Source organism: Carcharodon carcharias, chromosome 9 (genome assembly GCF_017639515.1).
Source record: "Carcharodon carcharias isolate sCarCar2 chromosome 9, sCarCar2.pri, whole genome shotgun sequence".
Classification (NCBI taxonomy): Eukaryota; Metazoa; Chordata; class Chondrichthyes; order Lamniformes; family Lamnidae; genus Carcharodon; species Carcharodon carcharias.
In genome coordinates this window covers 104,140,587-104,212,675 of record NC_054475.1, presented here as the reverse complement: position 1 = coordinate 104,212,675, position 72,089 = coordinate 104,140,587, and the positions used below count along the sequence as shown (strand labels likewise).

The following is a 72,089-nucleotide window of genomic DNA, read 5'->3' as shown; positions in this document are numbered from 1 at the left end:
TACAAACCCTTTTTCATCTGTTTCAGATGAAGTTACATTGTTTCATAGTTTGCCATTGTGAGATTTGAACTCTTGATCTTGGGGTTACAAACCCAGTACCATAACCACTTGGCTATTTAGGCCAAGCTTTTTATTGTGAGATTTGAACTCTTGATCTTGGGGTTACAAACCCAGTACCATCACCACTTGGCTATTTAGGCCAAGCCTAGATAACACTGTAACTCTTTCGAGTACAAACCCGTTTCCATCTGTTTCAGATGAAGTTACATTGTTAGACATTGTGAGATTTGAACTCTTGATCTTGGGGTTGCCAACCCAGTACCATAACCACTTGGCTATTTAGGCCAAGCCTAGATAACACTGTAACTCTTTCGAGTACAAACCCTTTTCCATCTGTTTCAGATGAAGTTACATTGTTTCATAGTTTGCCATTGTGAGATTTGAACTCTTGATCTTGGGGTTACAAACCCAGTACCATAACCACTTGGCTATTTAGGCCAAGCCTAGATAACACTGTAACTCTTTCGAGTACAAACCCGTTTCCATCTGTTCCTATTCAGATGAAGTTACATTGTTTCATAGTTTGCCATTGTGAGATTTGAACTCTTGATCTTGGGGTTACAAACCCAGTACCATAACCACTTGGCTATTTAGGCCAAGCTTTTTATTGTGAGATTTGAACTCTTGATCTTGGGGTTACAAACCCAGTACCATAACTACTTGGCTATTTAGGCCAAGCCTAGATAACACTGTAACTCTTTCGAGTACAAACCCGCTTCCATCTGTTCCTATTCAGATGAAGTTACATTGTTTCATAGTTTGCCATTGTGAGATTTGAACTCTTGATCTTGGGGTTACAAACCCAGTACCATAACCACTTGGCTATTTAGGCCAAGCCTAGATAACACTGTAACTCTTTCGAGTACAAACCCTTTTCCATCTGTTTCAGATGAAGTTACATTGTTTCATAGTTTGCCATTGTGAGATTTGAACTCTTGATCTTGGGGTTACAAACCCAGTACCATAACCACTTGGCTATTTAGGCCAAGCCTAGATAACACTGTAACTCTTTCGAGTACAAACCCTTTTCCATCTGTTTCAGATGAAGTTACATTGTTTCATAGTTTGCCATTGTGAGATTTGAACTCTTGATCTTGGGGTTACAAACCCAGTACCATAACCACTTGGCTATTTAGGCCAAGCTTTTTATTGTGAGATTTGAACTCTTGATCTTGGGGTTACAAACCCAGTACCATAACCACTTGGCTATTTAGGCCAAGCCTAGATAACACTGTAACTCTTTCGAGTACAAACACGTTTCCATCTGTTTATACAGATGAGGTTACATTGTTTCATAGTTTGCCATTGTGAGATATGAACTCTTGATCTTGGGGTTACAAACCCAGTACCATAACCACTTGGCTATTTAGGCCAAGCCTAGATAACACTGTAACTCTTTCGAGTACAAACCCGTTTCCATCTGTTTTTTCAGATGAAGTTACATTGTTTCATAGTTTGCCATTGTGAGATTTGAACTCTTGATCTTGGGGTTACAAACCCAGTACCATAACCACTTGGCTATTTAGGCCAAGCCTAGATAACACTGTAACTCTTTCGAGTACAAACACGTTTCCATCTGTTTATACAGATGAGGTTACATTGTTTCATAGTTTGCCATTGTGAGATATGAACTCTTGATCTTGGGGTTACAAACCCAGTACCATAACCACTTGGCTATTTAGGCCAAGCCTAGATAACACTGTAACTCTTTCAAGTACAAACACATTTCCATCTGTTTCAGATGAAGTTACATTGTTTGCCATTGTGAGATTTGAACTCTTGATACTCTTTTTGAGTAAACCTGTTTCCATCTGTTTCAGATGAAGTTACATTGTTTCATAGTTTGCCATTGTGAGATTTGAACTCTTGATCTTGGGGTTACAAACCCAGTACCATAACCACTTGGCTATTTAGGCCAAGCCTAGATAACACTGTAACTCTTTCGAGTACAAACCCTTTTCCATCTGTTTCAGATGAAGTTACATTGTTTCATAGTTTGCCATTGTGAGATTTGAACTCTTGATCTTGGGGTTACAAACCCAGTACCATAACCACTTGGCTATTTAGGCCAAGCCTAGATAACACTGTAACTCTTTCGAGTACAAACCCTTTTCCATCTGTTTCAGATGAAGTTACATTGTTTCATAGTTTGCCATTGTGAGATTTGAACTCTTGATCTTGGGGTTACAAACCCAGTACCATAACCACTTGGCTATTTAGGCCAAGCCTAGATAACACTGTAAGATGCCTCAATTGTTCTACAAGTTCAATTGGATGGTAAAGTTTAGCAAAGTGATTAGCACCATTCTCTTTCTCCACATCATTGATTGTTGCTTTCAAGTGTTGTATGGCTTGATTTGGTGGCCTGTATCATCACAGATTCTAATCTGATTCACACTCTTAGGTTTTTGACAACTTATCTGGGCAAGACCCAAGAGGTAACTTTCTCAATAATGTCAAGGTCAAATAGTGGCCGAAGTTCCTTCTCTGTCTGCTTCCCCAGAATGAAAAAACAGTAAAAACTGGGAAATAATAGTACTGGTCCAAACTGTTTTTTCCTTCTGGGTCCTGACATGAAATGGTATTTGTCACCATCATAAGTGACTGGGGGTACATAAGGGACTACCTGCAGCTTGCATTGTAACACCTATCAGTTTGCTGATGCTGGTGAAGTGGTCAACATAAAATTCGAGAATGTTGGTGGTATGTGTAGGAATTATGTATGTAACTGCATCATGAGCAGACCTGTTGCTATGTGGAAACTAATAAATGTGTCACATTTTCCAGATATGACATAGAATACATGCTATGCATTTAACTCATCTGGTGTTTTTGAATGAGACTGTTGTCAGGGAAGATTTTTGTATTCCCTGGTTTGCAGAGAATGGGGCAGTCCTGAAGTTTGTTGAACATTTTATCTCCCATAACACTCCAAATGCTCTTGTATCTATGAGAGCATCTACATCCGAGCATCTAATGGTCACAGATGGTGGTTGCTGTTTCTGAAAGAGAATATAAAGTTAAATTCAAGGTCATCCACCTCTACACTAGCTACATTCCCTCAGCCTTTTGTTGTGCTACATGCACATAACATCCTTCAGGCCATATTGGTTTGAGCGACAAACACATGGAAAGCAGCTGAGTTTTCCACAGGCTTTACACTGTTTGCCAGCAGCAGGACACTCTGTCAGGTGTGAGTAAGCACTGCCACAGTGAAAATGTTCTTCAAGTTGCAGCTCCGTCTGTGAGGCTGCTGTTGTTGCTTTGCAGATGGTTTCCTGGCACATATGATGAGCAATGAAAAATGTTCACAGGTGTTGAACTTGGAGTGTGGTAGTTGCTGTTGGCAGCCTCAACTTCAGTAACTCTGGATTCCTAAGGCAAAAACGATCTTGATGACTCCAGCATATCTGACAGCTTTCTATCTCTCTCTTGAGTGCTCCATAGTGGGAGTGGACTAGGGAGATAACCTTTGATTATTTGTGTTTTGCTTTTCTGATTGGAATGTTTAATATCATCAAGGTCACATTCAGCTTCTAGTTGCCTTAATCACGTACAGCATAGGTCAACTGTCTCATATGCTTCTCGTTTAGTGCATCGTTAGACAATTGTTTCATATATTGTATTTTTCTTGGGCATGACAGTGGTTACAAGATCATTTTTTTGGTGAGTCATAATCATTTACGTCTTGCACAGGCATTAAGTGTCTCAAAAATATCTTCCAATTCCACCTCCATAGTGAAGAAGTAAGGCATTTTTCTAAAAGCAAGCATGCAGGTGCAGCAAGCAGTTAAGAAGGCAAATGGTATGTTGGCTTTCATCGCGAGAGGACTTGAGTACAGGAGCAAGGATGTCTTACTGCAGTTATACAAGGCCTTGGTGAGACCACACCTGGAGTATTGTGTACAATTTTGGTCTCCTTACCTAAGAAAGACATTCTTGCCATAGAGGAAGTGCAGTGAAAGTTCACCAGACTGATTCCTGAGATGGCAGGATTGTCATATGAGGAGAGATTGGGCCAACTAGGCTTGTGTTCACTGGAGTTTAGAAGAATGAAAGGAGATCTCATTGAAAGATATAAAACTCTGACATGGATGGACAGACTGGATGCAAGGATGATATTTCCTCTGGCTGGGGAATCTAGAACAAGGGATCACAGTCTCAGGATATGGGCTAGACTATTTAGGATTGAGATGAGGAGAAACTTCTTCACTCAGAGAGTGGTGAACCTATGGAATTCTCTGCCACAGAGGGCTGTGGAGGCCAAGGCACTGAATATATTTAAGCAGGAAATAGATAGATATCTGGACTCTAAAGGCATCAAGGGGAATGGGGAGAGTGCAGGAGTATGGCATTGAGATAGAGGATCAGCCATGATCATATTGCATGGCAGAGCAGGCTCGAAGGGCTGAATGACCTAATCCTGCTCTTATTTTCTATGTTTCTATGTTTCCATTTTTCTATTTGTCATCTATGATTGCAAAACATGCCACCTTGCCTTTGAAACATCACAGCCACTTTTGCCAACATGGAAATGCTGATGATGGTCCGAGAACACATCAAAACATCCTGGGTTGGGCATAATCAACAACATCTTCATTAACAATGCAACATTAGTATGTGACCAAGGATCAGGAATTTAAAAAAAATTAATTTATGGGATGTGGGCGTCGCTGGCTAGTCCACCATTTATTGCCTATTTGTAATTGCCCTTGAGAAGGTGGTGATGAACAGCCTTCTTGAACCACTGCAATCCCTGTGGTGTAGCTACACCCAGAGTGCTGTTAGGAAGGGAGTTCCAAGATTTTGACCAAGTGATAGTGAAGGAATGGTGATATATTTCCAAGTCAGGATGGTCAGTGGCTTGAGGGGAACTTCCAGGTGGCGGTGTTCCCATGTGCCTGCTACCCTTGTCCTTCTAGATGGTAGTGGTTATGGGATTGGAAGGTGCCATCTAAGGAGGCTTGGTGAGTTCCTGTGGTGCATCTTGTAAATGGCACTCACTGCTGCCACTGTGCATCGGTGCAGGAAATGAATGTTTGTAGATGGGATGCCAGTCAAGTGGATTGCTTTGTCCTGGATGGTGTCAAGCTTCTTGAGTGTTGATGGAGCTGCAATCATCCAGGCAAGTGGAGAGTATTCCATCACACTCCTGGCTTGTGCCTTGTCGATGGTGGACAGGTTTTGGTGATTCAGGAGGTGAGTTACTCAGTATTCCTAGCTCCTGACTTGTTCTTGTAGCCACAGTATTTATGTGACTAGTCCAGTTCAGTTTCTGGTCAATGGTAACTCCCAGGATATTGATAGTGGGGGATTCAGTGATGGTAATGCCATTGAATGATAAGGGATTATGATTAAATTCTCTCTTGTTGGAGATGGTCATTGCCTGGCAGTTGTGTGGCACGAATGTTACTTGCCACTTGTCAGCCCAAGCCTGGATATTGTCCAGGTCTTGCTGCATTTGGACATGGACTGCTTCAGTATCTGAAGAGTCATGAATGGTGCCGCTTGATAGCACTGCTTATGCTTTCAGAATGTAAAAAATTAGTCAGACAGGTTTACTTAGGTTAAGCAAAGAATAAGATAAGCTTATTGAAATGATTTCCTGAATTTAAAAAATTAGTTAAACTGCAACCATCATTCATACATCACACACATTCACCTGCTCCCCCCCTCCACACACACACATATTCTAGTACAAATGGCAGAATAAGAGGATAGCTTAAGGAATTTTTACAGTTCGTGAAGAAGATAAAATAAAGGAGTATACAGTTAGCTATTATTTGGCTGGTCTCAATGCGGTGATTCCACATTGGCAGTGTTGTTCAGCTTTCTTCCCAGATGTAGCTGTATGGAGCAGGTTTCCACATTTTATTCCCAAAAGACCTTGTTTTGCAGTAGATTCCTCTTCTCAGGATGGTTGCTTTGCAAGTCTGGGCACAATATTTCTGAGAGAGAGCACACATGAGAGCAGACAGCTTTTGCAGCTTTTGTTTCAGTACAGCATTCTGATCTCTCTCTGTTTGTAACGCTGTCTCTTCAAATGCCATGCAGGCTGTATAATCCAGAGAAATTCTATTAGTCGATGTTAGCTGCAGCCATTGTTTTAGAACAGGTAATTGCATTTTGATTTCGCATCTCAGAAACATTTGCAAAGTTTCAGGAGAGTATAAAGCCACAGGAAATGGGGCCTTTCATACTCCCCAGGGGACTGCATGTCTTTTCTCCCCATCACACTTGGTGGAATGTAGTTGTCTGGGCTGTCTCCATTGTCTTTAGAAGGTTTCAGTTTTTTAAAGAAAATTAAAAATAGTATCTTTAAAAAAAATGCACATCCTCTTAGCTAGATCACCAGAACACCAGACAACATCAAATGCTATCAGGGCCCAGTCTCCTCTGCAAAAAGTAGCATACGAAGTGAAGTCTGACTCGTTCTCACTAAACAACCTGCCCAGCTCCAGGCAATCTGTGAAAAGGGGAATCTCCATGTGTATTAATATAAAATGTTACAAGGGAAAACAGTGATAATTGTAGCTTGTTTGTTTTAACTTTGCAACAATGTAATGAAAGCATTCATACTCAAAAATACTTCAATGGCCAGAGATCACTTTGGAATTTTCTGCAAACAAGAAAGGTTCTGTGTAAATTAAAAGTTTTTTTTTATTCCCGTATCTCTAACTCTGACCTCCTGTGCATCCACTCTTCCTTCACTCCAGGTTAACTGGTGTGCTTTTAGTCACCTAGTCCCCATGCTTGGAAGTTCTCTCCTGAAGCACCTCTGGCTTTCTGCCTGTCTCTCCTTGTTTAAGCCCTCACCCCCACCCACAGAAAACTCACCTCTTTGGCCAGGCTTTTGGTTTCTTTTACCTCTCTAGCATTTTTTCTCATTATCCCTTTCTGAAATAGTTGAAAAGTTTTTTTTTTAATAATAGTAAGAGCACACCAAAGCCTTTCCTTACTTTCCAGAACTCTCTCCCTGATCACCTCAACTTTTCCATATTTTCTACACCTTCCTAGACTCAGTGTAGGCTGTAGTATAGCTAACATCAGCATCCCCAGGCTGCGATGGAAAAGAAAGTTACCCTCAGAAAGCACTCCTGCTCTTCCTGGCACCACATTCAGGTTAAGTTATTTACATTTCTGGTTAGACCTTGCAGGTGATTCACAGGTCTTGTTTCCTTGAGAGCACCCATCTTGGAAACGGGGCAACAAACAGGCGCTTGAATTCTTCTTTGCCTATTTCGAGCATAGTTAAAGGGTATATTTTTTTTGACAAAATAAAAAACAGTGGAAGGACACTGCTGGCCAGAAATGTGCATGTGGTTTCTACCTGCTAGACCATCAGTACCTCCCCACAGTGATAGTTAAAATGAAGAACTCATCATCATGAAAGAAAAGAAATACTTCCGTTTGTGTATTTCCTTCTCAGTTCACTAAATTCCTCAAAGTAGTTCATACAGCAATTACTTTTGGAGTACAGTGGGTTACTATGCAAGCATTCTGCATTGGATAGTTCAGAAAATAGCAGTGAGAAATAAAGCTGCCGAATCTTATTTTGGTTGTATTGGATTGAGGTGCAAATATTGCTAGGAAACTGGGAGATCTCCCATGCGGTTCTTCAAATAGCACCTTGGATTTTTTTTCCTTCTTATAGAAAATGATTTTCTTGTTTGCTACAAGAATTTACCCACCCATTGGGAACACAGGAATGGGAGTAGACCATTCAGGCTAACGATGGTGCCTGTCTGCCTCTTTCATGTTCATGTAAAATGAAGATCCCATTGTTATTGTCCCTGGTCACACAGATATTGGGCAGTGCACATGAATTCTTAATGTTGACAGATCTAAGGTCCACTTACAGAAGCGATCAATGACATGAACTTTAGAAAATCTCGAGGACAGTTCTGAAATCCGTAGCACCCATGTTCACCGGAACAGAAAGTGAGCATTATTTCCAGCCCAATCTGGGTACATGTGTTCTAAACACCAGAATGCTACCTGTATTATTAACACACCAGTTGCATTTATATAGTGCCTTTGGTGTAACAAAACGCCCCAAAACATTTCACAAGGGCGTTATCAAACAAAATTTGACACCAAGGAGATATTATGACAGATGACAAAAGCTTGGTCAAAGAGGTAGGTTTTAAGGAGTATTTTAAAGGAGAAGAGAGAAGCAGAGAGATGGAGAGGTTTAGCGAGGGGATTCCAGAGCTTAGGGCCTAACCAGCTAAGGTTAGTGGTAAAGCAATTGAAATCAGGGATGGCAAGAGACCAGGATTGGAAGAGCACAGAAATCTCTGGGGGTTGAAGGACTGGAAGAGGCTATAGAGACAACAAGGTTTGAGACCATGGAGGAGTTTGAAAACAAGGATGAGAACTTTAAAAGTGAGCAGTGGCAGGCAGAGGGTCAAATGTAGGTCAGTGAGCACAGGTGCAATGGGGAAAACAAAGTTGCTGAGCGTTAGGACAGTGGCAGCTAGAATTTGGATAAGGCCAAGTTTATGGAGGGTGGATGATGGGAGGCCGACCAGGAAAGCTTTGGAATAATCAAGTCTAGAGGTAACAAAGGCATGGATGAGGGTTTCAGCAACAGATGAGCTGAGACTGGGGTAGAGACTGGCAATGGTATAGTAGTAGAAATAGGTGGTGTTGGCGATGGGATGGATATGGGGTCAGAAGGTCAAAAAGCAGTTTATGATGAAAAACAAAACAGGTCCAAACTGGAAATATCAAATATGGCAGTACTTATGAACTGTGCTGGCATTTCCATCCCTTTTTAAACAAAATTATTTAAACCATGTCAGGAAATCCACTCACTGGTAAATAAAACTAAACTGCAAAATAACTAAAAGTGCATTAGTTGATATAAATTTATATACTATTTCTCAAGGGATCGATATAATACGTAATTACATAATGGCCAGGATTTTCCCCTCAGCGATTTAGGGGTGGGGCCCACTCGCCGAGGGGAAAATGAAGCGGGATGACATCGGGAGGAATCCCCGACATCATCCCAGGTCACTTAAATCTTATGGAAGGTGGGCGACAGCGAAATCAGCTGTCTGCCCGCCAACCTGTCAATGGCCAATTAAGGCCATTGACAGACCCATTAAGATAGTTAAATGCCCTGCCCAGCCAACCTGTAAATTATTAATGAAACTTCATCCACTGGCAGGATGAAGTTTCATTACCGTTTTGTAAAAATTTAATAAACTTTATGAGTTTGTTATCAACATGTCCCATCTCGTGTGACATTGTCACATGAGGGGGACAGGTTAATAATTTTAAAATGTCTCTATTTTTTGACTTTACTTACCTTTCACTAAACTCGCTGAGACAGGACTTTGCCTCAGGGAGCAGTGTGCTCTTTCGCACACATGCGTTGGAGATTCCCTCCACCCCGCATAGCGCACTTCCTGTCCGGCAGGCTGCTGGGCGGGCCTTAATTGGCCCACCCACTCAAAATGGCGGTGGGCCCCGTTTCGGCGGCAGGGTTCAGTTGCCCACCTGCCGCCGAGCTGGTGGGGCCCACCCACCAGCCAAGGGCTAAATTCTGCCCAATATTTACAATGCAGAAGGCCATTTGGTCCAACAGATCCATGTCAGTGTTTATGCTCCACACAAGCCTCCTTCCCCCTTCTTCATCTATCCCATCTTTTAGAATTTGCATGTTGTGCAATGTCCACCTGCTCTGTTCAACCTACACACCTTTTGAATTGAAAGAGCCAGTTTATACAATGCGTAGAACTCAGTTCTGTGTAGTTATAGGTGCACTACCAATATAGCTAATATACTTATTTTAGCTCCACTATGCAATATCCTGGCTAATAAGCACTAATCTACAATTAGTAATAAATGAGATACCAGTACCTCTATGAAAAGAATACACTTATATTTAGCTGAATAATCAGGGAATATTCCTAAAGTCAAGTATTGCTGAAAAAGTATAAAGTTGTTGTTTCCCCTGACATTGGTATTCTTGCAATTATCCTGATGAGTGCAAGATAAAAAGCTTTGACAAAATGCCTTTTTCCAGATATACTCAAGTTCTGTACTTACAAAACGACTATTTGTATTCTTAAAGTTCAACAGTTAAAAAAGAAAGAATTAAAGAAAGAATGAAGGAGTTAGCCTGCTGGATGTGCTTATAAAACTCGATCCATTGCAGAGTTAGAACAGAACGTTTGCAAAATTCCAGACTAATTGAATACTGTCCGAGTGCCTGAAGTGTAGCTCCATCATGAGACAGAGTCTGCTTTATTTGTTGAGACAGGTTACTGCAATCCCGACTGGGATCCCATTATTCTTTTTTCTTCTAATCTCTTGAAAGAGCTAGTACCTTCTTTCAGTATGCTGCGAAATATCTGAAAGTGTTTGAAGACAAGATTACAAAGTATTGTAGGTTTTGTCACAAAGAAGGGTTGGATGAGCTTTGTGTTGCCTGGCTTCATACAACAACATTAGATGGAAACTTCATTGAATGGTGATGTGAGAAAGCAAGTCTTCAGTTCTCATGTCATTTGAGAGCACCTTTAACTACACACAACAGAGATATGTCTTTGTGGCAGGGATGGGGGCAGATAAAGCTAATCGAACACCTCTGTCTTCAGGAATATCTGCAATATGGGTAATACTGTATTTATATACCTAAACTGTGCAGAGATAACATTTTGGGTGAAAGGAACTCTGCTTCCTTGCAGTCCTGGAAGTATTATCAGAGTGAAATTAAATATTTTCTTGAGAAATTCTCTGCACCATCACTTTGATGAAATCGAGATTCATCTCATGTTGTTCCAGAGAACATTTATACTGTACAATTGCAATGCAAATTCATCTTGAATCCACATAGAAGCACTTTCATTCCACTTCACTTTGGCGTCAATACGGACTTTGGCACCCAATCTACAGCCATGTTAAACATTGGACCAAAATGTTTTTTCTTAGCTTCGAACTGATGCTAAAGGTGTGCATTTTGAATGCACCCCTACTTTAACTCATTCCTTGAAAATAGGATTTGAACAGCAGTGGAAGAGAGGTCAGAGTACAAAATGCCCTGGAGGTGAAAAATGGCTTGACAATCGAGTAGCTGATAGATGAAAAGTTCAGCTCAGTGTTGATCTGAGATTGTACACCAGTGAATTTGGTTAAAGAGGCTCGTGGATTGAGTGCCAGAAGCATGTAGATAATGGTGGAAGTCAAAAAAAAGGCTTTAGTTTTCCTGAAGCAAACTTTGACTCATCCAGGAATTAATAGCAAAAGATTTGGAGAGGTAGAGGTGGGTTCATCAATCTACACAAGGCAGATACAGCTTAATACAGAGAAGTATGAGGTGATGCATTTTGGCAGAAGGGATAGGGAGAGGCAATATATACTTAATGGCACAGTTCTAAAGGAGTGTAGGGACAGAGGGACCTGGGGGTTCACCTGCATAGATCTTTGAATGTGGCAAGGCACATTGAGAGAGTGGTTAGCAAAGTACATGGGATCTTGGGTTTCATAAATAGAAGCATTGAGTACAGAAGCAGGAAAGTTATGCTGAACCTTTATAAAGCTCTGGTTAGGTCACAACTAAAGTATTGTGTTCAGTTCTGGTCACTACACTTGGGAAAGAGGGTCCTTGAGAGGGGGTAGAGTAGATTTAACAGAATCGTTCCACAGATGAGGGATTTTAGCTACAAGGTCAGGTTGGAGAAGCTGGGGTGTTCTCTTTGGAGCAAAGAAATTGAGGGGATATCTTAGAGAGGTGTACAAAAATATGACAGGTTTAGATAAGGTGGACAAAGAAAAGCTATCACTGATGATACAAGAACTGAAGGATACAGATTTAAGGGTTTGGGCAAGAGATACAAGGAGATGTGAGGAAGAACTATGTTACATAATGACCTGGAACTCACTGCTAACCAGGTGGTGGAAGTGGAGATGGTTAATGATTCAAAATAAAATTGAATAGGCATTTGAGAGAAATGGTTTTCCAGGGCTACAGGAATAGAGTGGGGGAATGGAAACTGACAGGATTGTTCTACAGAGAGCTGGCATGGACTTGATGGGACAAATGGCCTCCTTCTGTGCCACAATGACTGATTATATGGAAGCTGACCTCATGCTTACAGATGCAGTTTCTAAAAATTAGTAGGTAAATGATGAATGACGGATCCCAGATTGGAAGTGATTGTATGGGATATGAAAGGAGACTGTACAGAGCTGAGGAAAAGACGAATATGTAGAGACAGAGGAGCAGCAGTCAATATACACATGAGACTGGTTACCAAATTAACACTAATAACAATTTATGTAAGTGGGTTTGTAGGGAATGGTTTAACTGGAGCTTCCCTTATTTTGGTGCTGCTCCTGGACAACATATCAGGCCTGTCTGCCATTAAAGCCAGATGTTCTAGAGATGCTGTAAGATCTGCTCTGTAAATGACTTTTCTTCACTCGTGGTCTCTGTAGGGAAATTTCTGCACATCTCTCAGTCTATAACCACCAATAACCACCAGCTCTATCTGAAGCAGCTTATAAAAGGAGTTGAATAATCATTTCAAGTAGTGTTCCCAGGAATCCACTCCACATTTTCACTACTTTAAAGGTGAAAACAAAATAAAAATTCTAACCTCTAGTCTCTCTTGACAGTTGTTAATTGTATTAAACATAGATCCTCTGTCTACAACAAGGCTTCCCTTTTAGAAAGTGTTTTACCTAACAGCTCACTCTGTTGTCTCCCATCTGTTCAGCAGCAAATTCCCATGCCACATCATTCACAGAAGGAAGGTTTTCGGCAGGAGCCACTTGTTGAGTTTGCTTCCTGTTAATATCCACCTGCCAGACACAGGAATAGACAGTTACTGTTCATCATGTTGATTTAACCCTTTCCCTTGACTTCCCAGTAACTGATTATGCTCAGAGGCTCCCATTACAGCACACTGCTAGACTACGCTGTCATTCAGGCTGGACAGAAATTAATGTTCTATTGTCTGTGCTGAATTAACTGAAATTAGTTGGTTTGGAGTGATTAACCCTTACAAATCTTAGGCTAGGAAGAGAGCTTTTGTCCATGATTACTATTCGATGACACCTCCTGGAAAGTGTACACTGAGTGGCAACAAGGTCAGATACAGCTATGATGCTCTCACAGTTGAATAGCTTCTCAACACTCACCATCTAAGCTCATAGATGAGAAATGTTCATCAATTGGATAAGAAACATAAAGATGGCTATTGTCCATGCAACTACACCCATCAAGTGTGCTCAGTCATCTTTTCCTGCAAGTGAGGGAAGGGAAGAATAGGGGTGAAAATTGCAAATTTGAATTTTTTTTAAATGAAAATGTTTCGTGAGTCTTTTCTTTTAAAGGAATACAGTGCTTAATTCTGGTCATCACATCATTGGAATTAGACAGAGTAAAGAAACGAACAGCAACACTGCTCTCAGGTACAAAGGGGTTGGGCTATGAGGAAAGATTAGAGAAATTCAAACTTTATAATTTGTGAAGAACAAGGTTAATGGGAAAATCTCATAAAGATACATAACATTTTAAGTTGTTTAGATAAAGTAACCAAAACTATTGCTTTAAATTATGTTCAGCTGGCAGGGACAAAGAACTGAAATTTGATGTGGGACATGTAGATTAACCACATTGCCTGTTTAGCAGGGTGCATTAATAGCACAAGGTTCTTATATCAAATATCAAAGATAAAACAAAGTTATCTTTGAGCAATGCCACCAGAGATCTATTACATATATATTTGCATCAATTATTAATCTTTGGTGTAAAGTTGCTTTGGATTCTATAGAATGCATTACAGATAGAGAGGTTGGAAATTTTTGAGCATTAGTTCGTAGGGAAGGAATGCATTCATCCTGTTTATTGGCTCGTACTTGCTTTGGTGATGTTTGGATCTCACAGAAATGTGCAGTGATGTGTCGGAATGTAATTACTGTCACAGTCAGACAGGATAAGTAACAGGCAGGAAAGCAACGGGTGAGATTTGCATGTCTATAATTCTAATGGTTGTTCAGAAACATCATAGGGAGTTAGGGTAACCTTGTCCAGCATCTCTTACATACTACCATGCTGTACAAGTTGAAAGGTCTCTGTTGCATCATATACTACTGAACGAATAAGACTCTGTTTACTTCCCTTGCTCATTTTTCAGATTCCTCACCATCACACAGCTGCTCATGAGTATAATAGCAGGATGTTCCAGCTTGTCTATGAGTGGTTGAGTGTTTTAATTTTCTCCCTATAGCATTTTGTGTACTGTACAGAATGGGTTTTATTGGTATTCTCCGTTCCTCCCTTGAAGGTGCAGACTATTTCTGGGGTACAGTTTTATAGGCGCTCATTCAAATTGTTGGTCTCCTAATCATATGCGTGTTGTTTTGCTATTCAGCTGTATATATCGCAGGAGAGGTTTTGTTCTCACCAAACACCCACACACAACCACACTGCCCAGCAGGATAATTGGCCAATTTTTTTCCTCACAGCTAACCAAGGAACATTGAGGCCAATTGAAGTGCCTTGACTACTGCCTGCAGAGATTAACTAAAAGAGAACAGAACAAGAATCACAGAATCTGGTCACTGTGACTGCAGTACCACACCAGTTTGATACATGTATCTGCCAAGTTAATGTGAAACCCCTTCTCCTTTCTCCTCACAATGATTGAATAGTCAACTGACCAGATGGTCACATGAAGGGTGATAAATTGCATGAGGCATAGCACAACCACCAACACCAGTAAGGAAAAAAGACTTGCATTTATAAAACACCTTTCATGAGCTCAGGGCATCCCAAAGCATTTTGCAGCCAACTAAATACTTTTTGAAGTGTAGTTGCTGTTGTAACGTAGGAGCCATATGCTGGCATGAGGCATGGCTACCTGGGTTGGATAGATAGGGATAAAATCAAATAAAAAATTGGAGACAGAAAGGATATCTGAGGATGGCTTTTTTTCTTGTTACTTCTCTCCTTGACTTCAATCCAAGGCTTTAGTCCCTTCCATCCTCTCTTACCAATGTTTAAGTTCTGGCTCGGTGACCACCTAAGCTGTGAAGCACACAGATATTCTTTCACATGAGGAATGCTCAACAATTTTGGATTATCAGTGAATGAGAGCAACATGTTTTTGAAGAGGGAGAAAAAAAAGAGCCATGGGGACGATTTTTTAAATCATTTTTTTCCTCATATATTTTTCCTTTTGATTTTCTCCTGTTCCCTTTTCCCCTGAAACCACTAACTTCTCACTCAAGAAAAATTCCACTGATGTTGATCATCAAGTGCATATAATTAATGTATGAACCTGACAGAGTTTCTTTCAATATGATTATTCAGGCACTAGAAGCATCGCAGCTGAGAAAGATCTTGTCACCAGTAGATGGAAACTTTCAGCAGAATAGTCAAATATCAACTAATGTGAAATACAATAATTTTTCCAGTCCTAACCTGATGAGGCCAATTGTAATCCCTTATTACAAATTCAAGTCTGCCACAGATACTGTCTTACGTTCATTGGCATCAGCCATTTGTAAGCAGTCTGAGTGTCTTAACTTTATGGGAGTTACCTCATTGCCCTATGTCTATTTATCTTATAGATTAACCCAGGGATGTAACAATAGTATCTCCTTGTGACCTGACCAGACATTTGTGTCTTATCACATATGCTTTTCTTCAATCTTCCCAAGAGTGGATTAAGCAAATAACTGGGAGTTGAAACTTGGGATGAATCATTAAACCACTTCACAGTAAGTAAACATACAGAATATGTGTGATGTAATCAGATTCACTTAGTTCAAGCAGTACAATTTATCTTCACATAATGATACAAAATGAAGAATATGCCTTATTTTGTCAAGAGGTTGTGTTATTTGACTTATCGAGGATGTCTTATAACTAGTCATTAGCATTTCTCACCCCTTTGCTTTTGCGAAGACCCATTTGTCAAACCTGACTACCTTGAAGCTTCCTGGTTCAAAAACCTTTTTCTTTGACCCTGTTTATCTCTTTCTTAAGACACTGAAATATCAAATTGCTTTCCAACACAGGTATGATTGTTCTTCAATTACAGAGGAAAACTAATGAATTGCTTATTGCTTAATCTATAATGAAATCTATTAGCAAATTAACCATTTTCTTTTGTCTTTTTGAATGGAGTGGTTGTACTTTAAACAGCATTAAAGGAAACCCTTGCGTTTAAATTCTCAAAAACGGTCAAAAACATGACATGTTCAGATTACTGCCCTCATTGGCAGAATTTTTGGACCCCACTGAGGTTGGGAACAGAGGTGGATGGGGCTTGAAATACCAGTGCTGGCCAATAACATTGATTAAGAGTCTTGTTAAGGGCACTAAAAGGAAATTGACTGGGATTTTCTAGTCAGCCTCCCGGTTCCCAAGTACCAGGTTGGGGTGCTGGAAGTTTAACTGCTTGGAGGCAGGCACACAGTGCAGGCCAGAGGTGCAGGGCCAGTGCCCTAGGCAGGCTAGAGGCCCTCCTGGCCTGCCTAGGTGTGGTTGCAGAAAAAGACTGCCCCTGTAGAGTGATTTTCCCACCCTCTCTGGAACAAACAAACTGTAAAAACTGGGAAATAAGGATACTGGTCTGAACTGATCTTGTCTCCCTTAAAATGGAATACCAGTAAAAACTGGGAAATAAGAGTACTGGTGCAAACTATTTTCTTCCTTTTGGGCACCCTCCCAACAGTAGTGGCCTGGCTGCTTTTTTGTTTGGTGAGGGGGTTCCTTCAAAGTGCCTTTTCAATTACTTACCCTTAGCTGTAGTTTGCTGCTCCTCCTAAACTGGAAGGCCTTGAGAGCTCATCCACAGCTCTCAAATGAACAGAGAACCTGTCTATGCCAATTAAGGGGGTGCCTCCCAGGTCAGTTACTATTCCCCCATTTCTCCCAGGGACAGGTTTGGGATCCTGAAACAATGCCAGTTTCTCATCCGTGAAGTGAAAATTCAGTCTAAGAACTCAGAACAGACCAGGACACAATAATTATCAGGACCAAGATACTGCAGATACTGGATATTTGAAACAAGAACAGAAAATGATGGTTATAGTCAGCAAGTCAGACAGCATTCATGGATAAAAAGTAATTGACCTGAAACATTTGCCCAATTTTAACCCTGTAAGTGGATGGGTTTTAAATTATTTCAAATCTCTGTATCACACTTCACAGATGCTGCCTGGCCAGCCGAGTATTTCTCGCACTGTTTTTATTTCTGGATTTATCATGTTCTGCATGGTCCAATTACTCAATGATGAACTTACAAAGATAAATTTTTCAATGACTTATACTGGTTACATTAAGGGTCACCCATGGTCCAGGTGGTGCAGGTGGCAGGTATTTGAAAAATGTACCTTCCTGAGCCATCAAGGATCTGCTCAAGCTTCACTTCTCAAGGAATTTTGGGATGCCCTGTGTTATCAGCAAAATTGGTTGTGTGACCTTCCATGACCATAAGCAGTGTCCAAATTTCTGACTTGCAATTTAAGAGTGAAAATGAGGCTACACTATCATTATGTTAAATAAAAAAATCCCATATTAAATTGCCAGAGCCCAAATTTTGGAAATTCTTGTGAGACTCCACCAACAATGTAAGCACTACTCCTAAAGGAGCAAACGCCACAGGAGTCCTGGGGGCTTACTTGTTGAAGCTGATCTGTTAAAGAGCAAAGATAAGTTTTCAAAACAAAATCCCATATTCATGTTTCCTTTGTTGCAGTTTTCAGTATGCATTAATTGATTTTACTGGGTATTCCCCCAGTTTTTCATTTTTGCTTCTTTTCCCAGTACCTTTCTTCATCATTCTTGATTTTAGACATTGCACCATACTTAGCAATGAAGATGTCTTTTTTGGAAGTTCCACAGACTGCACTATTAAAATGAGGAAAACGGATTTGTGAGGGCCCAACAAATGCATGGACCAATAGCCACACCTATTGCTACGTCAGGACCTAGTCCTGGAAAATTCAGAGAATTCTTGTGTTCGGCAACTCTGCTTCACAAGAGAATCTAGCAGGGTTGCGCTACCTGCTGCTTGGTGACCTGCACACAACATCTAGATTATTACTTCAATAGAAATGTACAAAGCATACAACTTTCTTATTTCTAGATCCTTCCAAGCAAAATTGAGGAAGCTGTCTTCAGCTACCTACAGACCCTAAGGTCTAGAATTTCCTCCCTTAACTCTCGACATTTCTATCTCTCCTGCTTTAATTCACTCCTTAAAGCCTATCTTTTTGATCAAGCTATTCTTAATATCTTGTTATGTGGCTCATAACCAATTTTGTTTGACATGCTCCTTTAAAATGCCTTGGGATGGTTTTGCTAACATTAAAGGCAGAATATAAATGGTTACTTTTTGAAGGTTTGAATGGAACAGAAAATAAAGCAGTAAAAATCAAGCAATTTATTGACACAAAGCCATGGCACCGCAGGAGATTCTCCCAACATATGGTACAGCATATGGTTCCAGAGCTACAGAAACTCCTTTGCAGCTCAGTTTATCTTTAGCTCTGAGTGTGCAAGAATTTGCAGACCCTACAGAGCTTTGGCCTAAACACTCCTCCAATGAAATGAGTGAATGATCTCCAATAGCAACTTGCAATACAGGCGACAGATCTAGGTGTTGATGGATATTTAAGCTACCTGGGCTATTTCATGGCATTACAGTTGTGGGATTGGTTAAAAGAATAAGACAGATAGAGCATGTACTTATATTATTTGAGGATTCTGCCATTAAAATTACTTAGAATTAATGAAGTACCAATATCTCATATGGGCTGTGCCGATTTCAGGTTGCGCAGTGCTTTTCTGAAGTTTGTGTGTTAAGAAATGTACTGATGACCTTTGTCATTGACAATCTAGGATTTGTATAAATATCAGCTACATCAACTTTCAGAGGAAGAGTGTGCATTAACACAGTGATGTAAGTTGAGTTTCTTTGTTAGAAACAGTTCTCTGAACAGTGAATCAAGATAAAGACTGTGAAATTAGGCTCTGTAGCACCACTGGTTTCAGCAGTATGGAAGCTCTGAGATCAGCAAATGGCACCCGCAGTGCTTCTGACCACTTCCAATGAGACCTACATGGCACCCCATGCTGGGAAGGGCACTAGCACAAGCACTGTGCATGCACCGGAAGTGTCACAAGTGCTAATCACCCACAGCCAAACAATTGCTCAGCTGTAAAAACAAAACAACTGCGGATGCTGGAAATCCAAAACAAAAATAGACGCATGAGAGATGTGCCCCCACACTAGTGCTATTTAAAGGACCAGCTATCCAACTTTCAAGTAAGGTGCTTTGGGCTTACTCCTGCTTTAGCAAAGTTTATGCAGGTATTGTGGAGTGTTTTTGGAAGTGTTGTGATGAATTGATGCATCCATGCAGGAGGGCAGAAGGATTGATCACCCCAAATCTGTAATAGTGTAGGGGCTGTAATTTCAGTGCCTCTGGGTCTGTAACATTACAGACAAGTGGAGCTGAGGTGGCAGGGAGGGGAAGCTGTGCAATGAAGGTGGTTGAGGCAGAGGAGGGCTCTCCACAATTGGCTGTCAGATTCAACAAGACGGTGTTACAATCCCCATAGAGACCTCTAACCTTTAAAAAGATATTTGAATTTCCAATGACTAGCTGGAAAGAATCACATGACAAGATTTCAAGTTTTAAGACTTTTACTGTTAAAAAAACAAACAAAAAGCAACAATGACTAAAAATTATTTTTATGCAACTTATACTCTAAACTACAGAAAGGTTTCCCATCTGACTTTTAACACAACCGATAATTCCACACCATGGTTATATTTTACTCTGTCCCTTAAGTCGAAACTTCATTCTCTTGGGACCCGTCCAAAACAATTCTCCATTCCAGATGGCCTGCTTCTTTTATCCTTTCCCAGCTTCTATTTTCCTGCTCTCTCTCTCTCTCTCATTCTTGCAGAATGACTTTGGTCTGTGAGGTTCAGTGATATCTTAGGAAACCCTGCAATCCAATACTACATTAGCTTGCTATGGCTTCTTCCCATCTCAAAGCCCCTCTCTATGACAATGTGAATCACACAGGCCTTGTATCCAGGTAGAAATGATAATTAGCTATCTTGTAGATGCTCAACCCCTTCGCATTTTGGAATTAAATAAACAGTTTAAAGTATAACTATTTACAAAACCTGATGCACCTAACACCTCCCTCTGAGATTTTGAGACTAACAGTCTACCCACATTCAGTACAGATATTCTTGCCATTGTCCTCAAGTGTGAACATCTTGCACCTTCTCAGTGAGCCTCTTGACTTGGGCCTTCTTACCCCCAAAGTAACCAAACCACCGAGGCTTGTTGTCAGGCAGAACTCAAAGCAGGTCATATAACTGCCTTCATTCTTCCATTACCTTAAATTAAAGAAATAGTCCCAAAAAATAATAATTTTATAAACTTCGTATTTGTAACACCTCCCCCCACAAGATGAAAAATAATCACTGAAGTGATGATTTATCAACAACACTATCTAAAATATAACAACTCATAACATCCTACACATTTTAACAGCTAACTTACTACACACATTACACACAGTTGTCACATTTCACCATTACGCAATCCATATCACACACTTACACAGATTAACCCTTTACCACCAATCACATATGACAATTAAGATTTAATGTCCAGCTTGTATAAGTCTTTAAGATTCTTTCTCTCAATTTGCTTCGCTGCTAGTAGCTTTGCCTTCCTTCACCCTTCTCACTTTGCAAGGTTTGTACAGTTTTCCGGTATCCTTGATTGGGCACTTTTGCTAAAATCCACATTTTTAATTGCTGACAATCCCCAGGATTTTCAAATTCCACTAAGTGTAAACTATAAATGATGACAAAGTACTCTGTCACAACTTCTCTTCTCGTGTGGCATCAGTATGTTCCTTTGTTCTTCCTTAGAACCAGACACAATGGTTCAATCTTCTGAGGAGTGGCAATCACCATCGGATTGCCACTTCGCTTCCATTTGCTTACCCAACACTGGAGGTCCGCTCAGACTTCTGAATCAGGCCTCTTCAGAAATGCGGAGCACATGTGTTCTTGGAGTCCTTCCTCGTAGTGCAGGATAATCAGGCTAGTCAAGCCATGCCCTTTTTACTGTACTAGCTGCCATATTCTGGTAAGTCTTCATTCACTAACACAGTGAAAAGCTTTGAGACACTTAAATAGCTTTTCAGTGTGTTAGTGAATGAGTGTGAGTGATGTAAATAGGTAAGTGGGTAGGGTGGTAGGATGTCAGCTGGGTATGGTGGCAGAGAGAGTAGGGTTGCCAGGTGGTAGGTGGCAGCATGTATAGAGTGGCAGGTGCTAGGTGGCCGGGTGATGACGTTGGGGCAGGTCGAGTTGGGGTAAGTTGGAGGATCAGGGGTTGTCGGAGGGTTGAAGGGTCAGGGAGTCAGAGGGTCAGAGGCAGAATCGGAGGGTCAGGAGAGGTCGGTGGGGGGGGGGTGGGGGGGGGGGGTTGTCAAATGGGGAGTTGGGGGTGTCAGTTGTATAGTTACCCAGAAGTTAGACACGGTTTTTTTCAGTCTAACAATTTCTGGGTAATTACCAAGGTAACTGACACTCTGAGTCTAATGCAGAGTTGGAGACTTTGTCGGAGGGTCCTGGGGAACATGGAAATTGCCCATCGGAAGGTAATTCCCACAGAATCAGTGTGTTGGGACTTCTGAGGGGTCCCATAGCACATCTTTGGGGTTCGCCCAGTCTCTGACTATCTGGAGACTGGAAGATCTGGGCCCATATTGTCAACAGGGTGTTGACTTTTAAACACAGTCTTTGAATCACCTTGTTCAGGTTATAACTCTGGATCTCCATTCTCTTTCATGACCGTAAGTTCTTTAATATTCAGTTCTATAAAGAAAGTCTGAGTCAGCGAAACAGCTGAATCATCATCCTCCTGTTTAAATGCAGGATTGTGGTTCTCCTTCATTGCTCTAAGAATCTTATTAAGGTCACATCAATGATCAGTCAAAAAAATCCTGATACTCTTTTCTAGCCAGTTTATAAATTGTTTTACATTCCTTTCCACACTCAGCATGAACTTTAATCAATTCCTCTGTCACAAGAGCAACAGCTTCACCATTCTGAAATTTTAATTTACATTCCAGAACCCAAATTCTTCATCATAGTTCCACAGTATCAGCAGTATTTACAGCCAAGTCATTTTGTTTTAAAGCACTGTTTTTCGTTATTCTTCCATCAGCCTTGAGAGCTGCTGCTGTTTGCTTTGTCACTTATTGCCTAGACTCTGCCAGTAGGTTTAAATAAGACAACTTTAATTTGTTTCCAGCAGTTTTTTAACTCTTTGTTGTCAGTCTGAGTTTCAGTGTTCTTTTAGCTTCTACAATATGAGTTTCTGACTCTTTGCACATCTCCTGAGTCAAACCATTGTGTTTTACATCACTGTCAGAGACAGGTATATACTTTTCCAAATTCTTTGATCCTTGTGATACATCCCTATATTTAACAACTTCAGTAGACTTTGTGAAATGTCCAGAGGCAGTGCATTGTCTCCAGCGGATCGTTCCCTAAGGTAAAGTCATCATCATTAATTGTAAATTTTGACATCACCCCCACAATAACAGAACCACCGACTAAGGCACAGTTTAAATTCGCTCTGCACAATGGAACAGGTGAACAATTTCCATCAATGCCCTGTATCAATACATTTTTATTTAGTGAACACTCTGGAGAGAAATTTTGTAAACAGCAGAGATTCAGCTGACCTCCTATCTCTTAGAACAATGGACAATTTGGCCCCTTTATTAAACAAAAATGGAATTGCTTCATCCTCAAATATAAAACTTTCTTAATCTTCTATGTCCCAATTTACATCCACTGTAAATACATTAGATGATATCAGTTTGTCGCAAGATTCACTCACTGGTACAGCATTTTCTTGAGAAACTCTAGAGACTCCTATAAAGGCCAATGTCTTGGCTTTTAATCTCCAGCAATTTGTTCTTATGTGGTCTCTCCTATGGCAAAAATAACATGTTGGTCCCTTGAATCAAACTTATCTCCCATGCTGCTTTTTTTTACTGCTCTTTTCATTTCTGTTATACCTCTCAGTGTAAATGGTGTCCTATTCATTATTGTTTCTCTTATCTCTCCTGCTTCTTTTTTGCAAAAAAAAATTACTTCTACTTATGTGTTTGTGGGATAGTTTGTAACCACCAGCCATAACAGCAACTTCTCTTATCTTAGAAACTTTACAGTCTTCTAGGTGGGACTTATTTCTAAAGGAACACAGTTATTAATTTTTTCCATTAACATTATGTCTCTAAGGTTTTCAAAATTTTGCTCAAGCTTCATTGCTCTATACCATCCGTCAAATACCATTTCTTTTCCTTAGTAAATTCCACAAAAGGCTGCTTCTGTTCTCCTTCAAATTTCTAAACTCTTCATTATAAGCTTCTGGAACTAACTTATACACATCAAGCACAGCGCTCTTCACAGCATCACAATTATTAGATTGCACAGCCGAAAGCGATGAATACACTTTTAAAAAAAAAAGCACTTTGCACCAAAATTGTCTAAATTTCTTTAGACCATTCTAACTTTGTAGCAATTTTCTTAAACAATCCAAAGTGCAATTTGACTCCTTCCTCACTAAATTTAGGCATTAAGCAAATATTCCTTGCCAAATCAAAACCAAGAGTTAAAGCTGACCCTCTCTCTGATTCGCTCTGTCTCTCTTCCTGTTCACATAATCAAAGTTTTTTTCTGTCTAGTTCACATTTTTTTGCTTCCTTTTCTCTTTTACAATTCTCTGTCTTTTCCTCTCCCTTGGATTTCTAAATTAAGTTTTTGCATTTCTCTTTGTTTCTCAAGCTCAATTTTTTTCCAATTCAAATTGTTCATTTTATCTGGATTAGTCTCTTCTTCCTCAAGGTTTTTCAGATGTTGATCTGCAGTACGTCTTTATCATTGGTTGTTTTGAAGGCCTGTGAAAACCTTGAGGTTCCTGAGTTCTATTACAATAACATAAGTGAAGCTTAATTTTTCTTAGAAATTGCGTCTTTCCCAATAAATTTGTGAGAGCTGGCATATTTTGTTCCTGAAGTGGAGTCAGGGTTGATTTTAACTCTCCCCACCTGCTGTTCCTCCAGGCCCCACAATAAATCGCAGTTTTCCATACCCCAGACACCTAGTCCCTTCCACAAGGTTCTCCTGAATCCTCCTCCCTGGCATTTAGAGTCATCCAATCTTCACCAATCAACAGCAACTCTGTGCCTTCCCCATGCTGATTCTCAGTGGTGTCTGGACTGGCAGCATCTAAATGAGGCCTGTGGTTAAAATCACCATAGCTTCCTCCTGCCTCTGGCAGCCAGAAAAGCAACTCAAAGTTCAACTATCGCTCGGTCAAGTAATTTTACTGGTCAGTTTCAGATTCCTGTTTAGAAGCATCTGGATTTTTAAAGATTGTTTGTATTCATAACAAAATGTGATATCTGGTGTGCACCCCCTGCACATGCTGCAGTGTACCATTTAAAAATATGGCTGTGTTAAGTGACATTGCCCCAGTGTATTTAAGAAGGAGTGTAATGGCATTGCCAGGAAATGCAAGGACACTTCTGGACCCAACACTTTGACTGGAATGTGTAATTTGATTCAGTCTGGCTGCATTGCATTGAAGTTCTCTACATGGCTAAATTCAATGTGTAATTTGATCCTGTATTACAAGCAGATTTTGTGTGCCATTACTCAAGGTCAGTTATCAAGATGCTGCTTCATAAGAACAGAAGCATTATGCCATGCAATACCCATTCTATATTCTGCAGCAAAGGTGAAGCCGTTGCTACAATTTTCAGGCCTTGCTGTAGTTTTCCTGTGCCCAGCACCAAGCAACATTCCTGTAATAGTAAGCCTTTAAAACCTACCTGTAACTTAATACACGCAATATCTAGTAATGTAATGTAGTCCAGGAGCCCAACAAAATTCCTTTGTGACTGTAATTTCCTTCTGACAAATGACTGGGTCCTCCTGTTATTTTAAACTTCAAATAGCAAAAGCGTAAGCACTCTCAGCCTCTTCCAATAAATCTGATTTGTATGATATATTTGTAAGTAAACGTTATATAACAGCAGAAAAATAATACAGTGGATTTCATACGAACATACGAAATAGGAGCAGAAGTAGGCCATTTGGCCCCTTGAGCCTGCACCGCCATTCAATAAGATCATGGCTGATCTGTTTGTGTTTTGAATTCCACATTCCCACCTACCCCCGATAATCTTTGATTCTCTTGCCCAACAAGAATCTATCTACCTCTGCCTTAAAAATATTCAGTGACCCCGCTTTCATCGCCTTTTGAGGCAGAAAGTTCCAAAGTTGCACAACCCTCTGAGAGAAAATATTCTCCTCATCTCTGTCCTATAAGGGCGACCCCTAATTTTAAAACAGTGCCCCCTAGTTTTGGACTCACCCACAAGGGGAAATATCCTTTCCACGTCCACCTTGTCAAGACGATTCAGGATCTTATATACTTCAATCAAGTCACCCCTCACTTTTCTAAGCTCCAGTGGAAACAAGCCCAGCCTGTCCAACCTATCTTCATAACACAACCCACTCATTCCAGGTATCAATGTAGTAAACCTCCTCTGAACCGCCTCCAATGCATTTACATCCCTCCTTAAATCAGGAGATGAAAACTGTACACAGTATTCAAGATGTGGCCTCATCAACGCCCTGTATAACTGAAGCATAACATCCTTACTTTTATGTTCAATTCCTTTTGTAATAAAAGATAGCATTTCATTAGCCTTCTTGACTACATGCTATACCTGCACACTAACTTTTTGTGACTCATGCATGAGAACACCTAGATCCTTCTGCACCTCGGAATTCCACGGTCGTTATCTGTTGGAGTAATATTCTGTTTTTTTATTCTTCCTGCCAAAGTGAACAACTTCACATTTTCCCTTATACTTTATCTGCTAGATTTTTGCCCATTCTCTCAACTTATCCATATCTGTCTACAAACTCCTTATGTCTTCTTCACAATTTACTTTCCTACCTATTTTTGTTTTCATCTGCAAATGTAGCTACCACACCTTTGCCCTCCTCATCCATCACATCATTGTACAGCTTTTAATCTACATCTCCTGAGGTACAAAAATTATAAATGTGCGATATTTCAGCAACTTTCCCCAAAATACAAAACAACACAAGACTTAGACATGAACTTTACAGTGTCCTCATTAACACCTCTACATGGCCTGTAGTACAGTGCCACAGGAAAAAAGAGGATCTGCTGCTGGATGAAGTGGGATATACCCCCTTTGAAGTTCAAACTGGAATCAAGGAAATCAAACAAAGTTTCCCATTATTAAACAAAGCTGGCAATCATATAGAGGATATATTTGTGTATGTGTGTACATACATAAAAATTAAAAACATTGTAATTTGCCTGAAGCTGGTGTAAAAGACTGCAGAGTTTAAAACGCAAATCATATCCAGCGCAAATCAAATTTCTGCACCCATTTAAGAAACGTCACACTAGAAACCAATGCAGTCTACAAAGTTGGCCACACCCCTCAGATCAAATGAATCAGTTACTGCTAATTGTATCCATGCAGGCCTTCAAGGGAGTTCTCAATAGTAAGCTTTTTTTAGGCGCAAGGATACTAATAAGCACGTTGTAAAAATTTTGAAATACAACCATTTAAAACTTTACTAAGACGTTTTTCCTGAATAGAATTTAAATTCTCCTTAATTACACAAAGATTTCCCTCCATTGTTTTTAGAATTTAGAAAAGAAACTACTACTGTACTGGCAAATGCCTCTGCTGAGTTTTTTAACGTTATTTAAAATCTGATTATGCACAGTTGGTGGACTGACCATCCAATTATCAATAATAATGTTTTTTTTGGGGGGCGGCACTTTTGGCTGTATTTATGAAACTACACCAAGTTATCACTTTTAAATCTATTAAGGTGTACATATTAAAGACAAAGTTCTAAAATGCCTGACTGTGCTGGTTCAAGAAAAATGATCCATTTGACAATATGTAAATGAATTTGAGCAGAAACACTTCTCAAAACTAGTGCAATTTTGAACGCAATTTGTGCCCAAATCATAGATTGTGCCCAAAGCAGGAATTCCAGCCCAACATATATCCAGGCCTATAGATGATTGCCAGCTTCAATATATTGTACCCACTCCAGCAACAAAATTTCCTACTTACACCTCAATAATGTTGTCCACTTCTGATGCTGCCTCAGCTCATCTGCTGTTGAAATCCTCATCCATACCTTTGGTACCTCTACATTTGTTATTCCAGTGATCTCCTGGCCATTCATAAACTTGAGCTCATCCAAAGCTCTGCCAGCTGTTTCCGTTCACCCATCACCTGTGTTCACTAACCTACATTGGTTCCCCATCCAGCAATGTCTTATCTTTTAAATTCTCATTCTTGTTTTCAAATCCCTTCATGGGTTCACCCCTCCCTGTCTTTGTAACCACCTCAGTCCTAAAACTCTCCAATTCTGACCACTTGTGCATCCTGATTTTAATCACTCTACCATTATTTGCTCTGTCCTTATCTACTTAGGCCCTAAGCTCTTGAGTTCCCTTTTTAAACATTGCTGCCTCTTTACCTCTCTCCCTCTTTGTCGTCCATTAAAACCTATTACTTTGATCCAACTTTTGGTCATTTGTCCTAACATCTCCTTATAAGAGAGAGAAATAAGAATTATTGAGAAAGAATCTAACCACTTCTCCTAGATATTCAATAATATTACCAGTGCTGAATCCCCCACCGTCAACATCCTGGGATCATCATTCACCAGAAGCTTAAATAGACCAGGCACATAAATACTGTGGTTACAAGAGGAGGTCAGAGGCTGGAACTGGGATTTTCTGGCCTTGCCAGCTGCGGGCATCGGCATGGGAAAATTTGGACAGCGCGGCCACTCTCCAAATTTTCCTGTCTCAACTGCAATGATGCCCAGCGCTGGCAGGGCTGGAAGATCCCTCCCTGGGTATTCTCTGACAGGTAGCTCACCTTGACTCCCCAAAGCTTTTCCGTCACCTACAAGACAAAGTCAGGAATATGATGCATTACACTCCACTTGCCTGGATGAGTGCAGCTCCAACAACATTTAGGAAGCTCAACACCATTCGGGCCAAAGCAGACTGCTTGGTCGCTACCCCATCCACCACCTTAAACATTCACTCCCTCCATCTGCAGTGGCTGCTGAATGTAGCATCCACGAGATGCACTGCAGCAACTCACCAAAGCATCTTTGACAGCGTCTTCCAAATCCATGACCTCTATGGCCTGGAGAAACAAGGGCAGCAGATTTTGGGAATACCATCTGCGAGTTCCCGTTCAAGTTACATCATTCTGACTTGGAAATATATTTCCATCCCTTCACTGTCACTGGGTCAAAATTCTGAAATTTCCTCCTGAACAGCAATATGGGAATAGCCGCACCGCACAGGTTGCAGCAGTTCAAGAAGGCAGCACACCACCACCTTCTGAAGGGTAATTAGGGATGGGTAATTGGCTATACCAGCAATGTCCACTTCCTATGAATAAAAAAAAGCTTTCAAATTTTGTTCGATAAAGCTTCTATGGAGCACCTTGGGATGTTTTTATCACATTAGAGGCATCATATAAATGCAATTTGTTGTTGTTTGAGTTGGGACACTAAATATTAACTTAACCTGAGCCAATGGTTTGAAATTTTTCCTCTAGCTTTTCTTCATACAATTTTCAGAAACAATTATACAGAATCTGCTGGAAGTGTCTTGGGGTGATATAAATTTAAATTGTAGTTCTTGAGAGAAAAGTGGTGGACAAAAATCTTTTCAAAAAGTATTTTGACCTTTTCAGTTTGTTCATAATAAAGTACAATGTTGATTAAATATTTTCCCAGTATAAATGTTTGCATATGTTTTTCCCATTATGACATGTTAACAGAACTTCCATATGACAAAGGAAGTAAGAGTAATGTGTACAGGAAGTATATAACATATGTAAGTTTTTAAATGATATATGGGTATGGTATCTTTATAGTATATCTAATGCAGTAGTACAATGTGTATAATACCGCTTGATGACATTATCCACAGGCATGAGGTAAATATCCACATGAATAGTGATGGCATCAAGCTTTCCAAAACTTATTTTCAATTTTTAACAATTCTATGCTGTCAGCCCACTTGAAACATTCAATTTTGGATGGCTCACAAATTGCTACAGTTTCGACATTGGAATGACCAAATCCACTGCCTTGCACCTCCATTACAAATTTCACTCACTTGTCATCAATTCCATCTTTCTTTCTGTCCAGTGTATTAGCCTCAACCAGATTGTTTCACTTCTGCAACATTGCCCACCTCTGCCTTCCCTTCATTGCTCAAACTCTTCTACTTGTGTCCATTGTCTCCAGACTATACTGCTCTAATACTTGCCTTGCTGGCCTTCATTCTCCACCCTCTGTGACCAACGGTGTAGAATCATAAATAGTTATAGCACTGCTATTGTTATTGAACCCTTGCCGGTTCTCTGCAAGAGCAATTTAGTTAGTCTCACTCCCCTTGCCTGTAGCCCCGTAAGATTTTTTTCCCCTTCAGGTGCTTATCCAATTCCCTTTTGAAGGTCACGATTGAATGCCCCACAACCACCCTTTTAGGCAGTGCATTCCAGATCATAACCCACTAGCTGCAGTAAAAATGGTTTTTCCTCATGCCACCTTTGCTTTGTTTTGCCAATCACTTTAAAATCAGTCCTCTGGTTCAAAACTATCTCCAATATTTGACGTTGCATCCTGTCCTATATTGCCCTACTTACCCACAGGTCGCATCCTTATGACCCGCATTGGCACTATCTCCCAACCCATTAAATATAAAATCATTATGATGTATTTTAATTCCTCCATGATCTTGTCCATTCATATTTCTCTGTTCCTTTTGTTCTGACCTCTCTCCTTGCTCTATCATGAGTGGACAAGCCCATGGGTACTTTCTGGAATTCCCTTCCTAAATCTGCCCATAGCCCTCTCCTCCTTCAGAAAGCTTCTCAATATTCACCAATGGTCACCCATCCTAATCTCTCCCTTCCTGGTGCAACATCTGTTGCCGATATGTGAAGTGTTTTGGTATGTTCTTCACGTTAAAGTACAGAATGTACTTTATTTATAGTTGACAATGAGAAATTGAATGAGGCATACAAACTGAAAACAGAAACAACAATTTGCATGGCAAACGGGGAGGGGGGGGGGGAAGCAGAGCATTACAAGAAAATAATTATCCATGAGCAAGAAAAGGGCACATCAACTCGCTTAATATTGGGGAAAAAAAACTGTATCTTGTTAATCGTCTTTCCAAAGACCCTTATTGACGGTGATAAATTATAGGCAGTCCAAGAAACCGCCTGAGGGTTCACTTCAATTTATTGACTGGCCAACAGAGCACACGGGAGACACTGGAAGCATTAAGACCTAGTGGGTAGAAAGCACAACTAATCAGTTACAGCAGACAGCTTCTCGCGGTTCACCGGGCTGGTGCAGGAGAAGCTGTTTATCTTTCCCTGCCGAACCAATTCTTGGAGTAGACTATGGCTGTGGATGAGATGCGGGTAGTTCGTCCCTTTAAGTTGATCGCTCTGATCTGTGTCTTTGTGGCTCTGAGTTTGGACGTGGTATCTTTGCTGAGTCCAGCCTGGGTGACTGCTGAGCGCTCCTCGCTTTCTCTCTGGGATTACTGCAAAAAAACCACGGCTGGATGGTACTGTGAGTCCGTTCTCCAGACAGGTAAGGGTTAGCACGTAAAAACATAAAACTGATCGCAGTAGGATTTTTTGAAGTTTAACATCCGCCACAATTACTGCATACTTGCATATTACACAAAAAAATCTCAGCGTTGATTTAGAAAGCAGTGCCTTTGTACTCGAAGATTGAGCGAGTTTTGTTTTTAGAGAAATTAGTTTGTGTTGTTATTTACCCCCACCCACCCTGTTTTTCTTATATAAACTTTCAGGGACAACATTTGTTACAGTAATTGCTTTGTGTTAGAGCGAAACTCTCCCTTCCAGCTGATGTAAATAATATCTTTAAGCGTTTTTGATTTTTCTTGTGAAGTAAACAGAAGGTGAGGTTGGGGGATAGTTGATTGACTGAGGGTGAAGTTTTTTCTTTGTTGGGTAGAACTCATGCAGCAATAGGAAGGGGGAGGGGGAAGAGAGACACAACGTCGAAAACATGGAAATGGGTAAACCAGGTCGGTAGGGGAGGAAACCGAAACAAAAACATAGGTCCTTTTAAGGGACAAAAAATTTCCTAGTTGGGTGGGAAACTAGAAACTTCATTGTTTAACTTAATTTTGTTTTACTGCACGACAACTTATACTGTTCGTGAAGTTAACCAAAAAATCTTATTTTGGAAAGAAACACGTGATAAATTCCAGACCGTGTTGAAGTTCCAAAACCAAATTATCTATGAGGTGAATGCAAGGTTCTATCCTAAACGTGCATCCCTAAGACGGGAGTGAACTCACTGCTGCTGGTAACTAATTACTGTTAATTTTCAGCTAACTGAGACAACATTAGAAGGGGTAATGGATTTAAAAACTACTCTGCCTTGAAGTGACTTTTTTGGTGCGCATTCAGTTCTGTCACTAGGCATATTTAGCATGTTAGTAGCAATACACTATACTCAAGCCTATATGCGTTAATACTGTAACATGATTCTTGTGTAATGCTCGAAATATTCGTCACCGTTAACTTGCTTTTCCCATATTCACCACCAGGACAAACATATGACTGAGTACTTTACCCTAATGTTGTATGACAATGCAGTAGATGCTGCCTAAATTTAATTGTTGTTGGATGCTTTTCACAGTTCAAGTAAACTACACACAAAAAAAAATCACTTACACCATTTAGTGAAATCCGAGTGATAAACAATGGGTTTTGTCTTACATTTACTCAGCAGCCAATATATAACTCTTGTGAATTTTTTTTCTCATGACTTTCCCCTTTTTCTTAAACTGTTCCTCTCCTTGGTGAGATATGGTTCATTACTTCCAGCTGTTGCCTGGTACCTTTATCCAACTTTATTTATGAAATAAAAACAGAAAATTCTGGAAATACTCAGCAGTCTGTCGGCATCTATGGGGAGAGAAACAGAGTTAACGTTTCATCCACCTTTTAGATGTTCCCAGACCTGCTAAGTATTTCCAGTATTTTTATTTCAGATTTCCAGTATCTGTAGTATTTTGCTTTTTTCATTATTTATGCATGTGCTTTGACAGAAAGTATTGTCGGGGCCCAGGGAACATTGAAGCTGAACACAATCCTGTCAACCTGATGTTTACACACTTCTAGTGTGGGGTCATTGAATGGTATAGTTAGGACTCAGAACCCTGGTATATTTTATAATAATCCTTCCTCCTTAATCTCGTGACACTGATGTCAATTTCAGCCAGGACAGTGGCAAGGGAGCTATAAATCGATTAACAGAAATCTGAAATCAAATTGGGACTTTCCTGATCTGCACGGCTCATCTACTCACTGTTTTACCCCACTGAACAATAGGGGATTCGAGATGAAGTGATTTAAAGGAGGTTGATGAGGGGAAGTTTCTCTGGTAGGATGATTATTCACACATGACATAAGAAATAGGGTGAGATGGTGGTGTAGTGGTAATGTAACTGGACGAGTAATTCAGAGACCTAGTCTAATGCACTGGGGATATGGGTTCAAATCTCAGTAATAGTGACCATGACAATTATCACCAATGTCCTGAAAACCCATCTGGTTTACTAATATCCTTTAGAGGAGGGAAATCTGCCATCCTGGTCGGACCCACATGTGACTCCAGAATTTTATGGCCTAGCAAGTCACTTGGGTCAAAGACAATTAGGAATGGGCAACAAATGCTGGTCTAGCCAGCAGCGTGAAAGTATAAAGGAAAATAGGAACAGTAGGCCATTTGGCCCCTCAACCCTGCTCTGCCATCATTAAGATCATGGCAGATCTGATTATTGGCTTAACTCCACTTTCCCACCTGCTTCCCATCACCCTTGACTCCCTTGCAGAACAAAAATCTGTCTAACTCAGCCATGAATATATTCAAAGACCTCTGCTGCTTTGAGGTACAGAATTCCAAAGATTAACGACATCCAGAAGAAATTCCTCCTCTTTAAACGGGAGACCCTTTATTTTGAAACTGTGTGCTAGTTCTAGATTTCCTCATGAGGAAAACATTCTCTCAGCATCTATCCTATCAATTCCCCCCAGAATCTTATGTTTCAATAAAATCACCCCTCGTTCTTCTAAACACCTGATGCAGATGACTGATGGAAGAAAAAGCTCTTGTCAAATATTGTAACCTGTCTGTTTTTTGTTAGATGACTGTGCCACAGATATTCTTTGGGAGATAGTTATGGCTCTACTCACTGCCTCAGATTAGAGAGAGGAGAATCAGCAGGAGTTCCCAACATTGTAACTTCAATGAAGTTGGAACTGACTTTTTCATTCTAGCTGTGGACCTTTTCCATTGTCAGGGATAGTCCGTATGGGCCGTCAATATGAAAATCTGGTGGTAATAAACTACATTTGTGACCAGCAGGCCCTTATTCTGCAGGCAGTCAAAATTCCAAAGAATGGTTGGGAGCAATCTGAAAGTTCTGATTACAAAGCAAAGTTTGAGGGTTCTGACCAGGTATATATTTTTTTAAATCTTCAAGACAATTGGTGAAGTGCATGTTCCTTAGGTTTGTGCAAAGTTGTGACTTAAGGAATGACCTTCATACTTGTGCGTCCTTTTACAGTTTCTTATGATAAGCCTGCTTGGGAGGCAACCCTACAGTGTCAATGGAACTAATGCAGTCAAAAGCAGCAGCTCTCGAATGGGAGAGGCAGTTTTGCTGGGTGCAAATGTAGTGAATTGCCTGATATCGGGGGAAGGTTATGGCCAGAACAAAACGTTCATTTATTCTGTATTCCACCTCACAGTCTAAATATGATTAAGTCAGCAGTCAGGCTGCATAAACTTGGCTTGTCTTCTCTTGAGTTTGGAATATTGAGGGGTGATCTGATCATGGTCCTTAGTAATAAAGGGATTTGATTAGGTAGATAGAGCGAAACTATTTCTTTTAGTGTGGGAGTCCAGTACACGAAGATATAATCTTAAAATTAAAGCTAGACTATATAGGAGTGAAACTGGAAAACACTTTTCCATGTAACAAAAGAGTGGAAAGCTGGAACGCGCATTCCAAAAGGCTGTGGCTGCTGGTTCAATTGAAATCTTCAAGTGGAAGATTGATGGATGTTTGTCGGTTAAGGATATCAATGGATATGGAATAGAAGGTGGGTAAATAGAATTGAGGTTCAAATTAGCCATGATCTAATTGAATGGCAGAACAGACTCCAGAGGTTGAATGGCCAACTCCTGTTCTTATGTTCCTAATGGGCCTGCCACATAATAAAGAACTGCTTCTGGTAGAAGAGGGACAAGCTGTTTCCATGGTGCCCTGCCATTCAAATCCGAACAGCTGCAAATTCCTCACACCCCAAAGGAGCAGCTGCTGTGGAAACCACAAGGCCTATTGCTGCTTTCCTTTCTGGGTTGTGTGTTAAATTTATTCTAGTTCTCATCTCCACAATCTTTATGAAACTCTGTGTGCAGTATTCAAAATTCTGTAAGTGCATTGTATTTTTGCAAGCCAACTTGCAACTTGTAGCCATGAGGCCTGGCATTTTCTATAGATGTCATTTTAAAATGATACTAATGCTGCACACAGGTCAGAGGAGTACATAGGTTAAGCATAGCTTAAGACATGTGCTGGATAAAAGTTCTAAAGTTGCACTGTTGAAATATGTTAATCCATCTTCTTCAATGATTTTGAATTAATTGAGCATTTCACATAAAAAGTAATGCATCACTAAGGATAGCAAGGCAGTCAATAAAAGTTGTGTTTATTGGAATAGGTACTCAGGTTCCCAGAACAAATTGAGACAGATTTCTATTTGCTGGGGGGGGAGGGGGGGTAATGGGTAGTCGCTGATTAAAGGTTCTGTTCCTTTTATTGTTGATAGAATTCTGCTTCCGACATCACAGCCACTTTTGACCCAAATTACTTTGATTTGAGGTTGAAGTTACTCCCCTTGCTTGAAATGGGGTTTTCTCTCTGGACTATGTTATCATCACACCACCAAACTTTCAACCAACAACCCTTGGCTTAAACTACCCCTAAGCACAAGCAAGATATGAAAAAATGCCTGGGCAACTCTCCCACTGATTTTCCCATGAGCCCCTGCCTAGTGGGCTGGCAGTATAGTGTGCTCAGGATCACAGAAATGTGCTATTGTCCCACTATTTTGTGGTATTATTGGAACTGGGTTGAGCTCAGATTGCAGTTTTATTTTAAACTCAATGTTTAATAGGAGACCAATTAAAATGAGAAAGAATCACAGTGTGAGGAAAGAACAGGCCTGTCCACTAGCAAATAATATTTTTATTGTTAACTTGAAGGACTGTGGTCAGTATCACATTTAGAAATAAATATTAAAGCCTATTAATGGAAAGTGGTATGATTGCCTAATGTGTTAGTATCAGACTGCAGTTGTTATAAAGATCCTGTTCAAAACAGGAGGACGTTGAGGGTGGTGCGGGGAGGGTTGAGGGTAGGATGATTAGGAGAGGAGTGTGAGGCTGGAGGGGGGTCGGGCTGAGAGAGAGGATGATTAGGGGAGCGAGGCCAGTGGGGTGTGGGGGTAGGACAGGGCCAAGGGTGGGCAGGTTTAGGGACCAGGGGTAGGGCAGATTACCTACAAAATGGGAGAAGTAGGCCATTTGGCCCCTTGAGCCTGCTCCGCCATTCAATAAGATCATAGCTGATCTGTTTGTGTTCTGAATTCCACATTTTTATCTACACCCGATAACCTTTGATTCCCTTGCCCAACAAGAATCTATGTACAAAAGCAAACTACTACAGATGTTGAAAATTTGAAACAAAAACAAAAATAGCTGGAAAAACTCAGCAGGTCTGACAGCGTCTGCGAAGACGAACACAGTTGATGTTTCGAGTCCACGCGATCTGATGAAGAGTCGTGCAGACTCGAAACGTCAATTGCGTTCGTCTCTGCAGAGGCTGTCAGACCTGCTGAGTTTTTCCAGCTATTTTTGTTTTTGTTTAAGAGCCTATGTACCTCCACCTTAAAAATATTCAATGATTCTGTCTCCACCACCTTCTGAGGCAGAGAGTTCCAAAGTCGCATGACCGTTTGAGAGAGAATTCTTCTCATCTCTGTTCCAAAATGGTGACCCCAATTTTAAAACAGTGCCCCCTAGTTCTGGACTCACCCACAAGAGGAAATGCACTTTCCGTGTCCAGCTTGTCAAGATCGTTCAGGATCTTATATATTTCCATCAAGTCACCCCTCATTCTTCTAAACTCCAGTGGCAACAAGCCCAGTCTGTTCAATCTTTCCTCATAACACAACCTGCTCATTCCAGGTATCAATCAAGTAAACCTCTGAAGTGCCTCCAGTACATTTACATCCTTCTTTAAATTAGGAGACCAAAACTGCACGCAATATTCGAGATGTGGCCTTACCAATGCCCTGTATAACTGAAGCATAACATCCTTACTTTTGACGTTTTGAGTCCGTATGACTCTTCTTCAGGACTAAGCAAATATAGAAATGTGGTGAAATATAAGCAGGTTGAGGGGGGTGGGACAGGTAGAGCTGAATAGAGGGCCAGTGATAGGTGGAGGCAAAGAAGAGATTGCCACAGATGTCATAGACAAAGAGACAGTGATGATATCTAAGGAATGTTCTAAGGACCTGCTGAGTTTTCCCCAGCTATTTTTGTTTTTGTTTCAGATTTCCAGCATCCGCAGTATTTTGCATTTATCTTAGTGTTTAATTAACTGCCACTTCTCTTCCAGGAATGCCTACCTTAAAGAAGTACTGCTCTGCTCTCCGACAGGATTTCCACTTGTCTCTTTTGCCCTGTTCACCTTCATTGCTTTCCATTTCTCTCCTGGTGTTTGACAAGGTGTTTACTAAAACTCACTTTCACAGCCATATTTCCTTCCTCAGTGACCGTCTCCGACTTACCACACATCCATCATGTTTCGAACCCACCCAGGATTACAGGTATCTCTGGGACATACAACACTCCTCGGACTGCTATTTTCGTCGCATCCTGAGAACCACACTCAGTGCCATGCGCCACCATATGAACACACTTGACCTCTCCCTCCAGCAGCACCGACTCACCCTATCTCTAAGCTGTCCTTGCCCCCAGTTTCATTTTATTCTTCATCTCATCCGACGCCTCAACAAGAAACTTTATCTTTCTTTCAGGTGCAAAGGAACGCAAGTTCCAACAACTCATCAACACCATCGCCCATCCAGGACCCTCCAACCGCTGCCCATCCCGCTGACCCCATCCTATCTTCCAATCCCAGCCCCAGCCGTGTATTCACCATACCCCCTGACCTTCCCCTCTCTGATGCTGAATGTTCAGTGCTCAGCAAAGGACTCAGTTTCATACCCTTATGCCCTCACCTCAATGAATTTTGGGCTCGGCACGATGCTGAACTCTTCTTCCGCCGCCTTCGTTTCCATGCTCACTTCTTTGGGCAGAAGTCCTCTCCCTCATCCGACGCCTCAACAAGAAACTTTATCTCTTTATTTCAGGTGCAAAGGAACGTAAGTTCCAACAACTCATCGACACCATCGCCCATCCAGGACCCTCCAACTACTGCCCATCCTGCTGACCCCATCCTATCTTCCAATCCCAACCCCAGCCGTGTATTCACTATACCTCCTGACCTTCCCCTCTCCGATGCTGAATGTTCAGTGCTCAGCAAAGGACTCAGTTTCATACCCTTATGCCCTCACCTCAATGAATTTCGGGCTTGGCACGATGCTGAACTCTTCTTCCGCCGCCTTCGTTTCCATGCTCACTTCTTTGGGCAGAAGTCCTCTCCCCGTTCAACGGATCCTTTTCCTGCCTCCAATATTCTACCTCCACCTGGAACCCTCCCTCTGGATTATTACCTGCTCTTGATCTTTTCATTGAGAACTGTCGGCGTGATATCAGCCATCTCAATTTCTCTCCGCCTCTCACCCATTCTAAGCTGTCTCTTTCTGAACTGGCTGCAATCCATTCTCTTAGGTCCAACCCTGACTTTGTCATCAAACCTGCTGACAAGGGTGGTGCTGTTGTTGTCTGGCACACTGACCTCTACCTCGCAGAGGCTGAGCGTCAACTCGCAGACACTTCCTCTTACCTCCCCCTGGACCATGACCCCACCACTGAACATCAAGCTGTTGTTTCCAAGACTGTCACTGACCTCATCTCCTCTGGAGATCTTCCCTCCACAGCTTCCAACCTTGGATGGCCCGCTTCTACCTCCTACCCAAAATCCACAAACGGGACTGTCCTGGCAGACCAATCGTGTCAGCCTGTTCCTGCCCCACGGAACTCGTTTCTCGCTATCTTGACTCCATTCTCTCTCCTCTTGTCCAGTCCTTCCCCACCTACATCCGCAATTCCTCTCACGCCCTACATCATATCAACATTTTCCAGTTCCCTGGCCCCAACCGCCAACGTCCAATCCCTCTACACCTCCATTCCCCACCGGGATGGTCTGAGGGCTCTCTGATTCTTCCTCGAACAGAGGCCTGAACAATCCCCATCCACCACTACTCTCCTCCGTCTGGCTGAATTTGTTCTTTCACTGAACAATTTCTCCTTAAACTCCTCTCACTTCCTTCAAATAAAAGACGTGGCTATGGGTTATGCCTGTCTCTTTATGGGGTAGGTGGAACATTCCTTGTTCCAGTCCAACTCAGGTCCCCTCCCACAACTCTTTCTCCGGTACATTGTTGACTGCTTCAGTGCCGCTTCATGCTCTCGTCTGGACCTGGAAAAATGTATTAATTTTGCTTCCAATTTCCACTCCTCCATCATTTTCACATGGTTCATCACTGACACTTCCCTCCCCTTCCTTGACCTCTCTGTCTCAATTTCTGGTGATAGACTGTCCACCAATATTCATTACAAGCCTACCGACTCCCACAGCTACCTCAACTACAGCACCTCACATGCCGCTTCCTGTAAGGACTCCATCCCATTCTCTCAGTTCCTTCGCCTCCGTCGCATCTGTTCTGATGATGCTATTTTCCAAAATAGTTCCTCTGACATGTCTTTCTTTTTCCTTAACTGAGGTTTTCCACCCACGGTGGTTGACAGGGCCTCAACCACGTCAGGCCCATCTCCCACACATCTGCCCTCACTCCTTCCTATCCCTCCCAGAACCATGATAGGGTCCCCCTTGTCCTCACTTTTCACCCCACCAGCCTCCGCATTCAAAGGATCATCCTCTGCCATTTCCAGCATGATGCCACCACCAAACACATCTTCCCCTCACACCCCCCTGTCGGCATTCCATAGGGACCATTCCCTCCGGGACACCCTGGTCCACTCCTCTATCACCCCCTACACCTCAACCCACTCCCATGGCACCTTCCCATGCAACCGCAGAAGGTGTAACACCTGCCCCTTTACTTCCCCCCTCCTCGCCGTCCAAGGGCCCAAACACTCCTTTCAAGTGAAGCAGCACTTGCACTTCCTTCAATTTAGTCTACTGCATTCGCTGCTCCCAATGCGGTCTCCTCTACATTGGAGAGACCAAACGCAGACTGGGTAACCGCTTTGCAGAACACCTTTGGTCTGTCCGTAAGCATGACCCAGACCTCCCTGTCGCTTGCCATCTCAACACACCACCCTGCTCTCATGCCCACATGTCCGTCCTTGGCCTGCTGCAATGTTCCAGAGAAGCTCAATGCAAACTGGAGGAACAGCACCTCATCTTCTGACTAGGCACTCTACAGCCTTCTGGACTTAACATTGAGTTCAACAACTTCAGATCATGAACTTTCTCCTCCATCCCCACACCCTTTCCAATGCCCCCTTTTCCCATAATTTATAATTTTTTTAATATATTTTTCTTTTCTCACCTATCGTTTTATCTCCACCTTTTAGCCCATTTCGATCCCTTCCCCCCACCCCACCCCCACTAGGGCCATCTGTCATTTGCTTGTCTTGCTTTTTGCCCTTCATGTCACCATTAGCACATTCCTTAGATAATATCACCATCGTCAATACCCCTTTATCCTTTTGTCTTTGACATCTTTGGCAATCTCTTCTTTGCCTCCACCTATCACTCGCCCTCTATCCAGCTCTACCTGTCCCACCCTCCTCAACCAGCTTATATTTCACCACATTTCTATATTTCCTTAGTTCTGATGAAGAGTCATACGGACTCGAAACGTTAATTGTATTCCTCTCCGCAGATGCTGTCAGACCTGCTGAGTTTTTCCAGCTATTTTTGTTTCTGTTTCAGATTTCCAGCATCCACAGTATTTTGTGCTTTTATCCTTTACTTTTGTGTTCAATTCCTCTCATAATAAAGGATAGAATTCCATTAACCTTAATTACTTGCTGTACCTGCATACTAACTTTTTGTGACTCATGCACGAGAACACCCAGATCTTTCTGTACCTCAAAATTTTGTAGCCGTTCCCCGTTTAAGTAATACTGTTTATTATTTTTCCTGCCAAAGTGAACAACTTCACATTTTCCCACATTATACTCCATCTGCCAGATTTTTCCCTCTCACTCAACCTGTCTGCAACCTCATGTCCTCTTCACAACATTCTTTCCAACAAGTTTGTATCATCTGAAAATTTAGCTACCATGCCTTTGCTCCCCTCATCTAAGTCATTGATATAAATTGTATATTAGGGGAGCGGGTGCTGGGGAAGGGTGGGGATTTGGGGAATAGGGGCTGGGGAGAGGGCAAAGTGAGCAAAGCTGTTGAGGGAAGGGAGTGAGGCAGGGTGGGGAGGGGAAGGGAGCGAGGCAGGATGGCGGGGTGGGGGGAGGGAGGAAGCAGCATGGGGACGTGGGTTGGAGCGATGCCACAGCGAGAGTGTGTGCACGGGGATCGGAGAGGGCAAGATTGAGGCCTAGGGGGGAGAAAGTGAGGCGGGGGAGACATGACAACAAAAAGGGAGAGAGCAGTTTTAAACCTGTCAAGAAAGGAATACTCAGCTGAGAATCAGGAAAACTTGGAAGTCAGAGGTAATGAATTACTAAGATCCCAAACAGTAATGAATGACTTGCATTTTTATAGTGCTTTTAATGATTTTAGGACATCCTGAAGTGTTTTACAGTCAATGAAATACTTTTGAAATACTTTTGAAGTGCAGTCACTGTTGTAATGAAGGAAATGTAATGTGGAAAATGATCAATTAATTTAGCGGAGTCTAGGACTAGGGAGCATAATCTAAAAATTAGAACCAGATCTTTCAGGAATTAAATTAGGAAACGCATGCAAAAAGGGTGGTAGAAATTTGGAACTGTCTTCTGCAAACAGCAATTGATGCTAAATCAATATCAATGCTCAATCGATTGTTAAATTTAAATCTGAGGTGCAGTAAAATGGGTAGTAACTGCTTGATTAAAATGATCCAGCTTTGTGCATATGTGATGAAAATGTTAGCTGTGACCACACACCAGTCTGCAGAAGGTGTGTTTAGGGTGATAGCTTCTTGTGCGTCTAAGTGTGTGTCTGTTATTTCTTTTAAAAAAACTTTTGTTGCTAACTTATGCCTGTTGCCTTGTGCCAATTTAAATTCTGTGGTGTCTGGGAAATTGTGTGTGGTGGCTTTTAAGTTTAATGTAGTGGCAATGATTACTAAGGATATTGATGAATTTTTCTAATTCTGTCTCTGACCATAATATGATAGAATTTTACGTGAAGTTTGAAAGTGATGTAGTTCAATCCGAAACTAGGAACTTTAATCGAAACAGAGGAAACTACAAAGGTTTAAGGGGCAAGTTAGATTGGGGAGCTACATTAAAAGGTATGATGGTAGACAGGCAATGGGTAGCAGTTAAAAGAATTAATATGGTTTGCAACAAATTTACATTCCTTTAAGGCACAAAAAGCCAGTAGGAAAAGTGATCCAACCATGGCTAACAAGGGAAGTTAAGGATTCTATTAGATCAAAGGAAGAAGCATATAAAATTGCCAAAAAAAAGTAGTAAGCCTGACAATTGGGAGCATTTTAAAATTCAGCAAGGGAAAACCAAGAGATTGATAAAGGAAGAGAAAATAGAATATGAAATTAAACTAGCAAGGAACATAAAAATGCACTGTAAAAGATTCTAAGTATGTAAAAAGGAAAAGGCTAGTAAAGACAAATGTGGGCCCGTTACAGGCAGAGAATGGATAATTTATAATTGGTAATAAGGAAATGGCAGAAAAATAAACAAATACTTAGTATCTACCTCCATGAAAATAGGCAGTTTCCTGTTCTTCCCTGAAATATTGGGGAGCCATAAGAGTAGTGAGATTGAGCATCTGAAAGAAAGTTTTAGCTTAAAAAAAGTAATGCTGGAGAAATTAATGGGGCTGAAAGTTGAGATCCCCTGGACCTGATGATCTTCATTGTAGAACTTATTTTATTCATTTATGGGATGTGAGTGTCACTGGTTAGGCCAGCATTTATTGCCCATCTCTAATTGCTCTTGAGAAGGTGATGGTGAGTTGTCTTCTTGAACCGTTGCACTACCTGTGGTGTAGGTACACCCAGATGCTGTTTGGGAGGGAGTTCCAGGATTTTGACCCAGTGACAGTGAAGGAACGGTGATATATTTCCAAGTCAGGATGGTGAGTGACTTGGAGGGGAACTTCCAGGTGGTGATGTTCCCATGTATCTGCTGCCCTTGTCCTTCTAGATGGCAGTGGTCGTGGATTTGGAAGGTGCTGTCTAAGGAGCCTTGGTGAATTTCAGCAGTGCATCTTGTAGATAGTATACACTGCCACCATTTTTCGGTGGTGGAGGGAGTGAATGTTTGTGGATAGGGTGCCATTCAAGTGGGCTGCTTTGGCCTGGATGGTGTCAAGCTTATTATCGGATGGTGGCATTGTCCTATGAGGAAAGATTGAGAACACTGGGGTTGTATTCTTTAGAGTTTAGAAGAATGAAAGGTGATCTCATTGAATTGTACAAAATTCTTACAAAGCTTGACCAGGTAAATGCAGGAAGGTTGTTTTCCATGTTTGGGCCGGGGTGGGGGGGGGGGGGGGGGGGGGGGGGGGGGGGTGCGTCAAGAACCTGGGGACACAGTTCCAGAATAAGAGGTAGGCCATTTAGGACCAAGATGAAGAGGAATTTCTGCAGTCAGAGGGTGGTAAACCTTTATAATTCTCCATCCAAGAGGGTGGAGGCTCAGTCATTGAGTGTGTTCAAAGCAGAGGATAGATTTCTAAATACCAGTGATACTAATGACATATAGGGATAGTGCAGGAAGATGGCATTAAGGTAGAAGATCAGCTATGATCTCGTCAAATGGTGAAGCAGGCTTGAGGGGCTGAATAGCCTACTCCTGCTCCTATGTTCCAATGTGAGAATCCAAATACTCCATATGTCAACCCATTACAGAAGGTTAATGTTATCAGGTAACTGCATCACCTAGTAAAGGTGTTGGTGAGAATGAGTAAGGAGCCCCTGAAAACCAAAAGTAGCCCCCAAAAATCAAAAAGTAGCCCTCAAGAAATCTCAAGAAATGCCCTAAAAAAAAAAAACATTTTCTTGACCCCTGATCTTGACTCCAGAACTTTAATTTACAATTGATGCATCCCATCATAGCACTGGCTGTCAGAAGAAATTTGAGAAATCTTAGCTACAGATCTGACTTAAATGGGTAACCTAGAGAATTTTTTGGGTGGAGAGAAGTGAGATAAACTGGGTGCCCAAGTCTAGGTTCCCTTCCTGTGCCTCCACTCGGAACTCTCCGACGTTGCATTACACTGTCCAAAACAAAAGATCACACTTTCGATCCCCAGACTGTGTTGATTTTTCTGATTTCCTCCAGGGCAGCAGCTGGAGTGCTACAATTTGCCAGGGTGCCTTGTGAAAAAGAAGGGGAAATCAACAACAACTTATATTTATGCAGCAAAACATCCTGAGGCACTTCATAGGACCGAGATCAAACAAAATTTGACACTGAACCACATAAGGTGATATAAACCAGGGTTCTTAATCCTCCTTAACCAGTTGTACCTGCTGGGAAGTGGTCCCACTGCTCCCCACCATGTTGAAATAGCCTACCAACACTTACCACACACATTTGAGTGGAAGGTGGTCACTGAAATAAGGTACTGGAATTGTATCTCAGTATGAGTTAGCATTCTCCAGAAAAGAGGGCAGGGGACTAGTCCAAGGCCAAATCTTAATGGCAGTGTAGGTTTACTGGCAGCTTTCTTAACAATGACTCAGTACTGCCAACTCTGATAATCTTGAAATAGTTCTCCTGCTTGTGTGATTTATAATGCATATGTGGTTAATTGCTGAATGAGGTCATTTGTCACTTGTGGGCTGGATGTCAGCCAAGAAAGGTTATTGTCACACATGTTCACTAAAGGGAGATCTCAGGATGTACAATGGGGAGATTTTTTTTTTCACAACAAAAACAAAAACAGAATTACCTGGAAAAACTCAGCAGGTCTGGCAGCATCGGCGGAGAAGAAAAGAGTTGACGTTTCGAGTCCTCATGACCCTTCGACAGAACTTGAGTTCGAGTCCAAGAAAGAGTTGAAATATAAGCTGGTTTAAGGTGTGTGTGTGGGGGCGGAGAGAGAGAGAGAGAGAGAGGTGGAGTGGGGGTGTGGTTGTAGGGACAAACAAGCAGTGATAGAAGCAGATCATCAAAAGATGTCAACAACAATAATACAAAAGAACACATAGGTGTTAAAGTTAAAGTTGGTGATATCTAAACGAATGTGCTAATTAAGAATGGATGGTAGGGCACTCAAGGTATAGCTCTAGTGGGGGTGGGGAGAGCATAAAAGATGTAAAATAAATAAATAATTTTTTTTTCTTTTTCTCTTTTTATAATGGAAATAGGTGGGAAAAGGAAAATCTATATAATTTATTGGAAAAAAAAGAAAAGGAAGGGGAAAACAGAAAGGGGGTGGGGATGGGGGAGGGAGCTCACGACCTAAAGTTGTTGAATTCAATATTCAGTCCGGATGGCTGTAAAGTGCCTAGTCGGAAGATGAGGTGTTGTTCCTCCAGTTTGCGTTGGGCTTCACTGGAACAATGCAGCAAGCCAAGGACAGACATGTGGGCAAGAGAGCAGGGTGGAGTGTTAAAATGGCAAGCGACAGGGAGGTTTGGGTCATTCTTGCAGACAGACCGCAGGTGTTCTACAAAGCGGTCGCCCAGTTTACGTTTGGTCTCTCCAATTTAGAGGAGACCACATTGGGAGTAACGAATGCAGTAGACTAAGTTGGGGGAAATGCAAGTGAAATGCTGCTTCACTTGAAAGGAGTGTTTGGGTCCTTGGACGGTGAGGAGAGAGGAAGTGAAGGGGCAGGTATTGCATCTTTTGCGTGGGCATGGGGTGGTGCCATAGGAGGGGGTTGAGGAGTAGGGGGTGATGGAGGAGTGGACCAGGGTGTCCCGGAGGGAGCGATCCCTACGGAATACCGATAGGGGGGTGAAGGGAAGATGTGTTTGGTGGTGGCATCATGCTGGAGTTGGCGGAAATGGCGGAGGATGATCCTTTGAATGCGGAGGCTGGTGGGGTGATAAGTGAGGACAAGGGGGACCCTATCATGTTTCTGGGAGGGAGGAGAAGGCATGAGGGCAGATGCGCGGGAGATGGGCCGGACACGGTTGAGGGCCCTGTCAACGACCGTGGGTGGAAAACCTCGGTTAAGGAAGAAGGAGGACATGTCAGAGGAACTGTTTTTGAATGTAGCATCATCGGAACAGATGTGACGGAGGCGAAGGAACTGAGAGAATGGGATGGAGTCCTTACAGGAAGCGGGGTGTGAGGAGCTGTAGTCGAGATAGCTGTGGGAGTCGGTGGGTTTGTAATGGATATTGGTGGACAGTCTATCACCAGAGATTGAGACAGAGAGGTCAAGGAAGGGAAGGGAAGTGTCAGAGATGGACCACGTGAAAATGATGGAGGGGTGGAGATTGGAAGCAAAATTAATAAATTTTTCCAAGTCCCGACAAGAGCATGAAGCGGCACCGAAGTAATCATCGATATACCGGAGAAAGAGTTGTGGAAGGGGGCCGGAGTAGGACTGGAACAAGGAATGTTCCACATACCCCATAAAGAGACAGGCATAGCTGGGGCCCATGCGGGTAACCATAGCCACACCTTTTATTTGGAGGAAGTGAGAGGAGTTGAAGGAGAAATTGTTCAGCGTGAGAACAAGTTCAGCCAGACGGAGGAGAGTAGTGGTGGATGGGGATTGTTCGGGTCTCTGTTCGAGGAAGAAGCTAAGGGCCCTCAGACCATCCTGGTGGGGGATGGAGGTGTAGAGGGATTGGACGTCCATGGTGACCGGAGAAAGAGTTGTGGAAGGAGGCCGGAGTAGGACTGGAACAAGGAATGTTCCACATTCCCCATAAAGAGACAGGCATAGCTGGGGCCCATGCGGGTACCCATAGCCACATCTTTTATTTGGAGGAAGTGAGAGGAGTTGGAGGAGAAATTGTTCAGCATGAGAACAAGTTCAGCCAGACGGAGGAGAGTAGTGGTGGATGGGGATTGTTCGGGTCTCTGTTCGAGGAAGAAGCTAAGGGCCCTCAGACCATCCTGGTGGGGGATGGAGGTGTAGAGGGATTGGACGTCCATGTTTTTTTTTGTTATTTCCCCTCCCTGTAGCTAAAAATTAACCTAATACTGGATGGTTGCATTTGCAATAGGGACTTGAACTGCAACTTCATTCAGTTCAGGGTATTAATGCCCTCAAAAGTGACCCGGTTCCTGTTGTAAAAATTCTTCAATTTCTCTTTAAAACAGAGGTGTTCCATACCAGGCATCGATCCTATCACTATCGCAATCCTATAGACTCTTATGGCCTACTCCTGTTCTTATCTATCTGTGCTCTTTAGGTGTGAACCTAGACAGTTAGTGTTGGGTTAGCTATTTAACTGTGGCGAGATCACAACAAGAGCTTGATCCTATTTTCATTGGTGCTCTTCCAATAGGCGTTACTGGATAGTGATTAAGAGCAGGCACTCTCTTCTTCTTTCCACCCACTCCATCTGGGGAAACTGAGCCCACAACGTGTTCTTCAGTTAGATATGAGATCACTGTATTGTGTATGGTTTTGGGCACCACACTGTAGGAAGGATGTGAACACATTGGAGAGAGTGCAGAAGAGGTTTACAAGAATGGTTCCAGGGATGAGAAACTTCAGCTATGAGGACAGAATGGAGCGGTTGGGACTGTTCTCCTTGGAGAGAAGGCTAAGAGGAGATTTGATGGAGATGTTCAAAATCATGAGGGGGCTGAACAGATTAGATAGGGAGAAGCTGTTCTCGCTTGTAAAAGGATCAAGAATGAGAAGGCATAGATTTAAAGTGAAAAAGCAAGCCAAATTGCAAAAGGAGCAAAAGTGATGTGAGAAAATAAAACATTTTCTCACAATGAGCGGTTCAGGTCTGGAATGCACTGCCTGGAAGTGACCATAAGACATAGGAGCAGAAATTAGGCCAAGTGTGATGGAGGCAGATTCAATCAAGGCATTCAAGAGGGCATTTGGTGCTTCTATTCAAGTAATCACTGTGCAAGGGTATGAGGAAAAGGCAGGCAGGGCAATGGCAATAGGTCATAATGTTCATTTGGCGAGCAGGTGCAGACACGATGGGCCAAATGGCCTCCTTCTGTGCTGTTAGAATTCTGTGATTCTGTTATTACACAGGGCTGGAAGGACACTACAATAAATTTTCCAGTTCTCGTGCTTTTTATATCCAGGGAAAAGCAGGTATAGCACAGGTAACCTTGTAGGGTTTAAGATAAAATAACCTCCTCCTGACTGGGGAATATAATTTCAGTAATTTCTTCAAGCTAATTGCTCTCAATTGAGTCATCCACTCTGAGCTGGATCAATTGAAAAATGGCTCCAGTACTCATTATGTTCAATGAATAAGATAAAATCATAGGAGATGTTCCACTTAGGTACCCCTGCAGAAAATCTCCCCTACTGGGTCCAGTGTCCCTATTGCTGACAATTATGATTTTTAAAAATAAGCTTGTTTGAAGCTGCTATGTTCCTTTATTTTAACTGTCATTTCATTCCATTTCCTACAGACTGGCAGGTCGCTACGCTAGTGCTGCTGATTGCTGGAGGATCTATCACTCTAATTGCATTCCTCTTTGCTGTGATCTCACTGTGCAAGGGTGCTCACAAACGCTGCTACAGGACAATTGCTGTTATGCTGTTCATTTCAGGTGAGTGGGTGTATGTGATCCCCTATGTAGTTTTGTCAGGGACTGAGTAGGAGAAATTGCAGTGTACCTCAGTTGCTTGTCATACATTGGGGGAATAGGAGTTCTATTAATACTAGAAAATCACAAATGGATTTGGTTATGGACTTTTTAAAAAAAGATCTTCAGTTTTCTCCCACCTAACCAAAGACACTAACTAATTTCTGGGACATAGTTTTGTGGTGATCAGTTGCCCTTTGGCATCTTGCCGAAGTAGTCATTCTTCATTTGCAAATCTAAACTTTTGAAGGTGATGCCTGATCCTATCAGAAATTACTGTATGGTGATTAATTGTCGTCTTCTCTTCCCCAGCCCTCCCATCCCTACTACCCCATCATCAACAATGCAATCCATGAGCACTGGGATTTCCCTGCTCTATATGACTGATTGAGCAGTGTATTTTACAACTAAGCACCAAGTAACATTTGGACTGGCTTGCAAACAGATGTTTTCCACTAGTTCTGGTGACATCTGTAATTTCCAACCAAACGTTTATACCTTCAAGCTGGAGGAGGTCAACTCATAAACGTTAATCTAGTGCAATGAATCTCCCTAATTAGAAGGGACTGGAATTTTTTTTGAAGGAAAACAGGAAACCACCTTTTTGAATACTGCTGTACACTGCCACATTCAGTACCAACCACTCAATGAATATAGATTCTGGGCAATATTATGATATGAGTGTTAAACACTATGCTTCAAATTTGTGCAGCCTAATCTTAAAACTAAAAACCAGAGTGGTAAATGTTAGCATTCAAAATATATCCATACTTTAGAGAATACCTCCTTCCCACACTCAGTCCTGTGCTGATCTACAGATTACTGTCGACAATCTCTGAGATCCGCACGATACCACAGCTCCAATATCTGAACAATCTTACAACCCCATAATGGCTATCATAAAAATATAACCATTGCTCCATTCCCCTGCTCTGCACTGATTGGCACAATAGTATATAATGTTATCTAAGCCGGGATTTTCTGGCCCCGTTGTGGGTGGGACCCGCTGTGGGAGAGGCGGTGCCTCAGCCAGATGTCCATTGATTTGCGGCGGGACCGGAAGATCCCGGCAGCGGTGAGTGCTGAAAATCCCACCCCTAGTATATAATTGTATCTTATCCTACACTGTTGGTCTTGTGTTAATCAGTGTGTTTTCTTTTAGTTGTTTTACAGGTTTGTGCCCTAGTTTTATATCCTATCAAATTCATTGATGCCAACACACTGAGGACGTACCATGAGTTCAACTGGGGCTATGGCATTGCCTGGGGTGGTACCATCTTCATGCTTGGAGCAGCCATACTCTACTGCCTAAACACAGACACCTATGAGGAAGAGTATTATTAGTCCCCTTCTTCTACACCAATAGATTATATTAAGCTTAAGAACACTATTAGATGTAATGGCAAGGGGAAGATTTGCTGCTCAAAGATAATGGTTTAAAAAAAATGAATTTGGGGAGAAGGATCACAATGAAGAGCAACCATTCCATGAAAGAACTCTTTAGTGAGTGGAGCTTTCTGGACTGAATTGAGATCCAAGTGAGAAAAGAAGGCTCCCAGTGCAAGGAATGACTCATAATTGTCTCGTGCAATTCTTACACATAATTTGCTTTTTAGTTTTATTGATTCCAAAAGAGATCATTGGCCATTCTTCTGTGTACACTGGATCACATTGAAGCAGTGTACCAACCAGTCAATACTTGCTATTGTGTGTGTGTGCATTATTTTATTCTGGAGGTGGATGCTAATTTCTTTTTACTGTCACTTCTTTTAGCCTTTTTTACTTATTTGTCCAATTGGCTTATATCTTTCTCTTAATAAATGGGAAGCTTACTCTACACTGGGCTTGTGTCCAGTAGCTTATTAACGCATAGCAAGCCATTGGGCATGTCAATTCCGCATACTTTGAACTCTAGCAGCTGAAAATTCAACACGAACATACATGCTGTATGTACATTTATTGTAACCCTTCTGAGTGCTGTAGATTGTGTTATTGTTCCAAGAACAGCGTGAACCCCATTGTTCGAACATTTCTGCGACTGAACCTTTCAATTAAGTTTGATTATGTTCTAAGGATGTATGTTTGAATTTTGAAAGTAGCAAAACTCATTCAACACTCGAAAGGATTAATTTTAAAATCTGCCCAAGGTAAAACAAAAAGTCTTTGATGGATTGGAGCCTGGGGTAGGGGGAGGAATGATGGATTCATCATATGCAACTGTCACTTCTACAGTCAGAATTTTCCCACCAGTTAAAGTAATTCACAGATAAACTTCTGATTATGGGATGAACAAACAGACCTTTGTTTGGTTCTATCTAAACGGTCTTAGCCATTGAACATTAAACAATGTCAGCAATCCTGTAATCCAAAATTTATAAATTGCATTGTTTTAATTTAAAGAATTTTAAAAATACAGATTGAATTAAATTGTTTAGCCCATGAGCTAACTAATTGGGATTGGCTCATAATGATTTTTATCTAATCTCTGAACATAAACATCCTCAAGAACAGTATGTGCCTTTTTACAAAAAAAGTTTCTTCTCAGCTTGAATATGCGTTTGGGAGGATCTTTTTATTTTCAAAGGGTATGGGTCCATTATCAATGTCTCATTTCCTGACCAATATGAATTCCCCAAAACAACTCCTTAGACATAATAATAAAATATTTCAGTAGTTATAGAACTAATGTTTAAAACTTCCCATATAAATCCAAAGGAATGAATCAGAGTTTCTTAATTTATGATCTTAATAGAATAAAGTGAAAATTGAATTACCATTTTGTGTTTCATAATTATCAGCTAAGTTGTGCGTATATTTCAACATATAATCTAGAAAGATTTCCTCAACTTTCTCCCTTACTTCCTCTTCTAAAGGTGATTTTTACTGGGCAATGGTTCATCCTCTAGCTGCTTTTTGTAAACCTAGAAGGTGAATTTCAAAAGGCTATTTGACATGGATGTTAACAACAATTTGCATTTTTCTAGCTCCCATCCATCATAAACTTCAACATCCTGTCCTATACCAAGCCCTACTCGCCTAATATCCCTGTCCTTGGTAACCTATCATATGAGATGACCCATACTGTTGCTACTGCAGAATATCTATAGCAGACTATGTTGTTATGAGTTTTCATATCAGCAATTGGAAGAAACTAGTACATTCTATGTATATCATTCATGCATATATTCCAGTTTTACATCACATTCTCTACCCGTTTGTTTACCTTAAATACGTTGCAGATTGCAACAGCAGACATCTCTAACCAACAAAAGTAGATGATATTGATGCTTGCCAAGCAGAGAATTATCATGTGCAAGACAAAATAAATTGAATATTTATATTCAAACAAAAGGTCTACTCAAAGGTGTTTTGTGGTCAATGCATGAAAGGGCAAAGTGGAAATAAGGAGGTTTTCAAACCTATTGTATCCTATTACCAGAGATTTCTGCCAAGCAGCAGGAAAATTAAGCTTGTTCTTTATCTCACTGTCAAGGCAAACAAATTATATCTTTTTTACTTTGTTCATTTTTATTTTCACTTAACAAAGGGAACAAAGTAAGTAAGTAGCAGGCCCCTCTGCATCTATAAAATTCTATGAAAATTACAACACAGAAACAGTTTGTTCAGTTTAACCAGTTCGTATTGGTGTTTATGCTCCACGTAAGCAGTCGTCCTGATCCATGTGCTTGCTCTGTTCCCAGTTCCCTTTATCCTCATTTCCTTCAACAACCTATCTAACCTATTCTTACAAATAAACATGGACTTTGCTTCAGTCAATAACTGTTGTAGTACATTCCTCACCCCATACCAGTCAATATAACAGTATTTTGCTTGCTGTCCTAAATCTAAGTTTAATCTTGTATTGATGAGCCCTCAATTTCAAAAAGTGTGTTTCTGTTTACTCTTGTTTCATCCCTTCTTAATTTTAAACTCACCTATCATTTTTTAAACTCCATTATCTTTTCTACCTCACTGAACAGCCCCAATTTTACAAGGAGAAATACTTCCTAGACGATCAGCAATTTTTGCTGCATTATAGAATGACATCCAAGATTGAAAGGTTGAGGAAATATCTCCTTTTTGAACATACAAATGTAATTTTAGTATGGAACCACTGTAGTCTGTAGCAGTCGCATTTTGCAGGTGCAAGAATGTGCAGTTTTATGAATAGCAGTGGAACTAACCTCTCCACAGGAATCGGCCAGAGGAACTCGCCGCTTTGCAAAGCTCAAACTAAGAGTATAGACAAAGGACCTAATGATACAGAGGACCATGAGCATGAATCTTGGTCTTACCATTCATTGGTTTAATCGGTCAGTAATAAGACAATATGAGTTAAGATTTATATTTTCAGAATGTCATTTGACTGTACACAATATGAAAGAACACAAAGATCGAATCACAATTTTGGACCTGATTTGGGCTGATTTTAATTCTAAGTGAGTTAAGTAGGGCCAATGCATATTTCTTAATTTAGTCGTAAAAATAAAATCAATAATTCTACTAGATGGAGCCATTAAAGATAGAAATGGTACATAATATACCAGTTTTAAAATTTAGCTTTGGTTGGAATACAGTAAATCCTCATTTAAAGTTGCAGTTGGGATCCTGAAAAGTGCGACTTTAAGTCAAACAACTTAAGTCAAACAATTAAATCAGATTTTCCCATCACAATCAATGTAAAAGCTGTGCTTAGATTCTATAGGACCTAACTCCTCTAAACAAAAACACTAAAACATTATATAACCTGCATGTTGTTTATACTTTACATTGCTAAATTTCTATGTTGATAAATTAAAACATTTGAAATAAAATAAAGTTAGAAATACGAAACAAATATGCTCACTCTTTCCACTTACCTCCCACTCCCTGCTTGCTGCCCCTCTGGCTCTGTGCCACTCCAAAATGATGCTGGTCGGGTCTCAGACCCAGCAAGAAACGACTTCAAAACGAATCTCCCGCCACTAAACACGAACACTGATCCCATTAATTAACTGACCAACGTTAAGTGCAACGACTCAAAATGGGCAACTTAAAACAGGGATTTGTGCCCAACTCTTCTGATCAGCGTCAGAACTGCTACATCTGACTCTGATCAGACAGAAAACTACCCCCTCATCTGGATACATTTAAAAAGGCCAGACTTCCAATCCATGATGTTGAAGAACTTTCAGCGCAGGAATCCACACACACAGCGTGAAGAGAACCAGTGCAGATGACACAGCCTTTGTTTATGGCACCAGCTGCTGTAAGGTAAGTTTAAATGTTCAGTGTGAACATTAGTGAATGGAAGATGAGTGGATGAATAAATGAATGGGATGGGGTGGCAGGTGAGTGAGGTAGCGGAAGGGTGAGGTGGTAGGGTGGCAGGTAGGTTTGGTGGGTGAGTGGGTAGGGAGTAGTCAGGTGGAGAGGGGTAGACAGGTGGAGTGGGGTTGTCAGGTTGGGTCGGAGGTGGGTAGTTGGGTGGTGGGGGCTAGACCGATCCAGTTGGGAGCGGAGTCGGGGAGGGCTTGCCCGGTGAGTTGGTGGTGGGGGTCAATGTCGTGGAAGACCCAAGAACAGGGGAGAAATGCTCAGGAGTCCGATCCTCAAAGAAAAGCTGTGACATGTTGTTGAAAAAATGGGGTGAATTTTACCGTTTTCCCCCCCCACCCCCTCCACCCCACCAGCATTCTTGAAGGTTGGCAGGGGCATAAATAATAAAGCAAGTGGCCAGCTCATCTCTCTCACCCAACCACCCAGCCCTGAGCTGTCCCACATATTATGGCAGGTGGGTATGGTGTCAGGCAGCCCACCCACCCCTATGTCTATTGAGGCCCTAGACCTAATGAGGCCCTTAAGTTGCCAACTAATGGTCACTTATGGTCCTCATTCTGTATCTGCCACAATAATATGTGTGGCTGGCAAATGTTGAAGGAAGGTGGTCAGCCTGCAATTTTAACAACTCTGGCTAAAAGGTGGCATGGAAGGGGAGGATGCCTCCTTTGGGAGGCTCTGTGCCCATCAGAAGCAGATCCCCAAGATGGCATGCACCTACCTTGTGCCTCACATTCAGCCTCTAAACCTCAATCCCCCCAACTGACCCCAACACTACAACATCCCTCCCTTGGGTCCCCAATCTCTGCCCAACCTAAATCCCTGGACTTAACTTTAAGACCGGGAGACATCTTCTTTGGAGATCCCCTGTGCCCAGTGTGGCACAACCCCACCAAGATGGTATGCCCCTTTGTGCCCTCCCTGCCCCCCCCATCCCCGCCTGCCTGTAAAACCTGACACCACCTCCCCCAGCTGGGTCCCCAATCCATTCCAGACCAAAATCTGTGACCAAACGGTAATGTCACCAGACTAGTAATCCAGAGGCACAGGTTAATTCTCTGGGGAAACGATTCAAATCCCAGCACGGCAACTGGTGAAATTCAAATTCAGTTAATAAATCTGGAATTAAAAAGCTAGTCTTGGGAACAGTAACCATGGGGAGAATTTTCTCCCCATTTGTGGGTGGGGGGGGGGGGCGTGCGCGGGGGCAGGCAGCACCTGGAAGTGCTGAGCGTTCCCTGTGTGCCTCACAGAGGTGCCTCAGGGAGATTAACTTTAAGTTTAAACAGTCTAATAAAGTGTTGAAAAAACTTTTATGACATGTCCCCTCACATGAAATTATCACATGAGCTGGGACATGTGCATTAATTTTAATAAAAATTTTAAATCATTCATGAAGCCTCATCCTGCCTGTGGATGAGGTTTCATGAAAAATGCGAAGGCCGCCTGGACTCTTTGCCTGCCCGCCGACCTTAAGGTTGGATGGGCAGCTCACCTGATTGTCTTAATTGCTTTTTAACAGGCCTTAATAGGCCTTTGACAGTTAGACGGGCACACAGCCGACTCGGCTGTGCACCCACCAAACTGAAAATCTAAATGACGCACGGTGACGTCGGGATGCACGCCCGACGTCACCCCACTTCATTTTATGCCTCGGCAAGCAGGCCCCACTCCCCCTGCTCACCGAGCCGAAGATTCTGCCCCATGAAACCATTGTCAATTGTCATAAAAACCCATTTGGTTCACTAATGTCCTTCAGGAAAGGAAACCTGCTGCCCTTACTGGTCTGGCCTGCATGTGACTCCAGCCTCGCAGTAATGTGGTTGACTCTTAAATGCCTACAGAAATGGCCAAGCAAGCCACTCGGTTGCATCAAGTCTTCACCAAGTCTACCATGATTGAAACCAGACAGATCACCTGGCATTGACCTAGGCACTGGAAATGATGAGCAAAATTAGCTCTGTTGATCCTGCAATGTCCTCCTTACTAATATCTGGGGGCTTGTGCTAAAATTGGGAGAGCTGTCCCACAAACCAGTCAAGCAACAGCCTGACAGTCATACTCACAGAACTATACCTTACAGAAAATGTCCCAGCACCATCCGTGAGGAGAGAAAGACCCACCAGAGGTGGCAGCACAGTGGGAGGGAGTTGCCCTGGGGGTTCTCAACATTGGCTCTGGACCCCCATGAGGTCTCATGGGCAAGGAAACCTACCGCCCTGTGCTCAGCTGATGAATCATTACTCCTCCATATTGAACACTACTTGGAGAACGCACAGAGTGGCGAGGGCACAGAATGTACACTGGCTGGGGGAGTTCAATGTCCATCACCCAGAGTGGCTCAGTAGCACTACTACTGACTGAGCTAGCTGAATCATAAAGGACATAGCTGCTAGACTGGGTCTGCGGCAGGTGGCGAGGGAACCAACAAAAGGGAAAAAACTATTTGACCTCGTCCTTGCTAATCTATCTGTTTAAAGTGCATCGGTTCATGACAGTATCAGTAGGAGTGGCCACTGCAGAGTCCTTCTTGCTGAGACCAAGTTCCCACTTCATATTGAGGATATCCTCCATCGTGTTGTGTAGCATTATCACCTTGCTAACTGGGATAGAGTTTGAACAGATCTAGCAACTCAAAGCCGGACATCGGAGATGCTGTGGGCCATCAGCAGCAGAATTGTACTCAACCACAATCTTTAACCTCATGGCCCAGCATATCCCCCACTCTACCATTATCATCAAACCAGGGCATCAATCCTGGTGCAATGAAGAGTGCAGGATGTTAATATGGCAATCATCCTGTTAAAGCCAATTGCTAGTTAAACAGGTGATGGGCCATAAATTATCCCATCTAAATAGAACAAAAAGGTACAGCTGGAACACTTTGGGGGAAGTTAGCAGCACTGAGCAGTTGACTTGGAAATAAACCAACTTTAACCAAGAGACCAGCCTGGATTAATTCTTCCACCACAACCTCTTATTTTGAATAACATGGTAGCAGAGGATGAACTTTTAATCTTTGCCGATTGCTGGATATGAAGCTTTGTGCCTCAGTCCTCCGAGTACTGTTGCTAACAATTTAAGTTACGGAATGGTGGAAAGATGGTGCAAAATCGCAAGCTTCGACTATCCACCAATTTTTTCTGACTCTGAACCTTATCAGCAATGGACAGCTGAAGTTGAAATGCGGAGCGGGATTGCTGCTGTACCCCGGAAGAAGCAAGGTATGGCTTTGGCGTTATTATTACCAGCCAAAAGTAAGATAAGGAGTAAAGTATTTCCAGAGTGGAAAGTGGATGATTTGGATCATGAAGAGGGATCAACCATCTGCTACAAATTTTGGATAAGTTCTACAAAAAGGATGAGTTATTGGAAGTGTGTGAAGCTTGGATTATCTTTGATAGGTTTAGGAAATGAGATGATCAGTCCATGGAAGAATATATCATGGATTTTGATAAATGGTAAACGACATAGATGACCATGCGGGGGGTAGGATTAGTAAGTTTGCAGATGACACAAAGATTGGCCGGGTGGTTAACAGTGAAGTTGAATGTCTTGGGGCTACAGGAAGATATAGATGGGATGGTCAAATTGGCAGATAAGTGGCAGATGGAATTTAACCCTGAAAAGTGATACACTTTGGAAGGAGTAATTTGACCAGGAAGTATTCAATGAACGGCATGACACTAGGAAGTTCTGAGGAACAAAGGGATCTTGGCATGTGTGTCCATAGATCTCTGAAGGCGGAAGGGCATGTCAGTGGGGTGGTGAAAAAGGCATTTGGGACACTTGCCTTTATCAATTGAGGAATAGATTACAAAAGTAGGGAGGTCATGTTGGAATTGTACAGAACCTTGGTGAGGCCACAGCTGGAGTACTGTGTGCAGCTCTGGTCGCCACATTATAGGAAGGATGTGATTGCACTGGAGGGGGTGCAGAGGAGATTCACCAGGATATTGCCTGGCATGAAATATTTAAGTTATGAAGAGAAGGTGGATAGACTTAGATAAATGCAAAATACTGCAGATGCTGGAAATCATACGGATAAGTCATATGGACTCAATGTCAACAGTATTCCTCTCCGCAGATGCTGTCAGACCTGCTGAGTTTTTCCAGGTATTTTTGTTTTTGATAGACTTAGGTTGTTTTCATTGGAGCAGAGAAGACTGAGGGGTGACCTGATCAAGGTGTACAAGATTGAGGGGCATAGACAGGGTGGATAGGGAGCAGCTGTTCCCCTTAGTTGAAGGGTCAGTCACAAGGGGACATAAGTTCAAGGTGAGAGGCAGGAGGTTTAGAGGGGGATGAGGAAAAACTTCTTTACCCACAGGGTGGTGATGGTCTAGAATGCGCTGCCTGGGAGGGTGGTGGAGGCAGGTTACCTTGCATCCTTTAAAAAGTACCTGGATGAGCACTTGGCACGTCATAACATTCAAGTGCTAGTAAATGGGATTAGGTAGGTAGGTCAGGTGTTTCTCACGTGTCGGTGCAGACTCAATGGGCTGAAGGGCTTCTTCTACACTGTGATTCCGTACAGGAGACTACAGCAATTTGAACTTGAAATTCCAGAATCGATATTGGCATTTAAAGTACTGGACAGTGCTTGCATTTCCCATGTTGATAGTCTTTTGGTACTAACAGGGGTTCAGTACCGGAGGAAAGAACCTCTCTTCGATCAAATGGCTGCTGCCCTAAAAAAATTTCTGGGGAAACAGTCATTCCCTGCCACTTTTTTAACAAATGCGAACAACTGTGCTATTTAAACAAAGGATAGAGGATTCAATGGTGACCGAATTTCGCAGTCGACCGAATATTAGACAAAGATTCCAATACAAAGATGGGGTTAATGACAAGAGGTCTGAAAATGGTTGTAACCCTAGCCAATTTGAGTGTCGGGATAAAAAGTGTGTCTGGGATGGTGACTGTAGACGTTTAAACCCAAAAAATGCACAGGCAACAGTTTTGCGGTGCGATTCCCAGTACTGTTACGTAATGAACTGCCCACAGCGAAGGAATCATGTTTTTGAAGTGACCCACAAGACAGATCCATCTGAAACTGAAAATGATGATGGTGACTGCCATGATGGAATTGTATTGATCAGAGGTTGAATCCAGTGATGAGTATCTTGCTGGTAGATTCCTTCAACTGTGGAGTTCTGGACAGTGGTTGCACTTCACTGGTGTGCGGCATGGACGGGCTTGACTGCTATCTGGAGTCTCTTGATGGGGCAGACCAGCAGAAGGTCAAGGAGTATGAAAGCTCTACCTGCTTTAGGTTCAGAGATGACAATACATTAACATCCTCCAAACGGGTGGTCCTCCCTTGTAAGATAGCAGTACTGATGTGGTTTCTAGCAAGATACCACTATTGTTGAGTCAATCTGCGATGAAGGTGGATCAGATGACGCTAGATATAAAGAATGATACAGCAGTCATGTTTGGGGAAAAACGTGGATCTCCATTTTACTCAGTCAGGCCGTTAATGCTTACCACCAAGGAAACCAGAGATTTCTCATCAAAAAGTTCATGAAGTTTTGTTAACTGCTGAGAATAAGAATTTAGTGGGCAAAAAAAAGATCATTTGGAAATTACATAGACAGTTTGCACATCCGCCACCAACAGAAACTGAAGACGCTGCTTTGAGATGCAGGAGTGGTTGATAAAGGATATGATGATCTTAAAAACAAAAAAACTGCGGATGCTGGAAATCCAAAACAAAAACAGAATTACCTGGAAAAACTCAGCAGGTCTGGCAGCATCGGCGGAGAAGAAAAGAGTTGACGTTTCGAGTCCTCATGACCCTTCGACAGAACTTGAGTGAGTCCAAGAAAGGGGTGAAATATAAGCTGGTTTAAGGTGTGTGTGTGTGTGTGTGTGTGTGTGTGTGTGGGGGGGGGGGGGGGGGCGGGGTTTGGGTGGGGGGAAAGAGAGAGAGAAGTGGTGGGGGTTGGTGTGGTTGTAGGGACAAACAAGCAGTAAAGAAGCAGATCATCAAAAGATGTCACAAACAACAGAACAAAAGAACACATAGGTGTTAATGTTGGTGATATTATCTAAAGAATGTGCTAATTAAGAATGGATGGTAGGGCACTCAAGGTATAGCTCTAGTGGGGGTGGGGGGAGCATAAAAGATTTTAAAATATTTAAAAATAATGGAAATAGGTGGGAAAAGAAAAATCTATATAATTTATTGGAAAAAACAAAAGGAAGGGGGAAACAGAAAGGGGGTGGGGATGGAGGAGGGAGCTCAAGACCTAAAGTTGTTGAATTCAATATTCAGTCCGGAAGGCTGTAAAGTGCCTAGTCGGAAGATGAGGTGTTGTTCCTCCAGTTTGCGTTGGGCTTCACTGGAACAATGCAGCAAGCCAAGGACAGACATATGGGCAAGAGAGCAGGGTGGAGTGTTAAAATGGCAAGCGACAGGGAGGTTTGGGTCATTCTTGCGGACAGACCGCAGGTGTTCTGCAAAGCGGTCACCCAGTTTACGTTTGGTCTCTCCAATGTAGAGGAGACCACATTGGGAGCAACGAATGCAGTAGACTAAGTTGGGGGAAATGCAAGTGAAATGTTGCTTCACTTGAAAGGAGTGTTTGGGCCCTTGGACGGTGAGGAGAGAGGAAGTGAAGGGACAGGTTTTGCATCTTTTGCGTGAGCATGGGGTGGTGCCATAGGAGGGGGTTGAGGAATAGGGGGTGCTGGAGGAGTGGACCAGGGTGTCCTGGAGGGAACGATCCCTACGGAATGCCGATAGGCGGGGTGAAGGGAAGATGTGTTTGGTGGTGGCATCATGCTGGAGTTGGCAGAAATGGCGGAGGATGATCCTTTGAATGCAGAGGCTGGTGGGGTGATAAGTGAGGACAAGGGGGACCCTATCATGTTTCTGGGAGGGAGGAGAAGGCGTGAGGGCGGAGAAGGCGTGAGGACGGATGCACGGGAGATGGGCCAGACACGGTTGAGGGCCCTGTCAACGACCGTGGGTGGAAAACCTCGGTTAAGGAAGAAGGAGGACATGTCAGAGGAACTGTTTTTGAAGGTGGCATCATCGGAACAGATGCGACGGAGGCGAAGGAACTGAGAGAATGGGATGGAGTCCTTACAGGAAGCCGGGTGTGAGGAGCTGTAGTCGAGGTAGCTGTGGGAGTCGGTAGGCTTGTATTGGATATTGGTGGACAGTCTATCACCAGAGATTGAGACAGAAAGGTCAAGGAAGGGAAGGGAAGTGTCAGAGATGGACCACGTGAAAATGATGAAGGGGTGGAGATTGGAAGCAAAATTAATAAATTTTTCCAAGTCCCGATGAGAGCATGAAGCGGCACCGAAGTAATCATCGATGTACCGGAGAAAGAGTTGTGGAAGGGAACATGGTGTAGGAACATACCCCATAAAGAGACAGGCATAGCTGGGGCCCATGCGGGTACCCATAGCCACACCTTTTATTTGGAGGAAGTGAGAGGAGTTGAAGGAGAAATTGTTCAGTGTGAGAACAAGTTCAGCCAGACGGAGGAGAGTAGTGGTGGATGGGGATTGTTCGGGCCTCTATTCGAGGAAGAAGCTAAGGGCCCTCAGACCATCCTGGTGGGGGATGGAGGTGTAGAGGGATTGGACGTCGATGGTGAAGAGGAAGCGGTTGGGGCCAGGGAACTGGAAATTGTTGATATGATGTAGGGTGTCAGAGGAATCACGGATGTAGGTGGGAAGGGACTGGACAAAGGGAGAGAGAAGGGAGTCAAGATAACGAGAAATGAGTTCTGTGGGGCAGGAGCAAGCTGAGACGATCGGTCTACCGGGGCAGTTCTGTTTGTGGATTTTGGGTAGGAGATAGAAGCGGGCCGTCTGAGGTTGGGCGACTATCAGGTTGGAAGCTGTGGGAGGAAGATCCCCAGAGGAGATGAGGTCAGTGACAGTCCTGGAAACAATGGCTTGATGTTCAGTGGTGGGGACACGTTCCAGGGAGAGGTAGGAGGAAGTGTCTGCGAGTTGACGCTCAGCCTCCGCGAGGTAGAGGTCAGTGCGCCAGACAACAACAGCACCACCCTTGTCAGTGGGTTTGATGACAATGTCAGGGTTGGACCTGAGAGAATGGAGTGCAGTAAGTTCAGAGAGAGAGAGATTAGAATGGGTGAGAGGAGCAGAGAAATTGAGACGACTAATGTTGCGCCGACAGTTCTCGATGAAAAGATCAAGAGAAGGTAAGAATCCAGAGGGAGGGGTCCAGGTGGAGGGAGAATATTGGAGGTGGGTGAATGGATCCGTTGAATGGGGAGAGGACTCCTGCCCAAAGAAGTGAGCCCGGAGACGAAGACGGCGGAAGAAGAGTTCAGCATCGTGCCGAGCCCGAAATTCATTGAGGTGAGGGTGTAAGGGTATGAAACTAAGTCCTTTGCTGTTTAAGGTGTGTGTGGGTGGGGGGTGGGGGGGGGGGGGGGGTTGTGGTGAAGAGAGAGGGAGAAGTGGAGCAAAGGACTTAATTTAAACCCTTACGCCCTCACCTCAATGAATTTCGGGCTCGGCATGATGCTGAACTCTTCTTCCGCTGTCTTTGTCTCCGGGCTCACTTCTTTGGGCAGGAGTCCTTTCCCCGTTCAACAGATCCTTTCACCCACCTCCAATATTCTCCCTCCACCTGGACCTCTCCCTCTGGATTCTTACCTTCTCTTGATCTTTTCATTGAGAATTGTCGGCGCGACATTAGTCGTCTCAATTTCTCTGCTCCTCTCACCCATTCTAATCTCTCTCTCTCTGAACTTACTGCACTCCATTCTCTCAGGTCCAACCCTGACATTGTCATCAAACCCACTGACAAGGGTGGTGCTGTTGTTGTCTGGCGCACTGACCTCTACCTCGCGGAGGCTGAGCGTCAACTCGCAGACACTTCCTCCTACCTCTCCCTGGACCATGACCCCACCACTGAACATCAAGCCATTGTTTCCAGGACTGTCACTGACCTCATCTCCTCTGGGGATCTTCCTCCCACAGCTTCCAACATGATAGTCACCCAACCTCGGACGGTCCGCTTCTATCTCCTACCCAAAATCTACAAACAGAACTGCCCCAGTAGACCGATCGTCTCAGCTTGCTCCTGCCCCACAGAACTCATTTCTCATTATCTTGACTGCCTTCTCTCTCCCTTTTTGTCCAGTCCCTTCCCACCTACATCCGTGATTCTTCTGACACCTTACGTCACATCAACAATTTCCAGTTCCCTGGCCCCAACCGCTTCCTCTTCACCATGGACATCCAATCCCTCTACACCTCCATCCCCCACCAGGATGGTCTTAGGGCCCTTAGCTTCTTCCTCGAACAGAGGCCTGAACAATCCCCATCCACCACTACTCTCCTCCGTCTGGCTGAACTTGTTCTCACACTGAACAATTTCTCCTGCAACTCATCTCACTTCCTCCAAATAAAAGGTGTGGCTATGGGTACCCGCATGGGCCCCAGCTATGCCTGTCTCTTTATGGGGTATGTGGAACATTCCTTGTTCCAGTCCTACTCCGGCCCCCTTCCACAACTCTTTCTCCAGTACATCGATGATTACTTTGGTGCTGCTTCATGCTCTCGTCGGGACTTGGAAAAATTTATTAATTTTGCTTCCAATCTTCACCCCTCCATTTTCACGTGGTCCATCTCTGACACTTCCCTTCCCTTCCTTGACCTCTCTGTCTCAATCTCTGGTGATAGACTGTCCACCAATATCCATTACAAGCCTACCGACTCCCACAGCTACTCGACTACAGCTCCTCACACCCCGCTTCCTGTAAGGACTCCATCCCATTCTCTCAGTTCCTTTGCCTCCGTCACATCTGTTCTGATGTTGCTACATTCAAAAACAGTTCCTCTGACATATCCTCCTTCTTCCTTAACCGAGGTTTTCCACCCACAGTCGTTGACAGGGCCCTCAACCGTGTCTGGCCCATCTCCCGCGCATCCGCCCTCACGCCTCCTCCTCCCTCCCAGAAACATGATAGGGTCCCCCTTGTCCTCACTTATCACCCCACCAGCCTCCGCATTCAAAGGATCATCCTCCGCCATTTCCGCCAACTCCAGCATGATGCCACCACCAAACACATCTTCCCTTCACCCCGCCTATCGGCATTCCGTAGGCTTCGTTCCCTCCAGGACACCCTGGTCCACTCCTCCATCACCCCCTACTCCTCAACCCCCTCCTATAGCACCACCCCATGCCCACGCAAAAGATACAACACCTGCCCCTTCACTTCCTCTCCTCACCGTCCAAGGGCCCAAACACTCCTTTCAAGTGAAGCAGCATTTCACTTGCATTTCCCCCAACTTAGTCTACTGCATTTGTTGCTCCCAATGTGGTCTCCTCTACATTGGAGAGACCAAACGTAAACTGGGTGACCGCTTTGCAGAACACCTGCTGTCTGTCCACAAGAATGACCCAAACCTCCCTGTCGCTTGCCATTTTAACACTCCACCCTGCTCTCTTGCCCACATGTCTGTCCTTGGCTTGCTGCATTGTTCCAGTGAAGCCCAACGCAAACTGGAGGAACAACACCTCATCTTCCGACTAGGCACTTTACAGCCTTCCGGACTGAATATTGAATTCAACAACTTTAGGTCTTGAGCTCCCTCTTCCATCCCCACCCCCTTTCTGTTTCCCCCTTCCTTTTGTTTTTTCCAATAAATTATATAGATTTTTCTTTTCCCACCTATTTCCATTATTTTTAAATATTTTAAAATCTTTTATGCTCCCCCCACCCCCACTAGAGCTATACCTTGAGTGCCCTACCATCCATTCTTAATTAGCGCATTCATTTAGATAATATCACCAACTTTAACACCTATGTGTTCTTTTGTTCTGTTGTTTTTGACATCTTTTGATGATCTGCTTCTATTACTGCTTGTTTGTCCCTACAACCACACCAACCCCCTCCACTTCTCTCTCTCTCCCCCCACCCAAACCCCACCCCCACCACACACACACACCTTAAACCAGCTTATATTTCACCCCTTTCTTGGACTCACTCAAGTTCTGTCGAAGAGTCATGAGGACTCGAAACGTCAACTCTTTTCTTCTCCGCCGATGCTGCCAGATATGATGATCGTATTGAACAAATCACTGCTTAGCATGAAATTTGCCTTAAATATCGCAAGACAGCACCGCGACCTGTTGTGAGCTTGCCACTAGGGAGTTTAATGATGCAGTGGCAATAGACTTGAAAGTTTGGGACAAGGATAGAGGTTTTTTTTACAACACTTCAGGCATGGCAGCCAGATTTAGTCTATCCACTGATACATAGTAAAGACAAAAGGGCCATTGTCGATAAGGTCACGGAGAAATAGATAGGAACAGGATTAGGAACACCAACGAAGTTCCTCACAGATAATAGTGGGGAATTTGCCAATGAGGAATTTCAAGGTGTGAAAATTTAAACATCATAGTCATGCACACTGCAGCTGAGAGCCCTTTTAGTAATGGTCTTTGTGAAAGAAACCATGTGGTAAAAGATGACGTATCACATAAAATATTAGCTGATCAACCAGGTTGTAAATTGCAACCGGCGCTAGCATAGATGATGCATGCAAAAGAACCCTCTGCAAATGGTTGGGGGTTGCAGTCCGTATCAGTTGTTGTATGGAAGAAATCCAAAGTTACCTTCAGTGTTGTCAGATGCTCCCCCGCTCTAGAAGCGACTGGCATTAGCTCCACTTTTTCTGCTCATCTGAACACTTTGCATGTGGGTAGAAAGGCTTTCATTAAAGCTGAGGTTTCGGAGAAAATTCGGCAGGTCCTACGGCACCGTGTAAGACCAGCAGGAATACAGTTTAGACAAGGAGACACGGTATATTATACAAGGGAAGGCCAGAAAGAATGGAAAGGACCTGGCAAAGTTATAGGGAGTGATGGGAAAGTAGTAATTGTGCAACACGGTAATCAAACTGTTAGGGTACATTCTTCACGATTAATTGGTACTGACTATACCTTTACAGGTTCTGAACAGGACATAGAACCCGAGGAGGCACCATGCACTTCACATACACTGGGTAGTTATGAGGAGCACATGATGGCAGATACAGGGTTGACTGACTACGAACAAAGTAATACTGAGATACAGGACAATGCTATTCGTCCAAAAGGGCAATTTTCCAAAGTAGGAACAAAGGTAACATACATGCCAGAAGGGACCAGTGTGTGGAGGAGTGCAACCATCATAGGGAGAGCCGGTAAGGCCACTGGTAAATACAAACATCGGCTAAATGTGTAGGATGAAGGACAGGAGACAAGGATGAAGGACAGGAGACAAGAACTATCTATTGGCAAACTGAGGTAAAGATGTTGAAACCCAGAAAGCGCAGTGAGTCCTGACAGTGGACCAGAAAGTGGTCATGGTCCTAGAAAAAGATCACGGACTTGTGAACGGAGTTCTGTTCGCATTGGAGGACAATCATCTAGTAGCAGTCCAGAAAGGGAGAGGAATGTGAGTAGAGGCCATAGCTTAACAAGAAGGGCTAGAGAATAAGCTAGCAATCTCAATAGAATTCCTTATAACAGAGATTCTAGTAGCTGCTAATAAATTGGAAAGTAAACTAATAAAGAAAGCCAAACGGAAAGAGTTAGAAAGTTGGAAGGAATTTGGGTGTATATTCTGAAATACCTGACAGAGGACAGCCTGCTTTATCTCACAGATTGATCTGTACAGAAAAGGTACTCCCAGACAGCATATATAAGGCCAAAGCGAGATTACTAGCCTGAGGCTTTGAAGAGAGACTAGGAGATCAGGACGTCAGAGTGGACACGCCTACTGCAGGGAAAGTGAGTTTGAAGATTTTTTTTAAAGCTATTTTGGCATCTTATTCCTGGGAATGCAAATCGATTGATATAAAGGCTGTACTTCTACAGAGGAAGAAGTTTCAAAGGGAAGTTTTATTTGAAACACCCAAAGAAGCCGGGGATATAGTAGGAAAGCTATGGAAATTGAATAATTGTGTTTACAGGCTGCATAATGCATCAAGAGTATGATATTTTTCCATGAGGTCTGTCTTGTTGAAAACGGGTTGCATTCAGTTAAAGGCAGACCCCCGTGATGTTCTGCTGGTACCATAGGGAGAAACTAGCTGGGATCTTTATCATGCATGTTGATGATTTCCTGGGGGGGTGAGATCTGTAGAATTTGAACAATGGGTAATTGAGAAGATAAAGAAGGAATTCCAGGTCGGATGTCAGGCTTCTGGGGCCTTTAAATACACAAGTTTAGACATTAAGCAGAGCAAGTTAGGAGTGACGTTGAATCAACAATTTTATCTAGAAAATGTTAATTATATCCCAATAACTCGTAATAGATCCTCACAAAAAGAAGATCCTGCTACGAAGGAAGAAATGGAACAGTTGAGAAGTTTGGGTAGTTGAACTGGTTGTGCACTCAGACTAGGCCTGATGCCAGTTATGATGTGTTGGAGTACCATGATGAAACATGCAACAGTTGAGCAAATTCTAATAGCAAATAAAACACTTAAAAATTAAATTCTGAGATGTGTGCTCAAGTTTCCAGCCTTGGGTGATCCAGAAGATATGAGGTTGGTCATTTTTAGTGATGCTTCACATGCCAATCTTTGAGGTGGATACTCTAGCACAGCAAGGTTCATCATATTCTTGGTGGGAAGGAACAATAAATGTTGCCACAGGCTTGGGAGGCCAAGAAAATAAAAAGGGTAATGAAAAGCATCTTAGCTGCTGAAACGTTAGCCTTAGTCGAGGCATTAGGTATGGGGGTTTACTTATCCAATATATCGACAGAAATATTATATAAGGGGCAATGTGGGAAAAGTTTGCCCATAGAATGTTATGTTGATAACCAGTCTCTTTGGGACAACGTTCATTCCACGAAAAGTGTCACAGAAAAAAGGCTACAAATAGACCTAGCCAGCATGAAGGAGATGTTAGAAAGAAAAGAGATCACTAAGATAAAATGGGTTGACACAAGTCAATGACTATCAGACTGTTTTACAAAAAGTGCCTGCTCAAAGAAAGTATTAAATGAATTCAAGTGAAGCAGCATTTCACTTGCATTTCCCCCAACTTAGTCTAATGCATTTGTTGCTCCCAATATGGTCTCCTCTACATTGGAGAGACCAAACGTAAACTGGGTGACCGCTTTGCAGAACACCTGCTGTCTGTCCACAAGAATGACCCAAACCTGCCTGTTGCTTGCCATTTTAACACTCCACCCTGCTCTCTTGCCCACATGTCTGTCCTTGGCTTGCTGCATTGTTCCAGTGAAGCCCAACGCAAACTGGAGGAACAACACCTCATCTTCCGACTAGGCACTTTACAGCCTTCCGGACTGAATATTGAATTCAACAACTTTAGGTCTTGAGCTCCCTCCTCCATCCCCACCCACTTTTCTGTTTTTTCCAATAAATTATATAGATTTTTCTTTTCCCACCTATTTCCATTATTTTAAAATATTTTTAAATCTTTTATGCTCCCCCCATCCCCACTAGAGCTACACCTTGAGTGCCCTACCATCCATTCTTAATTAGCACATTCGTTTAGATAATATCACCAACTTTAACACCTATGTGTTCTTTTGTTCTGTTGTTTGTGACATCTTTTGATGATCTGCTTCTATCACTGCTTGTTTGTCCCTACAACCACACCAACCCCCTCCACTTCTCTCCCCCCACCCAAACTCCGCCCCCCCCCACCCCCGCCACCGGCAACACACACCTTAAACTGGCTTATATTTCACCCCTTTCTTGGATTCACTCAATTCGGTCGAAGGGTCATGAGGACTCGAAACGTCAACTCTTTTCTTCTCCACCGATGCTGCCAGACCTGCTGAGTTTTTCCAGGTAATTCTGTTTTTGTTTTGGATTTCTAGCATCCGCAGTTTTTTTGTTTTTATCAAAGTATTAAATGTGTTGGAAGAGGGGTGTCTTATAATGATACAATGCAAAATTGTGTGCGTGCGTGTGGTAAAAGAAATTCGGGAATTATAAATGTGGAAATACGTGATATTTCCTTCTGTTTGTTTAAAAAAATTCAAGTTTTTTAAGTTTTAAAAACAGAAGAGGGGAATCTGTTAATATGGCAATCATCTTGTTAAAACCAGTTGCTAGTTAAACAGGTGATGGGCATTAATTATCCCATCTAAATAGAATAAAAAGGTACAGCTGGAACACTTTCGGGGTAAGCTACTAGGAAGTTAGTAGCACTGAGAAGTTGTCTTGGAAATAAACCAGCTTTAACCAAGAGACCAACCTGGATTAATTCTTCCACCACAATCTCTTATTGTGAATAACACAGGAGGGCATGCCAGGAGCAGCACCAGGAGTACCTAAAAATGAGGTGTCAGCCTGGTGAAGCTACAACACAGGACTACTTGCATGCTAGACTGTGAAACAGAAAGTGATAGACAAAACTAAGTGATCCCACAACCAACAGATCAGATCTAAGCTATGCAGTCCTGGCACATCCAGTGAATGGCAGTGGACAGTTAAACAACTAACTGGAGGGGAAGGCTCCTCAAATATCCCCATCTTCAATGATGGGGGAGCCCAGCAAATCAGTGCAAAAGACAAGACTGAAGCATTTGCAACATTCTTCAACCAGTAGTGCCAAGTAGATGATCCATCTTGGCTGCCTCCTGAGGACGCCAGCATCACAGATACCAGTCAATTCAATTCTCTGTGTGATATCAAGAAATGGCTGAAGGCACTGTATACTGCAAAAGCTATGAGCCTTGACAACAACCCAGCAATGCTACTGAAGACTTGTGCTTCAGAGCTAGCTGCATCCTTAGCCAAGCTGTTCCAGTACAGCTACAACAGTGACATCTACCTGGCAATGTGGAGAACTGCCTAGGTATGTCCTGTCCACAAAAAGCAGGACAAAACCAACCTGAACAATTGCCATACCATCAGTCTACTCTCGATCATCAGCAAAGTGATGAAACTGTTGGCAAAAGTGCTATCAAAGAGCACTTACTCAGCAATAACCTGCTCACTGATGCTCAGTTCAGGTTCCGCCAGGGCCACTCGGCTCCTGACAGCCTTGGTCCAAGCATGGATAAAAGATCTGAACTCGAGGAAAGATGAGAGTGACTGCCCTTGACATCAAGGCAGCATTTGACAGTGTGGCATCAAGGAGTCTGAGTAAAAATGAAGTCAATGGGAATTGGGGAAAAGCTCGCCACTGACTGGGGTCATATCTAGCACAAAGGAAGATGGTGGAGGTCGTTGGAGGTCAATCATCTCAGTCCTGGGACATCACTGCAGGAGTTCCTCAGGGTAGTGTCCTAGACCCAACCATCTTCAGCTACTTCATCAATGACCTTCTTTTCATCAAAAGGGCAGGAGTGGGGATGTTTACTGACGATTGCACAATGTTCAGCACCACTCATAACTTCACAGATACTGAAGCAGTTGGTGTCCATATGCAGCAAGATCTGGATAACATTCAGGCTTGGGCTAATAAGTGTCAAGTAATATTTGTGGCACACAAGTGTCAGGCAATGACCATCTCCAACAAGAAAGAATCCAACCTTCTCTTGAAATTCAAGGGCATTACCATTGCTGAATTCTCCACCATCAATTTCCTGAGGGTTACCATTGACCAGAAACTGGGCTAGCCATATAAATACTGTGGCTACAAGAAGTCAGAGGCTGGGAATTCCGTGGAGAGTAACTGACCTCTTGACTCTTCAAAGTCTGTCCACCATCTACAAGGCACAAGTCAGGAGTGTGATGGAACGCTCTCTACTTACCTAGATAAGTGCAGCTGCAACAACACAAGAAGCTCAACACCAACCAGGACAAAAGCAAAAAACTGCAGATGCTGGAAATCCAAAACAAAAATAATACCTGGAAAAACTCAGCAGGTCTGGCAGCATGTGCAGAGAGGAACACAGTTAACGTTTCGAGTCCGTATGACTCTTTAACAAAACTAAGGAAAAATAGAAGAGAGGTGAAATATAAGCTGGTTTAAAGGGGGGGTGGGACAAGTAGAGGGCCAGTGATAGGTGGAGATTGCCAAAAGATGTCATAGACAAAAGGACAAAGAGGTGTTGAAGGTGGTGATATTATCTAAGGAATGTGCTAATTAAGGGTAGAAAGCAGGACAAGCAAGGTACAGATAGCCCTAGTGGGGGTGGGGTGAAGGAATCGAAATAGGTTAAAAGGTAGAGGTAAAACAATGGATGGAAATACATTTAAAAATAATGGAAATAGGTGGGAAAAGAAAAATCTGTATAAATTATTGGAAAAAAGGGGGATCGGAAAGGGGGTGGGGATGGAGGAGAGAGTTCGTGATCTAAATTTGTTGAACTCAATATTCAGTCTGGAAGGCTGTAAAGTGCCTAGTCGGAAGATGAGGTGCTGTTCCTCCAGTTTGCGTTGAGCTTCATTGGAACAAAGCAGCAGGCCAAGGATGGACATGTGTGCATAAGAGCAGGGTGGAGTGTTGAAATGGCAAGCGACAGGGAGGACAAAGCAGCCTGCTTGATTGGCACCCCATCCACTCCCACAACCACAGATGCACATTGGCAGAAGTGTGTACCATCTACGAGGTGCACTGCAGCAACTCACCAAGGCTCCTTCAACAGCACATTCCAAAGCTGCAACCTATACCACCCTAGAAGGACAAGAGCAACAGGTGCATGGGAACGCCACCACCTGTAAGTTCCCCTCCAAGCCAAACATCATCCTGACTTGGAACTATATCACTGTTCCTTCACTGTCACAGGGTCAAAATCCTGGAACACACTCTAACAGCACTGGGTGTACCTACACCACATGGACTGCAGCAGTTCAATGCGGTGGCTCACCACCACCTTCTCAAAGGCAATTAAGGATGGGCACAACACCCACATCCTGTGAAAAGAATTTTTAATAAACTTCCATCTTCTCGGGACTGTGGGTCATCCCAGCAGTGATCACAACCGGTTTGTGGTGCTTTTGGGACTACAATCAGATTGGCTAGTAGCTCTTGAGGGCCAGGAATACATCCTTCTGTAAAATTTATCCCCATATGACACATGTAGGCAATAGTACCTTTTAAAGTGCTTGCCTAAGATGGTAATAAAATGATGGTACAATGATGCTGACAGTTAAATAATTCATTCTTCTGGTTTCTCCCCTTTCACCATTTAAATATGGTGAGGAGCTGACTTTTCCCGACCCCCACCCTCACCAAGTCCCCCGACAGGCTGCTCTTGAACTGGTTCCTTAAATATATGCAAACGCTGAGAGCTATTAAAGATCATAAGCGGTCTGGACAGAACAGTTAGACTGTTCCCACTTGTCAAAGGATTGAGAATGAGGACACAGATTTAAAATAATTGGCAGAAGCAGCAAAAGCGATATTAGGAA

At 42.6% G+C, this 72,089-nt stretch overlaps 1 protein-coding gene across 1 annotated transcript; it reads left to right on the top strand.

The window, feature by feature from the left end:
* The first annotated feature begins 30,478 nt into the window (after positions 1–30,478).
* LOC121282321 (transmembrane protein 47-like) lies at positions 30,479–51,783 on the top strand. Its single transcript, XM_041195997.1, has 3 exons — positions 30,479–30,863; positions 48,261–48,401; positions 49,600–51,783. Exons 1-3 carry the CDS (start codon positions 30,668–30,670, stop codon positions 49,779–49,781), a joined length of 519 nt encoding a protein of 172 aa, XP_041051931.1. The 5' UTR covers positions 30,479–30,667; the 3' UTR covers positions 49,782–51,783.
* The last annotated feature ends 20,306 nt before the right edge of the window (positions 51,784–72,089 follow it).

Bases quoted from the DNA above. Each gene is read 5' to 3' on its own strand.
- LOC121282321 (XM_041195997.1), top strand. From the start codon at position 30,668: ATGGCTGTGGATGAGATGCGGGTAGTTCGTCCCTTTAAGTTGATCGCT. The intron at 30,864-48,260 runs GTAAGGGTTAGC...CATTTCCTACAG, and splicing joins TGAGTCCGTTCTCCAGACAG to ACTGGCAGGTCGCTACGCTA. The intron at 48,402-49,599 runs GTGAGTGGGTGT...GTTTTCTTTTAG, and splicing joins TGTTATGCTGTTCATTTCAG to TTGTTTTACAGGTTTGTGCC.